The 60948-nt window shown below is 39.6% G+C and overlaps 2 protein-coding genes across 3 annotated transcripts; both read right to left on the reverse strand.

Annotated features, from left to right (window-relative positions):
* Positions 1 to 11268: 11268 nt before the first annotated feature.
* Dck (deoxycytidine kinase) lies at positions 11269 to 26450 on the reverse strand. Of its 2 annotated transcripts, none has more exons than XM_048364023.1 (8): positions 26324 to 26450; positions 21817 to 21932; positions 18372 to 18565; positions 17357 to 17504; positions 15309 to 15424; positions 13362 to 13452; positions 11508 to 11615; positions 11269 to 11410 (listed from the first exon to the last, which is right to left on the reverse strand). In XM_048364023.1, exons 1-7 carry the CDS (start codon positions 26412 to 26414, stop codon positions 11589 to 11591), a joined length of 783 nt encoding a protein of 260 aa, XP_048219980.1. In that variant the 5' UTR covers positions 26415 to 26450; the 3' UTR covers positions 11269 to 11410; positions 11508 to 11588. The 2 variants fall into 2 exon arrangements, with proteins under 2 accessions (XP_048219980.1, XP_048219979.1); XM_048364022.1 differs by having other exon boundaries at positions 17357 to 17516.
* Positions 26451 to 30312: 3862 nt separating this feature from the next.
* Mob1b (MOB kinase activator 1B) lies at positions 30313 to 60545 on the reverse strand. The gene is made up of 6 exons (XM_048364024.1): positions 60442 to 60545; positions 46176 to 46342; positions 42555 to 42648; positions 39199 to 39332; positions 36802 to 36965; positions 30313 to 32640 (listed from the first exon to the last, which is right to left on the reverse strand). Exons 1-6 carry the CDS (start codon positions 60453 to 60455, stop codon positions 32563 to 32565), a joined length of 651 nt encoding a protein of 216 aa, XP_048219981.1. The 5' UTR covers positions 60456 to 60545; the 3' UTR covers positions 30313 to 32562.
* Positions 60546 to 60948: the final 403 nt, after the last annotated feature.

The following is a 60948-nucleotide window of genomic DNA, read 5'->3' on the forward strand; positions in this document are numbered from 1 at the left end:
ATACAGATCTTATTTTTCTGTTGGAAGAGAAGGTTAATTAACCAAACATAGATAGCTAATTGAATTACCAAAACAACTTTGTGAGAAAAAAAATATATCATTCTCATTTACCAAAAGAAACACAAGCATGTTAAATAACTATTCGATAAATCAGACAGCTAGCAAGTGGCACAATCAAAATTTTAACCTAGGACCATAAAAGAATATGAAGCCTGTGTTCAAGTAAACCACTCCACTCCACTACTGGAATCTCCGCTGTGAGACACACACGTTGGTGAAAGCATCATGTAGCCCAGAAACACAGTTTGGTCCTCAGACTATGTGCCTAGGATTGAGTCAAGTGGTACTGACTGGTTGACGGGCTGGATGGTACACTCCTTCCTCGTGTGTTATTCCCCCTCCCCCCACTATCGCTTTGTGATTTTGGTCTCCCTTTTCAAATATCTCCACTGGTTCTCCTATCTAATTCCTTCCACTATGACTAACACCTTCAATGAATTACCTATTCATTATCCTAATTCACCAAGAATGTCTGGTACTTGGTAGTGCGGTGCGCCCTTCAGGGCAAGGCTCTGCTGGGCTCTACAGCAAGTGTGGGCTATTGGGAAAAAAGAATACGTTCTCACAATAGCTCTACCACAAAGTAGTTCAGAGTATGGCTAGTTTCCACACGTTTTCATCTTGTCAGTCACACTGGAAGTTAGGAAAAACTATCCCTGTGGTAACAGACGAGGAACTATGGCTTAGTGAGGCTGAATTATTTGCTCAGGGCCAGCAAAGAATAAATCCAGATCTTCCAAGAAGGCTCTTACTCCACCATACTGCTTCTCTAAAACTACAGGAACCACAGAAATGAGGAACTGAAAGGACTCTAGAATATTTTACAAGATCCCTCACTATGTAAGCAGCAGTGCTATAGATGCTTTTCTAGTGGATTCAATCTCATTAAAATCCATGCTCATCACATACAAATTTCTCAGTTATAAAAGAAACTACTGAGTTACCTAAAAGGGCCATTAGTATTAAATGATACTAAACTGATATTAAAGGATACGTTATGGAAAGGTTTTTTGTAAACCATAAAATACTTGAAAAATGATTCCTGAAGATTCATGAGCAAGTTAGTCTTGTAAAACAAAATTTTTGTTTGCAGAAGAAAAAAAACATTGTTTGCATTCAAGTCATTCTACATGGCTATTCCTTTATATCACTAATTTCATATTAAAAATTTAAATACAGCAATATATCCATAAGCAAAATGGCTTCATATTACTATTTTTTAAGGACACTAAGCTGACAATGTAAGTTTTTCTCAAAGAGAAGAAAAAATACCAACTTTGGATAAGCTAAGAACTTTGGATAAGAAGTGAATTTCATCATAATGCACAATTATGTAAAACAGTCACCTGGCAAAAATAAGGCTAGTGGCTTCAAATGAATTTTCTGATACAACTGTATCCATATTTATATACACAGTAAAATATCAGATAAAATCAGTTATAATAGAAACTACTGAGCACTTAACATGTGTTAACTCATTTAATAAAATTCATACTCTTTTGTACATAAAGGAATAAGAATCCTTCCTTGATAGAAAATAATCATAAAAATTAATGTAGGAAGCTAGTAAAAGCTTATAGGCAAAAGATACCACTATGTGGCACATAAAAACTATAGTTACTACATTCAATAACAAAAATACTTCAACATTCTTTATATAAACTACAAATAAATCTGGTTCAATTTTATTATCTGTAAAATTTTCACACATACTTTCACTTGAAACTAATTGATGAGTATAAGTCTTTCAAATTCACGTAACAGTGCAATCAATCATCTTAAAATCTTTCATTTCCATGATTTGTATTCTTCCTTGGCATTTATATTTTCTCTTTCTTTTCTAAGTGTTTACTCTAAAAGACCATAAAAATGACTACACACACACACACACACACACACGTATGTGTGTACGTGCAAATTATTTGCATCTTTCTTTACCCTCTTGATAATGGATGGAAATAAAATTAGGACAGAAGGTCCACAGCTTCCTCACCCTGACAAGACAGAGAGGTAGGAAGGAGTACATGATGTCTTTTCTGTTGCCCATGCCCACTGCACTAAATGAAAACACCCATTACCGTACTTACAGCCAATGTCCTCCAAATTGTCTGTGCTGATAATGTATGTAAGGATAGATGTGTGGAAAATCAAAGAAACCCACTTTCCAGTCAAAGCTTCTATAGCTTCTGAAAGATGCGAGCTCAAGAGCTGCCAAATAAGATGGGCACAGGCAGCCAAACAGGGCTGCCTGAGCCAATCTAAAAATAGCCGGTTGTGGTGGACAGATACACCTTTTCTCCTTCGCCTTTCCCCCCGCCCCATGAGTTAGATACATGTATTATTAAAAATCAATACAGTAAAAAATAACTATCTTCCCTAGGATCAAGAGAGTTGATCACTTAGGAAAAAGTACACTAAGGAAGAGGTGAAAGTCAAGGCAAAAAACTATGTCTGCATGTTCTGAAAGGAAAACCGACCACAAGGGTTGCCTTTGTCCTTTCTCTTCCTTAGAATCTGGAATAATTATTAACATTTGTATGTATGATCATTTACAAAGACTTTCCACAGATTTTATCACTGGCTCATTACAGCGCTCCCGTGCCTTGGAAAAGTGACTGCATTACAATTTGAAAAATGAACGGGAGGCTTGGGAAAGTTAAAGCCTGCCCGTGGCCCCGGTAAATAAAGAGCAGCTGTCATCAGCGTTCACATTTGTCTCACACACACCTGCTCACACAAACCTAGTACCTCCTTAAAGACTGCAGACTGAAAGAGCATTCAACGACTGAACACACAGGAGCTGCGGGCAGGGCTCAGGTGAAGATCCCGAGCTCAAACCCCAGGACAACTAAAAAGGAATAAAATTAACAATCGTTTCAGTATATTACGGAGGCCCTTAATATCCAACGATTTGTGATTTTGCTGAAGAACACATTTTGATCCCTGGTGTCGTGGCAACGAGAGAGTAAGCAGTTCAGTGTACTCTTTACAGCTTCTGTACTATAAAAATGATTGGCTGGTTCTATTCGACAATTTTAAAAACTAGTTAAACTAATGTGGTGACAGCACACACCTATAACCCCCACACTGGAGAAGAGGAGAGGGTCTATAACTCTAGACCAGAGCTGGGCTACATAGCTAATTCAAGGCCAGTCCCAAGAAACAATAGCTGGCGCTGTCACTCGGTGGTAGAGCACTTCTTTTGCATGCCTAAGTTCCTGAGTTCTATATCTAGCACTGAAAAAAGGATGAGAATTTACCTAAGTCTACGCAATTCAAGTGGAGAGGGGAATGGTGGGCAAATACAGTCATAATACTCAACGTATACATGTGAAAACGGAACTAGGAAACGTGAGGTGATGCGTGAGATGGGCAGAAATGGGGGGGGGGAGTGACATTATTCAAGATACACTGTGCTCACAAATTGACACGCTGAGTTTGAAACCCTTTGTGCAACTATTTTACAGATCAAGACTAAAACATGCCAGGACCTAAAAAAATAAATAATAAACACATTTGGTTTGTTCCTAGGTGACCATTACAGAAGTGGATAAAAATAAAATTCGAAAGTGAACATTAAATGTGAAGCGGGACAAAAAATTAGTAAAAAGCTAGGAAATATAGGTTTCGTTCAGAAATGACTCGGGCTTCTGCAGTAAGTCATGGGTTGACGGTACGGAAAAAGCCACCAAAATGCTAGTCATCTAACAGAAAAGGACACGGTGGCTTTAAATTCTTTCCAAATCTTTCATACTCAATGGTGGCTTCAAGCAACCACATTGAGACACTAACTCAGCCTGCAGGTAGTGAAGACCATGTGACCCCAGCTTGGGATCCCAGCAGTCAGGAGGTAAAGGCAGGAGTTCAAGGGTAGCCTGGGCTACACAGAGATCCTATGAAGGAACAAAAAAAATTGCTTCAGCACAACAAATACGATTTTGCTTCACATATTCCTTACATTACACCACGAAATGGATCTAAGTGATTCATCTTAATCTCAGCAGTACTTAGAATTGAAATCAGGGCTTCATGCTTGCTAGGCAAATGCTCTACTCTAGTGGCATTCTAGCCCTTTATGATTTAGACATTTTTCACATAGGACATTGCACTTTTTTTGTCCATGGCCAGTCTTGGACCACCATACTTCCTATACCTATACCTCCAGTGTAGCTATGATTATAGGCATACTCCACATTCATTTTGTTTTTCCAGGTAGTATTTCACTAATTGTTTTGTCCAGGCTGACCCAGAACCTCTACCCTGCTATCTCCACCTCCCTCAGAGCTGGCAATACAGGCATGAGTCACTATACCTAACCTTGTTCCTTTCTTTTTTTCTTTTTTTTTAAATTTTTATTGCCAAACTGATGTACAGAGAGGTTATAGTTTTATATGTTAGGCATTGGATACATTTCTTTTTTTAATTTTTATTGTCAGACTGATATACAGAGCGGTTACAGTTTCATATGTTAGGCCTTGGATACATTTCTTGTACCGTTTGTTACCTCCTCCCTCCTCCCCCCCTCCTCCTCTTTTCCCTCTCCCCCCCCATGAGTTGTCCAGTTCATTTACACCAAACAGTTTTGCAAGTATTGCTTTTGGAGTTGTTTTTCTTTTTACCCTGTGTCTCTCGATTTTGGTATTCCCTTTCAGTTTCCTAGTTCTAATACCAGTATACACGTTTCCAATGTACTCAGATAAGATACAGCAATAGTGCAGGTACAACCACAGGAAGGGGATACAAGAGGATCATCAACAATAGAAGCTACGGTTTCACATCTCATGTTGAAAGTAATTACAACAGTGATACAACAGTCGTTTGCATAACATGGAGTTCATTTTACTTAGCGTCATCTTATGTGTTCATAAGGGTATAGCTATTGGGCTCTTGTGATCCTACTCTGCTCTGACTAGCCTAAACCTGTGCTAATTATTCCCTATGAGAGAGACCATATAGTCCATGTTTCTTTGGGTCTGGCTCACACAGGTAACATCACCACAGAAACAACCAAAATTCAGAACACAATAAGGGACTATTTTGCAAACCTTTATGCCAACAAATTCGAGAACCTGGAAGAAATGGATGATTTCCTAGAAAAAAGTGATATCCCCAAACTCCATGAAGATTTAAACCTTCTAAACAGACCCATACCCATCACTGAAATAGAAACGGCAATAAGTGATCTCCCATCCAAGAAAAGCCCAGGTCCAGACGGATTCACTGCAGAATTCTACAAGACCTTCAAAACAGAACTCACACCAATATTTCTCAAACTCTTCAATGAAATTGAAAGAGAAAGTTCACTACCGGACACATTCTACAAAGCCAGTATAACCCTCATCCCCAAACCAGGAAAGTACTCATCACAGAAAGAGAACTATAGACCGATTTCCCTGATGAACATAGATGCAAAAATTCTCAACAAAATTCTGGCCAATCGACTTCAACAGGTCGTCAAAAAAAATCATACACCATGATCAAACTGGATTCATCCCAGGGATGCAAAGTTGGTTCAATATATGCAAGTCAATTAATGTAATCCACCACATCAATCGGAACATGGTAAAGAACCACATGGTTATATCTCTGGATGCAGAAAAGGCATTCGATAAAATCCAGCATCCATTTATGCTAAAAGCCCTGGAAAAGCTGGGATTCCAGGGAACACTCCTGAATATAATAAAGGCAGTTTATGACAAACCAACAGCAAGCATAATTCTAAATAGTGAAAAACTAAAGCCATTCCCTTTAAAATCAGGAGCAAGACAGGGATGTCTGCTCTCTCCCCTTCTCTTCAACATAGTGCTAGAATTCCTAGACAGAGCAATTAGACAAGAAGAAAATATAAAGGGGATCCAAATAGGAAAAGAAGTTAAACTTTCTTCGCAGATGACATGATCCTATACCTAAAGAACCCCATAGACCCTACCCCCAAGCTACTAGAGCTGATCCAAAACTTTGGCAAAGTTGCAGGATATAAAATAAACCCTCAAAAATCAATGGCCTTTCTATACGCTAATGGCCCAAACGCTGAGGCTGAAATCAGGAAAGCAACTCCTTTTGCAATAGCCTCAAAAAACATAAAATACCTAGGAATAACCTTAACCAAAGAAGTTTAAGACCTCTATGATGAGAGCCTTGTTCCTTTCTTTCATGACCTAAGGCAGCTTTTTTTCAAGTTTGATTACCTATTTTATTCACTTAACTTGTCACTGATTTATGACGTTTAAAAAAAAAAAAAAACCTTGATGGGAGGGGTTTAGGTTATAAGGCTCCAACCTCATAATGGGTTAATCCAGCCACAAAAATGCCAAGAGGGTGCAGTCTCTTCTGCTATGTGGAGGAAGTATTCCTCTCCTGCAGAGAATACAAGGAGAAAGTATAGGGGCCACCTTAGAAGTGGCCCTTAACAACACCAAATCTGCCAAGACTTCCCAGCCTCCAGAACTATGAGAAAATTAATTTTTGTTCTTCATAAGTTACCTGGTCCATGATAATTAGGGCAGCACAAAAAGGAACTGAGACAGTTTACTAGTCTGGCAACCAGTTCATGTCAACCATCAATAAATAATTTATTCCAGCTATTCAGTTCTCAACCAGTGATTTCATAGCTGCTTTTCTAAGTCCTATATAACATTTGTATTGCTAAACAGTGTTATGACATTAGCGAACTTTTAAATTTACTCTTTTATTACAAAGCGAGTCAATTCTAGCTGGCAGTAAAAGCAAAGACAAAGCCTAAGTTTTAAGAGATGTATCACTTTTTGTTTTTTTCACTACTAGGTACTGGACTAAGGACCTTGTGCTTTGCAAGACAAGCACTATACCAATCATACCTCCAGTCCTTTTTTTATTTCAAATAGGGTCTCATTTTTCCCAGACCACAATCCTCCTAACTATTGTGTCCCAAGTAGCTAGCTTTATAGAAGTAAGCCACTGTACCCTCAGAGATGCTTTACCTTTGAATCTCTTTATTAAATATTGGGGAGGGGGGTAAAGGAGAAGGAAAGGGGAGAAAAATGAGGGAGAGGATAACAATGCTCCACAAAAAAATGTACTCATTTTTATGTATGTAACTGTAATTCCTCTGTACATCACCTTGACAATAAAACCAAATTAAAACGAAAAACAGTGCACAGGTATGTGTATATAGACAAGTATATTCAGTATCACCAAAGGATGAAGGTTAAAGAAAAAAACAACAGCACCACCATTTTTAAGCAACAAAAAGCACTAAATGGTGTTGTGTTTTAGAAATATGTTTAGATGAGTGAAAGACCAGATTTCACTTACCTGTTACTAAATCACCTTCTGGGTCACAGTTTTAAACTTCTTAGGAAAATACTCATCTATCGAAGTGTCACATAGTTTCAGAGAATACTAGAAGTAAAGGTAAGCTCCTTCTTCGCAGACATGCTTGCTAAGTAAATAAAATGGTAATGTCTTGCAAAACAGTCCTTGATATTGTCCAATGAAGGTATATGAGAGCATTAAATTAAACCTGCTGAATAACACCTTATCAAACAGTATCTCAGAAACACCTCACAATTAATACCATTCAATCTAATACCTAGGGGACCAGCTGTAAGTTTTGGATCAGATTATTTTACATTAAAAAATCTCAAAAGATTACCTTTCCTGTACAGATTTATAAACCCACAAGCTCATTTTATTCTCCCCCTTCATCTGCATACATAAAATCTCACTTGATTAAACATTTATGACTTGGTCTAGCAGTGCAAAGAGGCCTTTTATCAGCTCCCCTGTTCAACTAACAAGTCATCATCTCTGGTACCACTGCCAGAACAGAGTAAAGAATCAAGCACGTAATGACCTCATGTGGCAAACAGCTAGAACTACTGGTTTCTCCTTGCTAAACTGTAATTTTATTGCTGTATTCCATGTTCATGGATTAGCAGAGTAGTGTGAAAATGGCCATATTACCAAAAACAACCTATAGAATCAATGCAATTCCCATTAGCATGGTTATTTAGTAAAGTAACCCATTTTTGCTTATTTTAAAACAAGGTCTTACTACGTAGTCCAGGCTGCTGTCAAATTTATACTCCTCCTGCCTCAGGCCTACCAAGTGCAAAGTTGACATTAGCAAAGATCACTGAATTTCTTTACGTCTCCCTAACAGAATCAATGTAATTTATAATCATTTTCAGATTTTCTATTCAAATAACTTATTCAAAAGAATGACTTCGGGCTGGGAATATGGTCTAGTGGCAAGAGTGCTTGCCTCAAATACATGAAGCCCTGGGTTCAATTCCCCAGCACCACATATACAGAAAATGGCCAGAAGTGGCACTGTGGCTCAAGTGGCAGAGTGCTAGCCTTGAGCGGGAAGAAGCCAGGGACAGTGCTCAGGCCCTGAGTTCAAGGCCCAAGACGGCCAAAAATAAAAAAAAAGTCTCACTAGAAGAATGACTTCAAGGCTGGGGGAGTGGCTCTCAAGTGCTAGAGTACCTATCTACCCAGTGTGACGCCCTGAATTCAACCCAGTACTACTGAAGACAAGTAATGTTATTTTTTCTGTGATGGTGAAGAGGCCTAGACTCGGAAGCTCTCACTCTCATTCGGCTTTCTTGCTCACAGCTGGTGCTCTACCACTTGAAGCACATTTTTAGCCCAAAGTTTAGTTGTTAGTTGGAGACTTGCATCTCACAGTCTTTCTGCTCAGGCTGGCTTTGAACCTTGACCCTTGGATCTCAACATTCTGAGTAGCTAGGATTACAGGTGTGAACCACTGGTGCCCAGCTAAGAAAAAGAAAGTTTAATCCTAAAAAAGATGTAACCATTTTAATATGTTTACATGCATGGCAATTCATGAGACTTACACTTATTTATTGACAAATATTTAATTAAGTAGGCAAATTCATTTACATCAAACTCCAAAATGTTCCATGTACATCAGAAAACAATTTAAACATGTCAGACTTAAAATTAAATCCTTATTTCATTGCTGAGTGAGTAGATCTGAACTGATTAACCCACTAAATCAGTATCCCTGAATATGAAACAAGAAAGATAACATTTTAAATACGCTTCAAAATAAATATGACTTTTCTTACTTCAAAAGTAAGACCATTTTTTAAATGCAAAATAGAAAGGTTAATCAATACATTAAAAAAAACTGCACATCTTAACTTTAAAAACCAAGGGGGCAGGGAGAACCTCTTTTAACTATATACAGACTTAAGATGAATCCATGCAGATTTTTTACAACTATTTCTATATGTAGTTTGGTGTGCCACATCACTGAACACTTTGAATTTCCCTATATTTGCTCATTTTATTTTGTATTCCACCAAAAAATACTGATCCTTTTCATGATATAGTACCTATAAAGCAAGACAATTTTAATCAATAATTTCTCTGAAAGAAGGGGAAAAACTAAGGCAAGATTCTATAAAGCAAAGTAAAATATGCAGAGTGATCACAATATTCTCAGAGTAGAAATGTGTATTTTAAAATAGCAGGCTTCCAGATTGCCCTAGCCACTAGTAGAGAAAGAAAAACAAGGCAGGGTATAAAAGATGGGATTATAAAGACTATCCTGGGGCTGGGAGTGTAGCTCAGTGGTAGAGCATTTGTCTAGCAAGTGCAGGGCCCTGGGTTTAATCACCAACACAAGGAAAGCAGAAACACTAATAATTTTTTTATTCTATACACATACATATATGTGTGTACATGCATACATGTGTGTGTATATATATATATATATGTGTGAATAGAAAATAAAATTAAGACTATACTGCTAAGAAGTAGTTTCTATTCTGATTTCTCATCGAGTATGGAAGTAAAGAATGTTTATTTCCAGCACAGGAGCAATTGAAAATAAATGGAAAAACTGACCCTATGTTTCCACTAACATGTTTTATAAAATTTCAAAGAAACTCGGAAAAAAACTTTACTTTCACCACAAATGCATTAAGAAAAATCTTAATTAAATGGCTTTTAACCACAATAAGAATATTCCCTCTAAATCTAGTGGAGAAAGGAAAACAAGTAGCTTTTTTTAAGCTCCATGTCAATCAAATCTTTCCCCGTATGTGGTAAATTCTCAGCTATTTTTAAAATACAGATTTCCACCTTATTCTCTAAAATCCTGACTATTCAGGAGACTGAGGTGTGAGGATAGTGGTTCAAAGTCAGACTGGGCAAGAAAGTTCATGAGACTCTTCAATTAACCACGAAACAGACAGAAGTGGAGTGCTCAGAAGGAAGTGTCAGCCCTGAGCAAAAAAAATCTCAAGGCCAGTACCCAGGACCCAGGACCAGCACCAGGCAGGGGAAAGAAAAGGATACACCAAGTATTATCCTTCCATATCACAGATAAAAAAACAAAAGCAAAGACTATTTATAAAAGAGGTTATTCCATTACTAAACTGGAAACAAAAATCTATCCTGCTCTTCTATAAACGTGTTACAGATAGTGATAAATATCAATGAAGTAATTAAATATTAAATCTGGTCTTGTCAAAATAAATTACCTGGTCAAAAGCACTCAACACATTAGAGGTTTGTGGTTTAGCTGAGTTGCAGAGTTCTTGTCTAGCACACATGAGGCTCTTGATTCAATCTCCAGAACGACTAAAAAAGGGAAAATACTAAAAAATTCTTACCCTTCTGTACTTCACTTTGACAAAAAAAAAAAAAGAAAGAATAGAAAAAGACCTAATGACCAAAAAAAAGGCGTATTTTAGGGGAAAAAACGATTTAAAATTCTTCTTTACAACTTACAACTTTTATTTTTTGTGTGCTAGATCTAGGGCTTGAACTCAAGGTCTTAACATTCTCACCTGGTACTCTACCACTTGAGCCACATCCCTGCTTCCGGCCTTTTGAGCCAGTTAATTGGAGGTAAGAGTCTCTTGAATTTGTCTGCCAGGGTAGCTTCAAACCTGGATCCTTAGTAGAAAGGATGATAGGCATGACCAACACCCAATTACTTTTCAAATTTCTTCAACTTTTAACTGGCACATAATTTACACAGGAAACACTCCATTTGACTATATACAAGGTTTCCCATGAAGAAACTGGTCACCAGTGAGGTGAGCGCAGCATGACAAATTGTCACCCTGCTGAGACCAGTGAGGAGGGACAAGAGAAGGCTGTGTCTTTTCTGATGTAGTTTAGCCACTCATTATATTGATTCTGGGTCCATTTACCTCCAGAAAATTAAATATCCCGGGTTTTTTAAACCAAAGAAGGGAAGGAATGAAGGAAGGAAGAAGGGAGGGAAACTAGTTTATAAAGTTTTACACAGGATTCATGAAGAAACCTAACAAAACAAACAAAACCCCAGAACAAAAGCAGTTAGAAATCCAAGTCTTTTAAAGACCTTTGTATCTGATGACTGAATGCAAAGGTGAATTGACTGTAATCTATGTGCAACAGATTCCTTAGTAAACTTGATACCCTAAAAAAAAAAAAAAGACCTTTGTATGGATACCGAGCTTCGAAGAAACACAAGGCTGAAAGATATGGAAACATTGGGTTGTCTGTAGTCTTCAACGGCTTCACAAAGTACTCAAAAATTCTTTGACCTGAGGAAAGTAAATAATAATAATAAATTTCTCGACTAACTTGAGATATCTAATATGCATCTTCATTTAAGAATTAATGGTTAAAGACCCTAAACTGGTTACGTACTACTACTACGACTAAGAGCTGAATGACCACCTAGTATGTCTTTATAGAAGTTACTTAATTTATATCTAAGATTGATGAACTTCTAAAGAGCTTTGCACTAGTTTTATAACTTCTTTTTTAAAATGTCATTGACTAGAACTATGTGCTGGTTTGAAACTGATAACAGCTACAATAATTTAAACAACTTTAATGTTCAGTCATTTATTAGACTGTAATGTTTCAGAAGCATCAATTTCTAGTCAAGACTGGTACAGTCTACATTGTTAATAGAGGTAAAAGGGGGTTCCATAGTTCTGAATTAACCCAGCAAACATACCCCAATGCAAGATTTCCAATTCTCTAAATATTCTAGATTACACAAACATTCTGAAAAGACAGATTATTGTCTTGTAAAATATACCTTTAAAAAAGCTAACTGTAGCATTAGTAGTAAAAGTAAAATCAATAATGTGAAATGACTTAGGTCAAAGAAGCATTAGATAAAATTGAAAAATGGTTTTACAGATTCAGTGTAAATGAAGGCTTACTTTTGGTACACTATTTCATTTTAATAGTATCCTAAGTGAATACTGATCTATAGTTCTAACAGCATTTATAGCGCCTGAATTTCAGATACACTTTCTTTATGAGATCAATAAAGCAGGGGCTGAAATTACAGCCTATTGGTAGAATGCTTGCCTCGCATACATGAAAGCCCTGGATTTGATTCCCCAGCACCACATATATAGAAAAGGCCAGGAGTGGCACTGTGGCTTAAGAGCTAGAGTGCTAGCTTTGAGCAAAAAGAAGCCAGGGACAGTGCTCAGGCCCTGAGTCCAAGCCCCAGGACAAGCAAAAAAAAAAAAAAAAAAAAATCAATAAAACAACCAGATGTTGTATGATATTGAGGCTTTCAAAACTTCTGAGGTATATCCTTTTACAAATATCATGCCCCTATAATATTAAAAAGCATATACTTTGTGACAGGAAGAAAAAATACTCAGGTTGCTCTCAAAACTAAAAAGCAAATAACAATGATTTTTCAGACTTTAGATCACTAACATGAGCAGAGGGGCCTTTGTTATATAATTCCTACTACTTGCCTCAAATGTTCATCTATAGATTTTTCTCCCTTTCTTCTATCCCTTTATTATTTTGGCACCATTTGTTTAGAATGTAGTCAATCTTAACTTCAATTAAGAGAATGCCTCAATAATTATGAAATGCCAATTCATACTTGACATAATACAAAACAAAACTCAGCTAAAATTTCTTATTCTCAAGATATCAGCAAACGGGTAAGAATGAGAAACATATCCTAGAAACTCCTGTATAACAAAAAAATTTTTAAACCCACTTTAAATACTGGTGACATAAGAAAGAGCGAGAAAAGAGAACAAGGCAGAATAGAAGGCAATGAGAATATATTATTGTAATTACCCTGTTACTGAGAAAATATAAAAAGATGAACAAGATTCTTTTAGCTCAAGTCACAAGGCTAAAATTCAAAGTTAGGATTATACACTAAAAAGTCCTCTACAGCTTTTAACTGTCTCTTAATATAGTATTATGTGTGCTTTCTTTTTGTTAGAAAATTTCCTCACAAGCTAGTATACCTTTTTTGGACAAGATAAAATAAATATTAGATTGTCTAAATCTACCTTTTCAACCAGACTTTCATGATTATCTTTAAAGTCTTCATTAACATCCAGTGTTAAGACAGGCACCTCTTGTAGATAATCAAAGTTGGTTCTGTTTTAAAAGATTTAAAAAAAAATAAGAAAAGCAGTAAGAGCAAAACATTAAAAATTCATTTTATATCATTTGAAAGTCAGAATGCTTTACACCAAAGACACCCTTCAAGTAATACAGCTGGCAGTCTGTTCTTTTACAAGTAGATTTACTCCATATAAATAAAAGTTTCACATACAGAATATATAAACCCATTTGGATTTTTCTCAAAAAAAAACAAAAAAGAAATTTTTTGTGTCAGTATCTAGGGCTTGCCTGGGCACTGTCCTTGAGCTTTTATACTCAAGGCTAGTGCTCTAACCACTTGAACCACAGCTCCACTTCCAGCTTTTTTTGTTCTCTTGGTAGTTAATTGAAGAGTCTCAGACTTTCTTGTCCAGGAGGCTTTGAAACACAATCCTCAGGTCTCAGAGTCCTGAGTAGCCTGGATTACAGGCGAGCCACTGGCACCTGGCTAATGCTTTTCCATTTTAAAGATGAGGTGGACTAGGTGCATAGCTTAGTGCTAGAGTGCTTGCCTACCATGGCAGTATCACCAAAGGTTGTGGGGGAGAGGAATACAGAGAGAAAAGCAGAGAGAGAGTCTCAGAAGTCATTCTGAGGACCAGAGGCTGTCCAGGTTACAATGCCCAAGAGCTGACCAAAGACAGAGTCTACACTAGTAATTCAACAATTTATCTTCCAAATCATGACCCAAGAAACAAAGTTGATTAGTTTGGCTGTAGTGGTATACACAAGTAATCCCACTTACTCGGGAGTCTGTAGGGAGGAAGTTCACTGTCTAAGGCTAGCCTAAGGCAAAAACATCAAACACTATCTGAAAAATAAGTAAAGCGATAAAGGCTAGGGGCCTGGCTCAAATGATAGAGCTTTTGCTTAGCAAACAAGAGGCCTTCAGTTCAAACCTGTTGTGTGTGTGTGTGTGTGTGTGTGTGTGCGCGATGTTGTAGTAGTAGCAGTAGTAGTAGTAGTGTTACAAGACTGACAGTTAATCTGGTAATAGAAACAGCTACTAAATGACAATCAGGCAAATAGTGGGCATGCCAGAAAAAGGAATGATTTCCATTCAGGCTGTACTGGGTTGGATGGGATAGAACAGGATAGCAAATTTCATTGCCCTACTCTGAATGGTGGGGAAGCTGGTACTTATTTTGCAATGAGGTCTCACTATGTTGACCAGGTTGGTGTCAAACTCCTGGACTCAAGTGTTCCTCTTGCTTCAGCCTTCCAAGTAGGTAGGACTACAGGTGCACCTGGCTTAGTGAATAATTTAAAACTTAGGAACTATTTTATTTCCAAATTTTCAAACTAATGAAAAGTGAAGCTGGGGGCTGGGAATGTGGCCCAGTGGTAGAGTGCTTACCTCGTACACATGAAGCCCTGGGTTCAATTCCTCAGCACCACATATATTAAAAAAGCTAGAAGTGGCGCTGTAGCTCACTAGAGTGCTAGCCTTAAGCAAGAAGAAACCAGGGACAGTGCTAAAGCCCTAAGTTCAAGCCCCAGGACTGGCAAAAAAAACAAAACAAAAGTGAAGCTGCAGATTAGAGGAGCTATGTTACCTTAAAAAGTATTTCTGAGAGTGTATGTAGAATATACACAGATAGATTCTTACACTATCACCTCAAGTGAATCCAAATTTCATACTGTCCATACCATTAGCGATATTAGTTATAAACATCAAAATGGGATCTTAACACAATCAAGAGAATTAAGTACATACTCAATTCCGGGCAATACTAGTAACTGATTAAAGAAAAAAATTTATATGTTGCAATGCACATCTCTGAAATTTCAAATTAAATTTTAGTAAAAGTATTCTAAATGAATAGTAAAAGGCACTAAGAAGGTCTTACTTCAGAGTTCTATGCCGGAGCCAGCTTTCATGTTTGTAGTGAAGTTTCTCCAAATATTCAAGAGGAATGCCTTGCTCTTCATTTCTTCCTCGTAAATAGATTCTATTCAGGCATTTCTTAAAAGAAGCAAAATGAAAAAAGGAAGTCAATGAACAATTACTTTTACCTGTCATTACAATTTTCTTCTCTAGTTACACTAGCCAAAATCTCTACTTAATCCTTCTATAAAGTTGAAATAGCTTATTTGCTCCCTTCATGTGCTTTTCCAGCGATTTGGCAGCTCTAACCTTTCCAAGTATATCAAAGTAAGTTTCCAGACATAAAATACAATAATCAATGTAATTTTTTAAAAAGAAAGAGTGATTTCATTAAACACCTACTTAAAATTTTCAGAATAGGGCTGGGGATATAGCCTAGTGGCAAGAGTGCCTGCCTCGGATACACGAGGCCCTAGGTTCGATTCCCCAGCACCACATATACAGAAAACGGCCAGAAGCGGCGCTGTGGCTCAAGTGGCAGAGTGCTAGCCTTGAGCGGGAAGAAGCCAGGGACAGTGCTCAGGCCCTGAGTCCAAGGCCCAGGACTGGCCAAAAAAAAAAAAATTTTTTTTCAGAATAGCCCTAAAGGCATGCATGGTTCAAGCATGAAACTGAGTTCAAACCCCAATACCATCCGACACAATACAGCTAAAGGAGTATGCCAATCTATCAGTTCTGCTTTGTTTTTAACCTAACTTGATTATAAAATGTTACTGTATTCAGATTCTGTCCTAGGTCCTAAAAATTCTGTATCCAAAGTCTCACCCCATTAGGCCTCCACATACATATGTACATCCTGTATTTTAGAAGTTGCTTGGGCAAGTTTAAAAGAAAGCCTGCAAAAGTGAGGAAGAAACGAAAATGAAAGCAAAACAGAAGTGAGGGGAAAAAAGCCTAAAAGAGCAACTTGAAACTAAACATAGACCTTCCCTAAGATCCAGTCACACCACTCTTTTACCCAGAACATTACAAGTCAGGATACACAGTAAAAACACTGCCGTACCATGCACAATAGCCAAAGCATGGAAACAGCCAGGATCAAGAAAATGTGGTACATACACACAATGGAATTCTATTCATCCATTAGCAATAATCTTATTATGTCATTTGCAGGGAAATGGATGGATCTAGAATAACTCATGTTAAATAAGATAAGTCAAACTCAGAGAGACAAACAGCACGTTCTCTCTCCTATGTAGAAGCTGGATCTAAAATACAACTGCACATGATAACTTATATGGGATTCTCGGCATTAACACAGGATCACACTAAAGGAAGATAGTCTTTGGGGGAGGAACCCAGAGTAGTGTAGCGACTCTGATGATCTAAAATAACTATTTATCAAAAAAAAATTCCAGGAAAAGAGAACATGGTAGGTTTTCTTGGTTGTTGGTGTTACTTTTGTTTGGGGTTTTGGGGGGGGGGGGGGAGTTAATCTTTTTTTTTTTTGCTGATCCTAGGGCTTGAACTCAGGGCCTGGGCACTGTCCCTGAGCTTCTTTTGCTCAAGGCTAGCACTCTGCCACTCAGCCACAGCACCACTTCTGGCTTTTTCTGTGTATGTGGTGCTGAGGAATCCAACCCAGGGCTTCATGCATGCTAGGTAAGCGCTCTACCACTAAGCCACATTCCCAGGCCGTTTTCTTATCGTTTTAGGGAGGGCAAAAGGAATGGCACTGAAATGGAAGGGTGAACAAATGCAGCCTCGGCATTCAGTATATATGATATGGAAAATGAACTATGCAACTTGTGGACAAGAAAAGGAGGGGGAAACGGAGGGAAAGTGAAGGAAAGGGTGACATTATCCAAGAAGAACTGTGGCTATCACTTGACTGAGGGAATTGTAATCCCTCTGAATAACAACACCCTATTACTAACAATAAAATTGTTGATTTTTTTAAAAATTTTTAAAGAACAGCTTGACACATTTGGGTGTCAGTCATGAGTTTCAAGTTTTATGCTTAAGTTCTTAAATTTCCAATGGAACAAATGAATTTTTATTGGGTCTCACCTCTGGAGTAGCTCGAAGATAAATGATTCCATCCAGTTCAAGGCTTTGGCCAAATTGATTATTCATCCAGTCATGCCAGTCTTGATAAATTGTCCATTCTGTTTCATTCATGCAGTCAGATTCATACAAATTAGATGCAAAAATATACCTGAAAGAAAATCTCCATCAATACACGTATCGTTTCAATAAAAAACAAAAATAGGAAATGTATGTCCACAAACAAATAAGAGTCTCTTCAACTATAGGAGATACTTTTTTGGCCAAAATATCTAAGAACTCTTGGAAGTCACTTCAGATTACTTCATATACTGCTGTATTTAAACTAAAGAACAAACTGAATGTAAAAGCAAAAATGAAAATGTAGTCTTCCATTAAATCAGACATTAGAGATCTACAAAAAAACATGAGCAATGCTACTTTCACTGTTATCTTGAAAAATATACCTTTTAGTCAAAGGTATGAAATGTTAATGAGTTTGCTAATTTTAAATAAACACATTTTTATTTCTCATTAATTCTGAATGTAATATCTAATATAAATATCAATACAACATAAAGTTCTTTGGATTCCACAACAATAGAAAAGGGGACCTGAGGCCCAAATATTTCAGAACCTTTCTCTATTATGAGGTCAAAAGAATTATAGCATAAATATGGCAATCCTCCTTATCCCCCACCTTGAAATTTTTAATTTTTATCTCCTTGCTAGAGTTAAGAGTCTAGAACATAGGTTTAACCAGGCAGGTGAGAAAGCTCAAAAGGATTAAAAGAAAACTTTAGGAAAAAAAAGTTCTATACAAATCTGAATTAATGGTCACCTTTATTCTCTAATTTCCTTGGAAGCTAAGGATTATAAATGCTAGAAATTCTCAGTGCCATTAGTACCAAAATGATAACACTAAACATAATTTCCATCTCACATTTCCAACTCAGCTTCTAATTTGATTACAGGAAACAGAAAAAAATGTATAGATGCAACTCAAGACTGAACAGCCAAGTTTAGGACATTTATATACCTGTCACTATACACAGATCGTTCAAAAAATAACACAGGTTTCTCTGCATCTTTGAGCTTGCCGTTGAGAGAGGCAAGCTGAGCTCGTATCCGACTGAGACAGGCATAGGATTGGAAGGTGAAGGACCATCGCTCAGGTTTCTCATACATCATCTGAAGAACATTCCCACCACTTTTCTGAGACGTTGTCAGTTCCTATTTTAAATTTGCAACAAGAAAAAAAAAACAGTTAATAATCAACAGGGCTGTTTTAACTGTCTTAAAGGCTCAAAAGAAATTACATAAATATATGAATCATTAGCCAAATGAAAATATATTCCCATTCCCATTTCCCCTACTCTTTCCCAGCATTTATTTTGGGTTACCAGAAGCCTGAAAGATCTTCCTCACAAGGGGTCACATACAATCTGCATAGAAATGACTTGTCTGTCCAAAAGGAAACTTGGTTAAAATTTGGGGTTGAGCGTGTGGGTCAAATGGTAGGGTGCTTACATAGCAAGTGCAAGATTCTGAGTTCAAGCTCCAGTCCCATCAAAAATAAACACTAAATACGTTGATAAGCGGACTGAATTGTCAGCTTAATAAACACAAATATTTGGATTTATCGCTTTTTTAAGAGAGAAAAATAGGCCACATTGTGCTAATATTCCCTTGTGGTGAAAATCAGCTACAACCAAGTCACACATTTCTCCATCAAGTGAGATATAAGCTCTCCTATTTATCAGCCTCCACCATTCCCAGAGGGTTCTTTAACAGACCTGGTTCACATATGCTATTTGATTTCCAATGTGGTTGAATACTGATGAGCCAACTGTATGCTGAAAACGCAGTGACCTCCCAAACACCTCAGCTTAGCAAAATAAACCTTTAAAACAAAGCTTGATAATCATCTGGGTATCAAGTTTCAAAAATCATCTTTGCTAGAGGAATAAAATAGAATGGGAAAGGCGAGGATACCAAATAGTCTTATTAAATACTTCTTGATGTTAACACAATTGACAAAATTGCTACTAGTCTATAGACAGTACAGAAACATTTCAGCCACTAGGTGGCAGGCTAAAAAAATAAACAGTAAAAAAAAACAAAAAACAGGATATGCAGGTGCATATTTAGTTACTACTAGTCGGCATTGGAACCGAAAAAGGTCCACTTCTAACTACTGACAGCATTATAAGAAAGCTGAGATTCAGTGTATAATTTACACTGTAACACTAAGGAAGAGACTAGAGATGAGTTTGGAAATGCCTCCAAGATGAATAAACTGTCTTTTTTTCTTTTTTTTTTTTTTTGGGGGGGGGGTGTGTGTTGTGGTGGTAGGGAACCAACCTGGGTCTTGAACATACCGGGTAAGAACTCTACCACTAAAACACCACTTCTTGACTCTAGTAGAGGGCAAAGGGGAGAAAAAAAAGAAAGAAAATATTCAAAGTGTGGGAAAGCCACCCAGCTACCTTAACCTTATCCCCAAAGTGTTTTTCTCCCTGTCTGAAACCCTGCCTGGACGTGCAGAAAACTACAACCCCAATATGCACACGCAATGTATTAAAGCTATCCTCCAAGCATATAAGGATATCAGAGAAAGCCAAACTGTAACACCATAGAGACATAATTGGGTTACAATGAGCGGCCTGATGAAAGGAATATTAATAGTAACAACAGGATCATCTGTATGCTAATTGAAAAAGAAGGCAGTTTGGAGTCTTGACTCTATACATAGAGAAAACTGTCCCATCCAATGAACATGTAATATTAGATTCATGAAGCCATAAGTTTTTAAATGAATAGAAATAATTCGGGCTGGGAATATGGCCTAGTGGCAAAAGTGCTCGCCTCATATACATGATACATGATACCCAGGTGAAGAAATAAAACATTGTCATCATTTTAGAGATCTTTATTCGTCTTTCTCTAATTACATATTAAGTAAGAGCTCAAATATGTGAGATGGCGCCTAGTTAAAAATTGTCGGGCTCCTATGGCTCACGCCTGTGATCCTAGCTACTCAGGAGTTGAGATCTGAAAATCGTGATTCAAAGCCAGCCAGGCAAGGAAGTCCATGAGACTTATCAGGAATGGACTGGCAAAGAGCTGGCAGTGGGACTGTGGCTGAGGTGGTAGAGCACTGGTATTGTGCAAAAAACAAGTTCAGGGACAGTGCCCAAGCCCTGAGTTCAAGGCCCAGGACCAGCAACAGACAACATAAAAAAATATCATTGCTCTGTCACTTAATGATGGGAGTATATTAAACTTATATTATGCTGCACAAGAGGGCTTGGGAAAGATTACATTAATATACTTGGGAATCAACCGTTTGTCTGTTAAAGTTGGAATTAGAGTTCAGAGGGATTAGTAAAATTATATAATTTTATTTATTTTTTGCCAGTCCTGGGGCTTGAACTCAGGGCCTGAGCACTGTCCCTGGATTCTTTTTGCTCAAGGCTAGCACTCTGCCACTTGAGCCACAGCGCCACTTCTGGCCGTTTTCTGTATATGTGGTGCTGGGGAATCGAACCCAGGGCTTCATGTATACGAGGCAGGCACTCTTGCCACTAGGCCATATCCCCAGCCCCTAATTTATATTTTAAATACTCAATTGTTCCCCAAATCCTCACATGAAGTTACACTTTAAAAAATATGTTCTTGATACATTGTATATTGTATATATGTCTACCTGACCTAGAGAAGGGAAAGAAAAACAGGGCATAAGATATCACAAGAAATGAACACACTGCCCTACTATGTAACTGTACCCTTTTTGCACAACACCCTGTCCAAAAAATTTGTGTTCAATTAATAAATTAAATTTTTAAAAAAATACTTTTTTTCTACATTCTGTCCTCTTAGATTAAAAAAGTTCCCCCAAATTTCTATTTTTAAAGATTTCAATTCTTCTTTCAATATCAAGTCTCATTTCTGCAGAAATAAAACCCTTATACACATAAAACCAAAAGTTCTGCTATTAAAAAATGAAATTTATTTTTTCCCTTCTCATTTGTAATGCAGTATGGAAAAGTGCTAACTAAAATGTGTTCAGAGTAAAAGTGTGAAAAGTCTCCACAGTAAAAGTCTGAAAAAAATGCTGGTGTAATACAAAGAAATGTAAGATAAATGGGGTTTTATTTTTTCACAAAAAAAAAACCTGGAAAGGAAAACTAGTAAAAGTCAGCTTTTGGGTGGTTTTCAAACAAATAATAAAAATCCACTCAAACTTAACTTCTAACTAGATTCTTCAAAACACGTGAATTTTGGTTACTGAGATGCGATGGAGAATGAATCTTACACACACGGCTCTACCATTTTCTACATGTTTCTATACCCATGTAAGGACCACCCCGGGAAAGATACAAATTTAAAGACAGATTTGAAGGTTGTATTGGAAAAAAGAGAAAAGCCAAGAGACTACATACATGCCAGTTGTGTAACGCAAAACACTTTTATTCCCATACCTCAAACTCATCCTGGGTACTCTGGACATTGCACCAGCGGGCCACAGGTTCCGGAACCACTTCCCAGTCCTCGCACACTTGCTTCAGGATATTCACAAATGTGGACTTCCCTGCAGCTGTTGGGAGAGGAGAAGTAGAGTTGAGGAAAGGAACTTTGTCAGAGAGAAAAAGCCAGAGTCTAGGGGTTTTACAAGATTAGTAAATGACAGCCAGAAACGCCCAACTCAATCTTCTAAACTTCCTCTTCATTTTTAAAAAATGCACACTGAAAGGCCACTGTCCCTGCCCTCTTCAGTGGAACACATTTGTTTAGCTTAACAAAGCCACAGAACAGAGGAACTTAAAATCTGGTGAAACTTTAGATAAGACATCAGGAAACACAAAAAAGAATTCAACAACGGCACATGCCTGTAATCCCAGCATTTGGGTTGGCTGAAGCAGGAAGATGGCCGGCCTGAGCTACACAGTGAAACCCTGTCTAAAAATCAACCCAGTTGCGAAGGAAAAACTAGTTAGACCGGGCACTGGTAGTCAAGCTTGTTATCCTAGTTGAGGAGTCTAAGATCCTGAGAATCACAGTTCAACGTGAGGCAGGGCCAGAAGGCCTAAGAGATTCTATCTCCAAATAAGCAGCACAAAGCAGAGCTGGAGAGGCAGCTCACGGGGCAGAATGTCAGCCAGGCAAGCGACCCAAGCAAGTGAAATGCCCTCAGTTCAAATCCTGTTTCCATAAAAAAAAAAAAAAGAGAACAAAGTAACAAATAACTATAAAATCAACATGAAGACATAGCCAATGCTTAGTTTTAGAGCAAAAAATATTACTATCTGAAACTAATAAGCACTATGGTCAATAGAAACGGTAGTTTTGCAAAGCACTTTCTACATGTCATGTTCTCTTCGTTGGCTTTCATGGCTGTGGTTTTCAGGATTTTCATGATAGGTAGAGAGGTAGGGAAGGAGATAGGGAGAAGGAGAGGAGATAGAGAAAGAAGGTATCAGGGAAGAAAGGAGATAGGGAATCTACTTTTCCCTGGTATCATTATTAGTTTTGACCTGTGCAGGAGAATGATAGCTCTTAGGTAATCAGGATATACTGTGCACACAGGATTTTGTTTGTTTGTTTTCTTGCCAGTCCTGGGGCTTGAACACAGGGCCTGAGCACTGTCCCTGGCTTCTTTTTGCTCAAGACTAGCACTCCACCTCTTGAGCCGCAGCACCACTTCTGGTCGTTTTCTATATATGTGGTGCTGGGGAATTGAACCCAGGGCTTCATGTATAGGAATCAAGCACTCTTGCCACTAGGCCATATTCCCAACCCCGCACACAGGATTTTAATTTTACCCAAGAATGTGTCATGTTTCATAGTAGGGGCAGTCTTGACTTAGCATCTAATAGGACAGAGCGATTCTAATGACAGCCACACCCTTTCTATCTGAAGCAACCAAATGTGGTCCTATCTGACATTCTTGTTCCTCCCTTGCCCAAGAACATGATTTCAATTTACACACAAACAAAGCTTCTTTTTCCTTATGAGATGGAACTTAGGAGATTAACAAAACCTTACCTTTGACTTGTATAACTATATTCAACCCTCCAATATTACAAAGGGCAGGAGAAAAGAAAAACATCCAAGAGTTGTAAAAGATCAAAGAGCACAAATAAAGTGACACAGAAAGGACTGCAGAGAAGCAAAACACAAAAGCTACAAAAGCCCTATTTTTGCCAGAAAATAGGGTGAAAACTTTTAAGGATTAAATTGAGTGGCAGTCAAGAGTGTGCGGTGGGAAAGCACTGATGACTACAATTTTGTGTTCAAAGGTAGGGGTAGTAGGGTATTTATAAGAATGATTTTCAATAATCAACAACCTCACTGAGCTACGCTAAGAGAGATACAATGTGAAGAAAGAACAACCAAGGAACACATTAAAACATCATCCAATAGCTAACAGTCTGAAACCACTTGACAGCTAACAGTTTAAAACTTTCTTCTGATACTGCCTCATAGTGTGACCACATTTCAAAATGTTTGAATTCACACAGAATAACCACTGTTGTAGTTCCTATTAAGTAAGTATCTATTTCCTTAAGTTTTGACAGGAAGTAGGAGCTAGAAAACAAGTTAACAAATTCGTATTTTATACAGTGAAAGAGAACAAGAACCAAGATGTGTACATTAAAAAAAAATTTTTTTGGAAGTGGTGCTGTGGCTCAAGAGGCTTGAGCGCCTTGTGCAGAAGAGCTCAGGGACAGCACCAAGGCCCAGAGTTCAAGCCCCACCACAGGAAAAAAAAATTCTGGTACCAGAATTTGAACTCAGAGTTCATGGCCAAATTGCTTAGGGGAGGCTCTACCACTTGAGCCATACCCCTCCAGCCTAGCTTTGCTCCGACTTTTCTCCCAGCACTGGCTTTGAACCTTGGTCCTCTGGTTCTCAGCCTTCTGAGAAGCTAGGATTATAGGCAAGAGCTACTGGTAATTTGTTCATTAGTATTTTTTAAACTCATAAGAGCTAATAAATTCCTACTACTAAGCAGTCATTTTGATACTACTAGTCTTTCTGAACAAATAAAGCCTCCATAAATGTAACATGAAGTTGTACTTTAGTAATATGAGACAGGAGAAAAGAGATTTTGTGAGTAGTAACCTAAAATGACCAGAATAGAAGAACTGCATATCAGTTTTCTCCACAGACTAACAATCTGTATTGGACCTGGTGCTGTAGTAAGCTAGAAAAGACATGAACCATTAAAAATAATAAACAGCAACTAACAGAGTCCCAGAATAAGGAACACAAAATACAATGGGGTACACACTCTCTTTGACTAAATACCAATTGTTGTCATGCAGCAATGTAGGACTGTTACCAGGCCTTCGGATTTTTCATTGGAAACCAAGAATCCAGATGTTTATGAAAACATTTCAAAAAATTTAAATGCTTGTTTCCCCAAATCTGTGCACATGTTCATGTTGTGCAAATGTATCTGTCTGCAGCTCCTTTCAATATAAGCAACAAGGAAGTCAATGAGGGATTTTAAGCAGCTGAATTTACAAGTGAAAGACATGTCTGGAAGTAGTTCAGAGAAACGAGGTGGAGTGACACAGTAGGAAATTATTTCAGGCGCCAAGATTAAAGGTGGCTGGGGAAAGTTTGTAGGTATTTATTATCCTGATTGGACTGAGGAAGTAAAGAGCCTAATACACTTGCGGTATTTGATCTGTGAGGCTGTCCATCACATTAACTCTTTCCCCACCCCCACCCTCAATCCTGGGGCCTGGGCACTGAGTTTTTTTTTTTTTGCTCAAGGCTAGCCCTCTACCACTTGAGCCACAGCGCCATCTCTGGCTCTTTCTGATTATGTGGTACTGAGGAATCGAACCCAGGGCTTCAGGCATGCTAGGCAAGCACTCTACCACTAAGCCACGTTCTCAGCCCTAAAGAAAACTTTGAATGCGGCAAGAATTTAAATACTTGCTGTATGCAGCCTGTCCCCAACGTGCAATCCTCAAATAAAATTTCTACAAAAAAAAACCAAACAAACAACAGGAAGCATGAGTGGTGGGTTTCCTGTGTCAGGAAATACAGAAGAATCAGAAACACACATGCATCTTGCAAATGATAAGCAGGAAGCAGCTGACCCCAATCAGGGTGAACAGAAAGGCTAGTGATCTTTGAATCACAATCCAGTGTTTCCTTGATGTTACCTAAGGCGAGGGAATTCCCTAACTGAGATCGTGAGGAATCTCCAATCTTTATGGTAGTTCTATTAACAAATCACTGAAGACAAACCCAAATGTCCACAGGCGGTTGTGGTATGTCCATGCAAACGAAGACTACTCACCATCTGAAAGGAACAAACGACAGAAACAAGCAACACAGTGTCTCTCAAAGGCAGCGTGCTCCATTCAAGACCAAGTCACAAACAACTGGCTATCCTACTACGACTCCATGAATAGGCCATTCTAGGAAAGGCGACTATAGAGAGACAAAGACAAGGCAGCTGGCGAGGAAGCTGTCTACAAAGAAGGACCAGGGCGGTTTGGGGAAATGGTCTCTGTCTGGTGGTAGGATAGGTACAAGGTTTATGAAATTTTTTAAAAGGGGGTGGGGGGAGGGGAGGTAGGAAGGTGGCTGGGTGGAAGAGCGCTCGCCTCGAATGCATGAGGCCCTGGGTTCGATTCCTCAGCACCGCATAGATAGAAAGAGGCAGAAGTGGGGCTGTGGCTCAAGTGCTAGCGTTGAGCACAAGGAAGCCAGGGACGGAGCCCAGGCCCTGAGTTCAAGGCCCAGGACTGGCAACAAAAGACGAGGGGAGCGGGTGACTGAAGCCTCACCCCGCCTCCAAACGCCTGGCATCCTCGACGCCCGCCCCGTCCGCCCCGGGCGCGGGGGGCGCGGGTTCCCCGCGGGGGCGGGAAGGCCGGGCCGGGCCGGGCGCGGAGCTGCGGGCGGCCCCCGGGAGCCCCGTCCGCCCCGGGCGCGCGCTCCCCGCCGCCCCGGAGCCCTTACCGATGTTGCCCTCGATGGAGACTTTCTTGACGCGGGCGCCCTCGGAGCCGGCGGCGGGGGACGCGCAGGGCCTCTTGGGCGGGGTGGCCATGGCTCGCGCGGCGGGAGCTCGCCGGGACGGACTGCTGCCTGCGGCCCGGCCGCCTCTCCCGCGCGCGCCGGCGGGCCCGGGCTTTGACTTTGGCGCGCGGAGGCCGCCTCCGGCGGGGCGGGCCCCAAGCGAGGCGCGGCCCCTCCCGCCCGCCCCGCCCGCGCCTCGCGCCTCCCGCCGGGTCACGCGGGGTTCAGGCCGTGACGGGGCCCGGGGGCGGGGGGCCGGAACCGGATGCAGAGCCGGCGCGCAGGCGCGGTGGGCGGGCGGGCGGGTGGAGATGGGCGCATGCGCGCCGGCAGAGTCCGGCCGGGGACCGGGAGCCGGGCCCGCCGGCGGAGGCGCCTCGGGGGGCCCCCTGGGTCACCCCGCGGAGGATCGGGGGCCGCGCGCCGGGCCCCGCCCCCCCAGGCAGCACCCCCACCCCGCGGAGCACTTCCGGGCCCTCCGAACCCCTCGGGATGGCACGGGGAAGGGCGGCCGGGGGGCCCGGTTGCTGTGCCCAATCCAAGCAGAGCCATTCCCCCCTGGGCCGTGGGGACTCCGGCGGTGTGGACCGGCGCGTGGTGGCCGGGTCACGGCCTTGGGCCCTAGGGCAGGTCGGCGGGCCAGGCCGGCTTCCTTCCGGTCGGGTGGAACACCGGCCACACCGACCCACCTGGGCCTGGGAGGGGGGAACCGACGGCAGTAACGCAAGACGATCATAGGGTCCATGGTCAAACAGAACTATTTATTAGGCTTTTTTCTTATAAACATTCAGTTTCTTCTTTTAAAAAACAAACTGGAATTTAAATACTTCCCATCACACAACAGGTTTGTGCACATTATTTACATCTTTCCAATGGAACGCAGTACAGATCTTCGGACACCCTGCCGATATCCTCTTTAAAATGGTGCATGGAACTTGGATTGCTCACTACAACTCGCACTTCAGCGGCACCGCTTACACTCGTCTCCAACACAGAAACTGCCTTTCTCCACAAGGGCGGGATCTCCGTCTGACGCTGGAGCTGCCCTGGTGCTTCGGTCAATTGGCACTGACTTATTTTTCTGCTTTTGTCTTCAGAAATGATTCATACTCAAGTGTTGGTACTTACCATCATCTCTTTCATAATCCATGCAACTCTTCCTAGTGGTTAATAACTTAAATGTATAGAAAAAAATCAAACAAGAGAAAATGTTCTCTAAAAAAAAAAATAACCTCACTACCCTGGTTATGCACGTAGAAAAATACATAATTTAGTGGCTGTTAAAAGAAGAACAAAACTATCTTCCCTAAAGAGTTATTTCTCCAGAACAATTTAAAGAGAAAGGGTATTCTTAAAGGAAAGTGTACTAGTCTATTTTAAAATCTGCAAAATTTTAGAAACAAAAAATCAAAATTTGTGCAAAACTTAACATCCAGCTGTAAGAATATTAATCATATGTAAAAGAAATTAAATACTAATAAAGTTTGACTTTACTAACTAGCTTCAGTGACATTTAATTTTTAAAAACTGTCAACTAAAACAAACTGAAACCTATGTGTTTACAGTAAGTACTTCAGAACCACTAACTTGTGAGGTTTTCTTCCATGTTGGGGAAGGAGAAGGGGGAGAGGAAGGGGAAAATACAAAGAGAGGGCAGGGAGTGGGAAACCAAAGACCTGGGGGAGGAGGGAGGGGATGACACAACAGAGATTTCACCATCTATGGTTGAGAATGGTAGACCAGGCTTTGTACTACATAATACTATATGCAAAATGAAAGAAAGGAGGGAAAGGCAGAGGTTTGCATTGCACTTGTAAAACAGAATATTCAATTATTTTAATCTGCAATTTTGTTGTTGTTAAAACACATGTTCCCTATGAGTGGCAAACATGCGTTGCAATTTTACACCTTCCAAACAAATACTCTAACCTATTAGCTGGACCTTAAAAGTGGAAGTCATCTGCGATCAGGATTTTGTTACCACTATAAACATTTGTCAATTGGTAACAGTCAAGCTAACAACTAGACAACAGTGATTATTATGGTAAATCTGAACATCATGACAAAATTCTGATATTAAATTATTTTAGGAGTGGTTTTTAAAGTATAGATCTGCTTACAGGAATTGGCATATTCTTTAATATTCCAGATAAACTTCAGAGTAATATGTTTACATAGTACGCTATCATTTCCAAATTACAGATATACTCTGCTACCTAATCTCTTCAAAAGGCAAATTTAAAGGTAAAATGATACATGAAATAGTTCTTACCATTCTAAAATTTTATTTGTGACATGTAGCCTTCAAACTTGGCATAATTAGCACATAAAACTTGTTCCAATTTGTCTGTACAGCTATCTCCAGTCTTAAAATCAAATGGCTCACTTTTCTATTCTGTCAAATCAAACTTACAGTAGTCAAGACAGTTAAACATTTTTAAGAAAAAAAGAACAGAAGTAGAAGAAAGTATAGAAATACCTTTTTTAAATTATTAAATAATGAGGAAATTAGGTGTAATTTAAAAAAACTTACACACCCTAATGATATTTCCCACTTCAAAACAGTGACATTAGGAAACCATTCTTTCATTCTGTAATCCCATCAATGCTAAAACAAAAACAAAAGCCCTTTTTTCTGCATATTCAGCACCTGTATGTAACCCATTCTTTTCAATTTACCTACTAGCTTAGTTCTCAGGGATCAGCCAAGTTACTATACTGGGTGTGGCGATTAAGGTATGTCATATGAGCTTCTAAAATTTTTTTGTGCAGTTAACATGATGGATTCTTTGCCTAATCACAATCCGATTCTCATGATATTTCCGGAAGTTCTAAAAAAGTCACACTTCTAGCATAAAAGGAGTTAAGTAGTAGTCCTAAGAGAACTACTCTGAAGGTCAACTTTCATTTGGATATTAAGTTACGACATGCTCATTTGAAAAGATCTATTTAATATTTGTATTTCATATACTCTATCATTTCAGTGGTTATTAAAACCTTTCTCAGAGAGGGGATAGAAAAAGCTATAAAAGAAATCTGTAATTTTGCTATTTTCCCATAAGCAAGAAAAATGTTACACATAAAATGGAGTCTGGTGATTGATTACATGTGCAAAATACAAATATACAAATTATGTTTCCTGATAGATTGTAGTGCTTCATTGACCATAAGCCAGGCAGTAACCCAGTCTGAAATACATTATATACTAACCATGTATATTCTTCACCTACTAAATAAGTTTTATGCTGACCATTTAGAATTTACAAATGACTAACAAAGGAAAGATAGAGACAGCAATCTACAATCTTTCACTTTAAAATAAACTGACCTCCAGAGCAAGTAGCACGTTTAATGTTTTAGAGTACTCTAACACAATGGCTTTATGGGAAACGGTAAAATCAAGTCAGCAAATGAAAGCCAGTAGCACCATCTACCACTAACTTAAAACGTTTCACTCTCTCTGAGGGAGGCATGGCTTAAGTGATAAAGAGTACTTGTCTAGCAAGTAAATGCAACACTCAGTTCAAACTCCTATTACTGAGGAAAAAACTTTTACTCTGTCAACTTCACTACCATGAGTCCATCATGTAAAATAATTGCTAAAATTTGCATCATCAGATTTAACAAAATCTAAGAGTGACAATAGTTCTATGTTAAGTTACTACTTTACATTTTATAAGAGTTTTTAAATCAAAGAATGAGAAAACATCTACTTTTGCTATTTTGTACAAAGAGCTGGGAGAAAAAATCAAAATCTTGGTTCTTTATAAACAAAAAGACAAGAAAAAAATCTAATAGATATTTATGCAAGGTCTGCTGTAAAATTAAGCTTTGATGATTGTTTTATAATGGATGTTTCTGTCATAGAAACCAACTAAATTAAGACTCATTTTTATTAAATCAAATCTGTGCTCTAACAAGTGTTTTTCCTTTCTTTCACCTGACACCATAGACTAAGGCAAAGCCACTCCCTAGGAGAATTTCGATGCTTTGTTACCATAAGCAGACAGACCTCCTCCTTCCCAATCACTGATTAAGTTGGAAACCGGCACCTGAGATTCTGGTACAGTGAAAACAAAATCCTATCTACATATATTAGGAAAGTAAACCCTAGTACCAATCATAATTTACAGAATATTTTTCCATTTTCATACTGTACTACTATATAAGGCTTAAAAAAGAACAAGAAAAACTTTTCACCCTACACTTGGCTATTTCAACTCTTTCATTACTAGGTTGTTAATAAAGTCAAAAGCAGCATGGAAGACAATTTGACTTATCATTTTGCTTCATTCCTATAGTAGATGGAACTGAAAAATTATGACATTTTATTTCTCAATTAGCCAACAATGGTTGATATTTCTTCAAATACTGAAACATGTTTTAAGGAATCAGCTAGCTCTCCTAAGTATTACCAATAAATGCACAATATATTTGCCTCTGCTGGGTTTCCTGATATATATTAGTACTTGGTAGGTAAAAAAAAATGATAGAAATGAATGGAGAAAAAGGCAGTTCCAGTAATTATTATTGCAAGGGCATTTCATTTTATCACAGTTGAATGTCAGAAACAGATTTACTTCACTCTAGATTCTTTCCTGCTAAGTGGTTAGAAGCTATACAATTTCAGAACAAGCATTTCTAGCCTGCCAGGGAAAAGGTATATATTTCTAATGGAAGGAATAGTATATACTTCTGAGGAAGCAGATTTATCAAAACAAAAAATCTGAGAATTCAAAATCTGTAAAAGGTCTCTCAAAAATGAAACTGAAGGAAAAAAACAGCATTTATTCTAAAAACTAAGTTATTGATAGTAGTAACTCACTAGAAGTCATAGCAAATTTAAAAGTATAACTACTACGTTAGCATTTTTCATTGTTTGATATTACTGCAAAGAAAAATATTTCCTTTCACAGTGGAAAAATCAGAAGTCAGAATGCTTCAAACTGGGCCTAAAATAAGCAAAAAAGGTACTGTATCATTTTAAAATGATAGGAAAACACCAACTCCATTCACTGAATGGAAATGCTACAAAGTGACCAATTTCCTATGGTTAATATTTGTACCTAAAATTAATAATTTATTTTTAACTTCTCATGGAAGTTGATTTCTAAAAGGAAGTCTCTAAGACTGTTTACAAGTAATTTATTAAAACCTCATACCATTCTATATCAGGGTTGTAAGATAGGACTTTCTAGCCACTTGACTCTCCATACTTAATCCTATCTCTAATTCCCTTAACAACCTACTTCAAATCAAGCACACTCTCCTTTTCCCTCCTCTTTGAAGTAGAAAGGGATTCTGCAGACGTATGGCTCATTTGGCAATTGCTAGGAAACCTCACAGTTCAGCGTCACCTCTGAAGATGCAACCTTATATATAACCTGAAGTTTTACACTTACAGTGCAGTTAATATGTAGAAAGAAGCCAAAATGCAACAGGTATTACATTTCAACATCTTCAAGTTTCAATATCACAGATATTAAGAGATGGAAAAAGACCTGCTTGTAGAACTTTAAGCATTTGTTGAACAGAATGTGTTACTGTCAATATAAAAAATAATTAAGAAATAATTTTTGTTTTACATTTTTTATGTTCTACATGCACACCTTTACAAACTATGTTTTTTTCAATGTAGTAAAAGCTGGAGATCATCAATTTAGGCAAACTATGGCTTTTATGATATTATTTTACAACATGCACCAGTAAGTGCCCTGGGTAGTAATCCTAATATTATTTTGAGTTCTGTTCAGGTCTATGTCCGTGCTTTGCACCTCAGAAGTGAGCCTGCCAAGGCACTTAAAAACATAAATCTTTTGGAGACTTCAAAAATGGGCCACAATTTACACAACACAGACCCCAACACATCAGCAGTTCAGTCAGTAAGCTTTTTTTCCACACACAATTTTCTTTTTTAAGAAAGTCCTTAAGTAACCAAAGCCAGGTTTAAAACAAAATACTGTATTCCACTAAGACAAAATTTACCCCTTTCAAATGTAGCAAATGGTTCTTGGCTTCCAGTAGCAATAGAAGATGGTTTCATATATTCAAAGTAAAGAAAAGGAAACCCAAGCAATCCCCAAAACCCAACAAGAACAATCCAAATGAAATACTACAAAAACCCAAATGCACTCCACACTGCTTCACATGAGAAACAACTTTCACATTCTTGCATCCTTTTATCTGTCCTTAGAGGTGAGTTTTTCAATCAGTTCTTGGAGTGGTGCAAGTTCTCTTCTGTCAATAAGGTTGAATTCCTATGCATAAAAAAAGACAAAAGAAACAAAACTTACTAGTCACATCTAATTTCAAAGCAGACTGCCATTAACCTTGGTTCAAAATTACTTTAAGTAAATGTAGTGGACTTGTTTCTTCAACTCAACTAGTTGAATCTGAGCAAACAGTTTTAATCTCGTTTAATACTGTTTTCACATCTGCAAAATTAGAGTAAATCTTCCTACCTCATAAAATACTGTAGGAAATAAAGGTGATAACAGATGTTACCTACTTTACATAATTGGCACAAAGTAACTTTCAATAAATAGGAGTTGCTGCTTCCTACTGAAAAGAATAACACAAGCACCATTTAAACTTGTCAACCAATATAAATGGCAATAAGAGACCTCCATCCAAGAAAAGCCCAGGACCAGATGGATTCCCAGCTAAATTCTATAAGGCCTTTTCAAAGGAAAACTTACTCCAATACTCCTCAAACTCTTCAAATTGAAATTGAAAGGGAAAGATCACTACACCAAACTCATTCTATGAAGCCAGCATAACCTTCATCCACAAACCAGATAGACTTATCAAAGAAAAAAACCATAGACCCATTGCTCTGCTGAACAATGATGCAAAACTTCTCAAAATTCTGGCCGACCAAATTCAACAACTAACCAAAACAAGCATGCACTATGATCGAACAGGATTCATTTCTGGGAAGCAAAGCTGGGTCAATATATGCAAGTCAATTAACGTAATTCAACAGAATCAAGAACAAGAACCGGGCTGGGGATATGGCCTAGTGGCAAGAGTGCTCGCCTCGTATATATGAAGCCCTGGGTTCAATTCCTCAGCACCACATATACAGAAAATGGCCGGAAGTGGCGCTGTGGCTGAAGTAGCAGAGTGCTAGCCTGGAGCAAAAAGAAACCAGGGAGAGTGCTCAGTCCGAGTCCAAGGCCAAAAAAATAAAAGAAAAAGAAAGAACAAGAACCACATGGTCATCTCAATAAATGCAGAAAAAGCATTTGTCAAGATTTAACACCTCTTTATGATAAAAACTCTGGAGAAGCTAGGAATCCATACAACATTCAGCAATATAATAAAGGTTGTATATGACAAACCTATAGCCACTACTGTACTTAATGGTGAAAAGTTAAGACCATTTTCTCTAAAATCAGGAATGAGACAAAGATGTCTACTCCTTCCACTCCTTTTCAACACAAAGGGGATCCAAATAGGGAAAGAAGTAAAACTATCCCTCTTTGCAGACGACATGATCCTGTATTTAAAGAACCTTATAGATTCATCCCCCGAGTTACTTGAACTGATGTGAAACGTTGGCAAAGTAGCAGTATATACAATTAACCCACATAAAACAATAGTTTTTCTGTATGCCAATAATGAGAAGATGGAGACTGAAATCAGGAAAGCAGCTCCATTTGTAATAGCCTCAAAAACCAACCAAACAAACAAACAAAAAGAAAAACCTACGAGTTAACCAAAGATGTGAAGGATCTCTGTTGTGAAACTTTTAAAAACCTGAAACAAGAAAGCAAATTTAAGGAAATGGAAAAACCTTCTATGTTCCTGGATTGGATTAACATCATGAAAATGGCAATTCTGCCCAAAGCTATCTACAAATTATATGCAGTACTCATTAAAATCCCAACAACATTCTTCAGTGATACAGAGAAAGCAATCCAAAAATTCACTGGAATAATAAGACCCCAAATAGCAAAAACAATCCTTAGCCAGAAGAACAGTGTTGGAGGAGTATCAACAGAAAACTTCAAACTCTTAACACAAGGCCATGGTGATAAAAACAATTTGATACTCGCAACTGAACAGGCATGAGGACAATGGAGCAGTAGACTCAGAAACGAACCCACAGGCATAAAGACACCTGATATTTGATAGGGAGCCAAAAACAGGATGAAAAAGACCACTTCTTCAACAAAGGGTGCTGGCAGAATTGGTTGTTCACAAGCAGAAACTGAAGCTATATCACTATATGTCATGGATCAAAGACTTCAGAGCAAGGCCACATATAATGAAAATACTACTTGTTGGGGAAACACTATGGGCAGCTAGGCATGAGTTGGAACTTCCTAAATTAAGATCCAGAATCACAACAAATCAAAGAAAGACTGGATAAATGGGACTGCATGAAACTAAAGAGTTTCTCCATGGCAAAGGACCATAACTAGTCAGATAAATAGCCCACAGAATGGGAGATTTTTACTAGCTATCCATAAGACAAGGGCCTCGTGTCTAAAATATACTTAGTACTCAAAAAATTAAACCCCTCAAAAACAAACCCTTAAAGAAACACCAACCCAATTAATAAATGGGCTAAAGACTTAAAGAGATTTCTCAGAAGAAGCGCCAATGGACACAAGAAGAGAAATAAAAGAAATGCAAATCAAGACAACATTGAGATTCTACCTCACCCCAGTTAAAATGGCCATTATCAAGAAAACAAATAATAACAGATGCTGATGGGGATGTGGCCAAAAGAGAAGGTAACTACATTGTTGGTTGGAATGTAAACTTCTTCAACCACTCTGGAAAGCAGTGTGGAGGTTCTCAAACAATTGAACATAGAGCTTCCCTATGACCCAGCAATCCCACTGGTGGGTATTTACCCAAAGGATCACAAACAAGGCCACACTAAAGCTACCAGCACAACCATGTTCACTAGAGCATTGTTTACCATAGCCAAGATATGGAATCAACCTAGATACCCCTCAATAGATGAATGGATCAAGAAAATGTGGCGCATATACACAATGGAATTCTATGCTCCCATAAGAAAGAATGATATAGACCCATTCATAAGGAAACGGAAGACTTAAAAAAATTATACTAAGCAAAGTAAGCCAGACCTCAAAGAAACATAGGTTTCCCTCACTGGTAGTCATTAGAATGTGCCTGTAAATCTACGAGAACACAATGGGTAGTAAAAAGTTATACTTGAGGGCTGGGGATATAGCCTAGTGCCAAGAGTGCCTGCCTCGGATACACGAGGCTCTAGGTTCGATTCCCCAGCACCACATATACAGAAAATGGCCAGAAGTGGCGCTGTGGCTCAAGTGGCAGAGTGCTAGCCTTGAGCGGGAAGAAGCCAGGGACAGTGCTCAGGCCCTGAGTTCAAGGCCCAGGACTGGCAAAAAAAAAAAAAAAAAAAAAAAAAAGTTATACTTGAACATGAAAAATTCAACAGGACTCTAAACATTCACACAAGACACAGTAAGACCAAAGGAGGATATTCTTAGGAAAGAATCATAAAGGCTCAAAGGCTGTTGTGCGCATATGATCATATAAAATGAGGTTTATTGAAATGAACTCCAAAAAAATGGCACAAGAGGTTTTTTTGTTATTTTGCTTTTTTTCTCTCCTTTATGACTGTTTTCGATTTCTGTACCTTTTGTCTTATATGTAAGTTTTATCTCTTTGGGGCATGGTAAGGGAGAGCACAGAAATGGTGGGACAAAGAGTGAATAAATGCAGCAGCGATACTCGCTAGATACTATATGGAAAATGAACCATACAACCTTTAGGGAGGGGGGTCAGAAGAGAAAAATGGAGAAAAGAAGGGAAGAGGTGACTGTTAAAAAACAAATGTACTCATTACCTGACTTATGTTACTGTAATTCCTCTACATCACCTTTACAATAAAATTTTTTTAAAAAACTTGCAATCCCTCTGTCCATCACTTTTCCAATAAAAAAATTTTTAATTAAAACTTTAAAGTACTTCCAAAAAGAAACATGACATGAAAAAGAAACAAGACAAGAAAAAAATTGGCATGATCAAAACATATAAAAAGGAAAAGAAAACTCAAAAAAGACAAGGTCAAGGTTTACCAAAAAAGAAAAAATCCACTTCAGACAAAAATAAAGGGTTAAGCGGAATAGAAAGATTGCTAACAAGAGACTAACTTCATCTATAGAGCTGACAACGAAACAGGTTCCTTATTTAACCCCTCCATATGGGCTAGGACATGAAACAAATTCAAGGCAAGGTATGCCTCTCAGACAACCTAAGATAATCATTATCTTCATAGAAAGAGAATAGGAGGCAGACTAAAGAGATAAGGCAAATTCTATCCTGACTGTGAATATCTAAGTGTTCATCACAGCATTCTCAAAACAAATGCTTACACCAAGTGGCAAAGGCCTCCTAATTCAACTTACCTGTACAAAAAAAATAAAGTGCTTGAAAGATGTGTTGAGATGTGCTTCCTCCTGAAGCTGGATCACAGGATCAAAATGCTGATGATAAATGTGAGCATAAACCCTAAAGAGACGTTTAAGTATAGTTTTTGCCACAGACATGAAGTTCTTTGGGAATGGAACACCTAGGAAAGAGAAAAACAACCCCTCTATTAGTAAGAGAAAAAGGTAGCATAATTTCATCAAGAAATTCCAACACTAATTATCTAGACAAGATTGAGAAGTAGTATTTATGAATTATCATTTTAAATGCCTATTATACTACTCAGAAGTTCTCAATATAGCATGAATGAAAATAAACTCCACAGTTTCTATGGAGTACGAATGTTTCATTGTGGCCTGTTTTATCTCCAATATACCATCACTTTACTAAAACTAAACAAATATCTACAATCGTAGTGAAGTACTACACATTGTTTTGTTTTAAATGTTTGTTATGTATCTTACTTTTTCCTGTAGCAGTAATTCCATTATGACTGTAGGTCTTATTCATCCTGAAATTAGCTCATCAATAAATTCCTTGTTTTTTGTATTAGAGCAGTTTAACAACATTAACCAAATACAAATCTAGAAAAATACAAAATCTTTTAAGAAGGAAATGGAACCCTTATACATCGTTGGTGGTTATATAGACTAGTATGGCTCCTAAGGAAAACAGTATGGTGTTCTGAAAGAAACTAACAATAAAATTATCATTAATTCAGCAATCCAACTGTTGTTGAGTATACAACCAAAAGAAATAAACAGGGGCTGGGAATATGGCCTAGTGGTAGAGTGCTTGCCTTGCATGCATGAAGCCCTGGGTTCAATTCCTCAGCACCACATAAATAGAAAAGGTCAGAAGTGGCGATGTGGCTCAAGTGGTACAGTGCTAGCCTTGAGCAAAAAGAAGCTCATTGACAGTGCCCAGGCCCTAAGTTCAAGCCCCAGGGATGCTTTCCAACACCCACCCCCACCACCAACCCCTGAAAAAAAGGAAGGGCTTTTGAGCTGGGCATGGTGCATAATCCCAGAACTTTGGAGGCTAAGGTTTGAGAACAGAAGACACAAGACAACCTGAGCTATATTATAGCTAGGCCCTGCCTCAATAAACTGAGGGCTGGAAATGGAGTTCTGAGATAGACAACCTGCCTGTCAAATGTAAAACCATGAGTTCTGGCTCCCAACAGGGCTTATACTCTAAGGCTAGGCAAAAGGAAAAAGTAACTAAAAAGCAAAAAAGTTTGCGAGCATGTCTCAATACTGCCAAAGTTTAAAAAAAAAAAAAGGAAATAATGCCAAAATTACTGTGATATAAATAATACAGTATAAGTAATAGGTTCAAAAGGTGGTTTATTAAAGCTTCTAAGTGGTTTGCATATTGACACTATATAATAGTAACTACTTTACGTCTTCTCTACCACATCCTTATTTTAAACTAAAAGTATAAAATGTAGTCAGAAACTTATTCCAACAGCTTATAAGAGTAAACACTTATTAAAGAAAACATAGTTGTAAAAAGATTGCAAACGTAAAAATATATGCAGTCTAGTTAAAAATAACTTCCTTAAAGTTTGGCCCTTAAAAACAAATACAAAAAAAAAGCCAAGGCATTTAATTGTTAATAGGCCAACACCTCAAATCCTCATTTTCTTAAGATTCACATTGTAGGTCCTAAAATCAAATTCTCTCTTTACCACAAATATAATACATAACTAATAGAAGCTGTACAAACTCTCCTCCTCAAGTAAGAAATAAACAAGACTATGAAAGATGCTTGTAGCTACCTACTATACATCCTTTCTATAACAGAAATTAACTTTATTGCTCATCCTGTATCTTCTCATCATTCAAAATATCAAAGAGGCTACAATGTCCATGATAAGCCTAGTAAGAAAAAGATAGGGCACTCTTAACTGTATGAGATTAGAAGTATTTCGATTTGAAGAGAAAAGCCTCTAACTGCAACCTTCTACTGAAAGGGTTAACTGGGTCTTCATAGTTCTTTTAAACAAGACCAAAACAAACAAAAAAGCTCCTTTTTGAGTAAAAGCAAGTACAGTAATATTTTAATTTGGAATATCATCAAAAAAATAAGCTAACTAAATCAGGAGCAGATCACTTTATTTTCTAATAACCATAACCTTTTGACTAAGAAGTATTTTAAAATACTAAGTTAAAAAAATCAACTTACACAAGATAGTCTTGTTTTACAACTAGTTGAGAAAACTTTTGTACTTCCTGGGACCATGTAATATAGATGTATATTGACATGTCCTACAGAACTCTCAAACTGGATAAGGTGGGAAAAGCAAGGACAATTCTAGAAACAAAATTGGATAAAACGTGATGAATCCCAACTTTATAAAATAATTATACCAATTTTTGATGGAAATAATGTCTCATCATCCAACTGGTCTTGAACCCAGGTCATCAAGTAATCAATATATTTTGGCGCAGAGCACTTAATAGGCTTCTTTATGTTTGTTCCATCTGCCCAATGATACTCATATCTGCAATGGAAAAATAGAAAATACACAAAATAGCAGTCTATACCTTTAAATAGTGCACATACTTTTTATAATATGCAACGTATGTATACTATGAATGTACCAAGACATTTGTTAAACAATCCGTTCTTCCAAATAAAGAAACATTTTTAAATTGCCAATGGGTTGTTTATCATTTGTCACAAAATTCATCTTTTGTGTTCAGATGCTTGTCACATATGTCTGAATTCTAGTAGGCAGCTTTCCCTCAGATACAGCATTTTAGTTTTCTTCCCTTTTTTTTTTTTTTTTTTTTGCTGGTCCTGGGGTCTAGGTGCTGTCCCTGAGCTTTTTTGCTCAAAGCTAGCACTCTAGCAGTTGAGCCAGAGCTCTACTTCTGGATTTTTGGTGTTTACTTAGAGATAAGGTACTTATAGTAAGATACTTAGATACCACCATACTTAATCTGTCTCCAAAGTAGCTAGAATTGCAAGCACCTCCTGCACTGGCTACAGCTTTTTATTAGACTTTTGACAGGCAATACTCTTTGAAATTTACTCTAGCACTTGACCTTAGAAATTATAACCCCAAGGACTGACTGGAAATGTGGCCTAGTGGTAGTGCTTGTCTAGCATAAATTACAACCCCAAAGTATTTATCATTTCCTTATTAATAACAGTAAAGAGTAATTGAGAACCAAGTCCTTTAAATCATCTTTCAGCACTACTTTTCAAGAGACTGAGTATAAATTGTATATAATCTGAAATTTGAAATGTTCCCAAATCATAAATCTTTCAAGTACATACAAGATGACACAAGTAGAAAATTCCACTTTATCTCATGCCATAGGTTATAGTCAAGTTGATAGGGGCATTAAAAATATTATATATTGTTGTATAAAACACCTTCAAGTTATGTATGTTAAAATGTATATGAAAGAATTTCAAAATTAAAACTCAGATGTCATACCTGAGATCTCATTATGTATATGCAAATGTCCCAAAATTCCCCCCCAAAATCAAAAATACCTACAGCTCCAAGTATTCCATATAAGGGTTATTAGCCTATTTTCATTAGTGATTATTCTTGGTACAAACCTGCATCTATTAGTAAAAATAAAGAAAACAGGGCTGGGAATGTGGCCCAGTGGCAGAGTGCTTGCCTAGCATGCATGAAGCCCTGGGTTCGAATCCTCAGCACCACATACACAGAAAAAGCCAGAAGTGGCGCTGTGGCTCAAAAAGAAGCCTGGGACAGTGCTCAGGCCCGAGTCCCAACCCCCAGGACTGGCAAAAAGAAAAAAAAAAAGAAAGCAACTACATGTTCTTAGCATTGAAGATAAGCAAAGTTAAGATTCCCCCAAAACAAGGCTGGGAATGTGGCTTTGTGGTAGCGTGCTTGCCTAGCATTCATAAAGTGCTGGGTTTGATTCCTCAGTACCACATAAAGAGAAAAAGCTGGAAGTGGTGCTGCTGTGGCTCAAGTGGTGGAGTGCTAGCCTCAAGCAAAAGAAGCTCAGTGACAGTGCCCAGGCACTGAGTTCAAGCCCCAGGACTGGCACAAAAAAAAAAAAAAAAAAAAAAAAGATTCTCCAAAATTAAAGGTAAAAGAAGAAAGAGAGGGAGCCAACATCAATGAGAGCAGGCAGGTGGGTAGGTAGGAAAGAGCTATACCTATAGGTCTGATTTAATTCAAGTGAAGCAAACACCAAAAATAAGCAGAATTAAGTACTAAGAGGGATTTAACTTTAAAACGCCCCTTGTCCTTTAAGAAATCTTTTCAAAATAATGAGTAACAGAAATTCATTCTTCAACGATAGGAGGAAACACCTGTGTCTCTAAACCACCATATTTAAAACACAGAGCTACCTAATTCATGTAAACTCAAGCAAGCCGAGGGAAGACCAAAACAGACACCTGCAACAACAAAATCCACAGTTCAGCAAGTAAACAGCCCCCTAAGAGGTTAAAAACTCCAAACAACCTGTGTAAGGAAGGAGGGGACTGAGAGGCCCTGGACTTTGAAAACCTCTGCAGCTCACTGTGGACTAGGGAGGAAGGCTCACAGTGCCACAGAAGGACCGCACTAATGGCTCCCACTCTCTTACCTCCTTCCTGGGCTCTTCTATCTGTGATTGGGCTGCCAATGTAGCTCAGCGTTAAGAGTGCTTGCTCAGCATGCAGGGAGCCCTGAGTTTGATTCCTCAGCACCACATAAACAGAAAAGGCCAGAAGTGGCCCTATAGCTCAAGTGGTAGAGTGCTAGCCTTGAGCAAAAGAAGTTCAAGGACGGCCCTCGGGACTTGGGTGCCAAAGGATTGGCAAGAAAATAACTCCTGATTCATCAATTGACTACATTCTTTATGTTTATTATAATGAATGAGGCAATGTTTTTGTAGTTATTATATGGTAGAAAAATAAAATATGTAATGCTGAGGTTACATAAACGTGTACTACATAATTACATAACTACATAATTATTGATAACATACAAATATATATAGTATATAAATATATATAACATAATATATATAAAATGCATGAGAGGGCTTACGTTTAGGTATCACTAAATAAATAGTAGCTGTTACTGCTATTAATAGTAAGAATAAAAGTGAGTTTCCAGCCAGGTCCTGGTGGCTCATGCCTGTAATCCTCACTACTCAGGAGGCTGAGATGAGAATCATGGTTGAAAGCAAGCCAAGCCAGGAAAGCCTGTGAGATTCTTATCTCCAATTAACCACCAGAAAACTAGAAGTAGCACTGTGGCTCAAAGTGGTAGAGTGCTAGCCTTGAAGGAAAAAGCTTAGAAACAGTGCCAAGGCCCTGAGTTCAAGCCCTACAACTGACCCCTCCCCCCAAAAAAATGTGAGTTTCATAAATATATTGGTCTAAAGCTAAGCACCAGTGGCTCATGCCTATAATTCTAGCTACTCAGACGGCTGAGATCTAAGGACGGTGGTTTAAAGTCAGCCAGGCTGGCAAAGGCAATGAGAATCTTATCTCCAGTTAACCACTACAAAACTAAAAGCAGGGCTGTGGCTCAAGTGGTAGAGCATTAGCCTTGAGTACAAATGCTCAGGGACAGCACCCAGATTGCAATGAGTTCAATCAAGAGAGGAAGGGGGTGGGAGAGAGAGAGGGAGGGGAGAGAGAGGGGAAGGGAACAAGAGGGAGGGGGAGGGAGGGAGGGAGGGGGGAGAGACAGAGAGAAAGAGAGAGAGAGAACTGATCTTTAGCCAAGTCTTACTTTGGTCCAGCTGACATCACCGGACAACTCTCTTCTGTACAGAAGTCTGTAATGGTTCCATAAAGCATGTTGATCTGATTGAAGAAATCCACAGCTGCAAAACAACTATCAGTTGTAAGTGAAACAGAATCGTTAAACCTAATTTTTACTTTTATTTAAGCAGAAGCTTATTATCAGTGAAAAACACACATACAGAAGCCTCAATTTTGACTACACTGAAATTAGAAGCTGTGCTCATCAAGACATAAAAGGCAAATTTAAAATTTTTGGGGTTTTTTTTGCCAGTCTTGCCTGGGGCTTGAACTCAGGGCCTGAGCACTGTTCCTGGTTTCTTTTTGCTCAAGTCTAGCAGCACTCTACCACTTGAGCCACAATATCACTTCTAGCTTTTTCTGTTTATGTGGTACTGAGGAATTGAACCCAGCCAGGGCTTCATGAATGTGAGGCAAGCACTCTACCACTAGGCCACATTCCCAGCCCACAAATTCAAATTGTAAAAAATATTTCTAATAGAGGGCTGGGAATATGGCCTAGCGGTAAAGTGCTGGCCTCGTATACATGAAGCCCTGGGTTCGATTCCTCAGCACCACATATATAGAAAGAGGCAGCAGTGGCACTGTGGCTCAAGTGGTAGAGTGCTAGCCTTGAGCAAACAGAAGCCAGGGACAGTGCTCAGGCCCTGAGTTCAAGCCCCAGGACTGACAAAAAAAAAAAAAAGTAATACATATAAACAACAAAAATCTTCTATCTGGAATATATAAAGAATTCTGAAGATAAATAAGAAAAGGAAAATATACCAGCAAATATGACCGTTTGAACTGTCACCTCACAAGTTTCTAGATGTTTAAAAAGTCCTTTGGAAAGACTTTGGTAATCATGGAACTGCAAATTCAAATCACAGGGTAATGTCATTCTACCGAACCCCAAGAGGCTGAAATTCATTTGAAAATGTAGAGCCAAGACTATCCAATGCATTCTTATAAGAAAATAAATGGTTATCAAGATTTATGAAGAAGGTTTTTATTAGATTTATGAGCTGGGCACTGGTGGCTCACTTCTGTAATACTAGCTATTCAACAGACTGAAATCTTTGGATCCCAGTTTAAAGTTAGCCAGAGTAAAAGAAAGTACACGAAACTCTTATCTCCAATTAACCAGCAAAGAATTGGAAGTACATCAGCTTTGTGTGAAAAGCCTAAGCAACATGAATCTATAACCCCTCTGTACCACACTTTCACAATAAAGAAAAAAGTTTAATAAAAAAGAAAGAAAATATAAATGATTACTGCATAGATGCATGGCTAAAGGTAGTTATTCTTGATGATCTAGACACAAAGAGACTTTTACTTTTTCCCATGCTATTTTAATTGAGGTGTAATTTATACATAATAAAACACATAGATGTTAAAAAAAAAGTGGCAGCTCAATTTACTAAACACATGACATTTCAAATTATAGTAACATAACCATCAAATGTTATAAAAAGCTAGGTGTGGTGATGCATGCCTGTAATCTCAACACTCAGGAGGCTGACACAGGAGGATACAGAGTTCAAGACTACCCACAGCTATTTGGCAAGATAAAAGCCAGCCTGAGAAATATAGTAAGACCCTTTCTCAAAACAAACAAAAATACTGTGTAGTGTTCCTAAATTAATAAAGCTTAAATATTTAGTGTGCTTTTAATTAAATCTTATTTAACTTTTACTCAGTTCACACTTTTTTCAATTATAAAATTCTATCTTTGCCAGACGCCACTGGCTCATGCCTGTAATCCTAGCTACTTAGGAGGCTGAGATCTGAGGATAACGATTCAGCCCAAGTTGTAAAGTCTGTGAGACTCTTATCTCCAATTATCTACCAGAAAACTGGAAATGGTACTGTGGCTCAAATTAGTAGGAGCACTAGCCTTGAGCTAAAAAAGCTCAGGGGAAATGCCCTGAGTTCAAGCCCCACTGCCAACAAACAAATAAATAAATATTCTATCTTTAATCCTAACACCCCCCCAAAAAAAGTTCTAACAGCTGAGGTGGAAGTATATACCTGTATCACCTGTATTTCTTCTACCTAGGCAAAACAGTGAGATAACTTCTTTAAACAAATCAAAAGCAAAATTATAAAACAAGGGGCTGGAGATATGGCTTAGTGGCAAGAGTGCTTGCCTCGTATACATGAGGCCCTGGGTTCGATTCCCCAGCACCATATACAGAAAATGGCCAGAAGTGGCGCTGTGGCTCAAGTGGCAGAGTGCTAGCCTTGAGCAAGAAGAAGCCAGGGACAGTGCTCAGGCCCTGAGTCCAAGCCCCAGGACTGGCCAAAAAAAAAAAGAAAAAAAAATCATAAAACAAATAAAATTCTATTAATTTCTTTTCACTAACGCTAAGAAACCTTGAACCGTTTATTCCCCAAGGTCCTCTAGTTTAACTCACAAAGGGTTAAGAATACCTATTTGACCAGTTTCATTTTTAAAAAATCACTACTAGATTTTGCTTTTTTTTTTCAAAAATAAGTGAAATTTAAGCCAGTGTCAGTGCCTCATGCCTATAAACCTAGCCACTCAGGGAAGCTGATATCTGAGAAATGAGGTATGGAACCAGCTTAGGCAAACAATTCTGAGAAAATATTACCTCTAAATAACCAATAAAAAGCCAGAAGTGAAGGTCTTGGCCCAAGTAGTACCTGCTGTGAGGGAAAAAAATTCAGTGAGAGTACAAAGCCCTGAGTTCAAACCCCAGTTCTGGAGAAAAAAGGAAAAAGAATTTAGACAAGGGGCTGGGAATGTGGCTTAGTGGTAGAGTGCTGACCTAGCATGCATTAAGCCCTGGGTTCAATTCCTCAGCACAACATGTATAGAAAAAGCCGGAGGTGGCGCTGTGGCTCAAGACAGAATGCTAGCTAGCCTTGAGCAAAAAGAAGCCAGGGACAGTGCTCAGGCCCTGAGTCCCAAGCCCCATGACTAGCAAAAAAAAGAAATTTAAACAACAATATGCTACTTAGAGAAGGAGTTTAGCATTATGTTTAGAGACTCTAAAATTTCTATAGCTATATTTGAGTTATGCCATTTGATAGTTATTAATCTTTCTGTCTCATCTTCCTTATCTAGTAAAGTGGGAATAATAATAGTACTCATGTTGTAAAGTTACAAAGATAGAATAAAATCATTCCTATAGAAAAGGTTAGAGTGCCAAATACATAATTAGTTGTTCAAATAAGTACTGTTAACAACAAATAAAAATTGCATTTCAGACAGGAGTTTGGCCTAGTGGTAGAGTTGCTTGCCTACCATGCACGAAGCCCTGGGCTCAATTCCTCAGTACCATATACACAGAAAAAGCTGGAAGTGACACTGTGGCTCAAGAGGTAGAGTGATAGCCTTGAGCAAAAAAAGGCTCTAGGACAATGCTCAGGCCCTGAGTTCAATCCTGGGGACTGGCAAGAAAGCAACAACAAAACCAATAAAGTATTTTCTAATTGCATTTCATAAATTTTCATATTCAGAAATATCATGAGGACTAAAATTAAGTACAACATGACTTTATATTCTTAAAATAAATAGCAATATTCCTTTACAATGAGGCTACTAACCTAATTCAGGCTACTGAGAAATAGAAAAGCTACTTACTGTTGACTGCAACCCACTCATTCAGATCCTCCCCCTCAGGAAGCATGACTGCCATGCGAAGATTGCCACTGCCAAGGGTAGCTTCTGCATGTTTTAAGAGTTCATACTGGTGAGACCCCTCTGGGATGTTCTTCTTTGGTTTAAAAGTTTTAGAGGAGCGACTGCCACTATAAAAACAAAAGGAGAGAAAAAATATTATTTAAGGCAGTATCACCAATAGCATCGATTACAATGTATTATAAACAACACAGAAGTGATCTTATACATCCACAAATTAAGAGCAAGTATACCTTTGGCTGTCCAGCATTCAATCTAAACTAATGTATTAATCCTAGCAATAGAACTAATATAACTACTGTGTTCTCAAACCAAATGCCTACAAATGTTCTCTACATTCTCTATTTTAAAATATTTTTAGCTAAAACTAATCCAGCTCCTAACAACAAATTCATCAGTAATAATTATAGATTGTAGTCTACAAAATTGTCAATTTATTCCTTTTTCATCACTATTTTCTCATTCTAATATAAATCTGTTACTTTCTTACAAGTATAAAGATATGGGAAGTGGAAGTACAGCCCCAATGATAAAAGTGCTAGCCTGTAGCCACAAGGCTAAGCAAGAGTTGGAAGACCTGAGTTCCATCACCAGTACCAGCACCAAAAAGAAACAAAAACCAGTGTAAAGATACAATGTTTATACAGATAGAACATAAAAATTCTGGAACAAGACAAGACAAGACTAAAATGTTCTAACTAGTCATAGAAGCAAGACTAAAATGTTCTAACTAGTCATAGAAGCATCAGAAATCTGCTTGAACAGCTACATATCCAAACAGTATGGCCTGTTTGCTCAAACTTGTGAATGTTTATATATGTACAACCAGTGCATGTATATATGCCTATACACACAGCCAGCCCTCTGTAACCAAGGGTTCACATCTGTGGATTTAAACAAACAAGCGCTGACAATATTTAGGAAATACTGAATCCATACTGAATATTGCACAAACTTTTTCTTATCACTGCTTCAATCTGAACATAACACCAACTCATACAGCATTTACACTGTATTATGTGTAAGTGAATTAAGTATTACTTAGTTTCTCAAAGGTAAGGAATGTGTCTACATTATCACTACATTTCTAGAACCTAGCATAAGCCTAGGTAAGAAGAGATCTTTAAAGTTTTTTTTTTTTGATGATCTAAACATCAGCACTATGATCCCCACCCCCCCCCAAATAAGATACAGCAAATACTGACATTTGCTAAGATTTCTACTTTCAGTTTATACAAGCAGGAATAATCATGAGAGATGTAAGTTGCAAAATAGTTAATATGCATGCAGAGTAATAATATATATCTTATGCCTTAAGCCAACACTTTAGAAATCTAGTGAGAGTATAATGGAACAAATGGAATCTAAGCACGAAACTGTAGTATTGGATTTACCATGGTATTTCAGAGTTTCATCCCAGGGACCTTCAACAGCAAAGTGTAAGAAAAGATTGCTCAGGGGTTTCTAACAATCTATTCCCACAGTCATGTTTTCACAAAAATTGTAACAGTGATCCAACAGTAATTGATCCCTAAGAAAGTTACTCCTTTGGTAATGTAGTATCCTAAGTATTTGGCAAGAAGAAAATTGAGTTGTGAATATAATTAGTTTCATTTCTACAAGATATATGATTGGATTCTTGCTAGTCTGGCTACAGGAAAAACTTGCAGAAATACTCTACTATCCAGTATACCACTTTATCTTTTATCAATAACATAAAGCCTTGCTCTCAGTCCATCATAAGAACATTGATTTTTTTTCCCTCAAATCTTTTTTTTTTTGGCTCAAGGCTAGCACTCTACCTCTTGAGCCACAGCGACACTTCTAGCCATTTTCTATATATATGTAGTGCTGAGGAATCAAACCCAGGGCTTCATGTATGAGGCAAGCACTCTACCACTAGGCCATATTCCCAGCCCCTTCCTCAAATCTTGAGTTCTACATCTATTCTCTAATCCTATGTATTTTTTAGATAAAACCATATACATCTTTAGGATGAATACAAGTTTTTTAATCAGTGAAAAAAAATCATGCTTTGTATTCTATATTTTCTTTTTCTATTCAACAGTAGCTAGCAGAAAATTTTTATATTTGAAAAAATTGTATTTCAGTTCAAGCCACTGTGCTTTTTAAAAAATTCAGTATATTACAATTCACATTTTAAGAAAAATAAACCAGGGCTGAGGATATGGCCTAGTGGCAAGAGTGCTTGCCTCTCGTATACATGAAGCCCTGAGTTCAATTCCCCAGCACCACATATACAGAAAACAGCCAGAAGTGGTGCTGTGGCTCAAGTGGTAGAGTGCTAGCTTTGAGCAAAAAGCCAGGGACAGTGCTCAGGCCCTGAGTCCAAGGCCCAGGACTGGCCAAAAAAAAGAAAGAAAAATAAAACAGTGGTCATGCCTATTTTTAAAAATTGAAAAACTGGACTGAGGATTGTAGTTTAAAAGTCTGTACCAAGGCACAAGGTCCTAGGTTCAATCCTCAGTACTACAAAACAAAACAAGAAAACTAATAGTATCCTAGTAGATACTGCTACTAAATGTCAATCTTTAAATATATATGTATATGCTATTGGCAAAATAAATATAAAAGTATAAAGTTTTCTCTTATAAATCTAATTTTAAGTGCAGTTCATTAGGATGTATTGCTTTACGGAAAGATATCTTTTAAAAAACAGGAAGTATTCCTGCTTTGGTTATGATTCCTTGTGGATTTTTTTTTTTTTCCCCAGTCCTGGGGCCTGGACTCAGGGCCTGAGCACTGTCCCTGGCTTCTTTTTGCTCAAGGCTAGCACTCTGCCACTTGAGCCACAGTGCCACTTCTGGCCGTTTTCTGTATATGTGGTGCTGGGGAATTGAACCCAGGGCCTCATGTATACGAGGCAAGCACTCTTGCCACTAGGCCATATCCCCAGCCCCCCTTGTGGATTTTTTGAGACAGGTTCAAGCTTACTATGTAACCCAAGGTAGCCTCAAATTCCTGATCCTTAAATTTCAGATTCAGGTTTCAGAGTGCTGGGAATGCAGGCATACACAAGTGGTAGAGTACTAGGTACAAGCAAAAGAGCCAACCAAGAGTTAGAGGCTGTGAGTTCAAGCCCTAGTGCATGTTCACACACACACACACACACACACACACACACACACGAAAAGATTGCATTCCTCTTGTTTCTTGAGTTTTTAGAGAATCTACGTTGCCAAAGCAGCAACTTGAGAAAAAGAATGAAATTAATAATAAACATGAAATCCAACCCAAGATTTGTGCAAACAAAAGTCCCAGATTGACAGGAAGGGAAATTTCAAAAATGACAGTTATGCAGCATAACTAAAAAAAGCAACCTATATAGAACATTTCAGAATGCTCCAAGACACTTGTTCAAAAACGAAAAGAATCTGAATGCACTTCAACTGTTAAAATAAAAAGATTAATGAGTGTGTAGAAAGTTAAACAATTCTACAGATAGCATGAAGTTGTTTAGGAAAGATAAAACGAAGTCACTGCACTTGCTTAAGGAGGAGGCAAAGCTAAAATGCCTAGAAAAACAGGAACAAACCCAAAAACTACTAGTCACAGAGACAGAGTAAAAATCAGGACAGAAATTAATGAATTAGACTATTAAAAAATACTGTAGAGTCAATGAAGCAAAAAGTTGAAAAAAAAATTAGTGAGACTTGACAAACCCCTAGCTAACTTGACAAAAAAAAAAAAAAAAGAGGCCCAAATCAACAAATAAGATGTAAAATGGGTAAATTCCTAGAGGCATGCAAGCTGCTAAAGCTAAACCAAGAAGATATAAACTGGGCTGGGAATATGGCCTAGTGGCAAGAGTGCTTGCCTCCTACACATGAAGCTCTTGGTTGGTTCGACTCCCCAGCACCACATATATGGAAAACGGCCAGAAGGGGCGCTGTGGCTCAGGTGGCAGAGTGCTAGCCTTGAGCGGGAAGAAGCCAGGGACGGTGTGCAGGCCTTGAGTCCAAGGCCCAGGACTGACCAAAAAAACAAAAAAAGAAGATATAAACCACTGAAACAGACCCATAAGAAGCAGTCAAGCAGTGAAATCAAAGAATTGTCTCCCAACAATCCCTGGGTTTGATTCCTCAGCACCACACAAACAGAAAAACCCAGAAGTGGCACACTGTGGCTCAAGAGGTAGAGTGCAGGCCTTGAGCAAACAGAAGCCAGGAGCAGTGCTCAGGCCCCGACTTCAAGCTCCAGGACTGGCAAAGAAAAAAAAAGGAGGTTGTTTTAGGGTGGAAGCCAGTGGCCCATCTTATTCTACCTTCTTAGGAAGCTGAGATCCGATGAGGTTCAAAGCTAGCTAGGGCAAACAAGTCCAAAATACCTTATTGCCAATTAACCTGCAAAGAGCAGAATTGGAGCTGTGGCTCAAGTGTTAGCAGTGAGCAAAAAAAAAAGGTCAGGGACAGTGCTTAGGCCCTGATTTCAATCCCAGAACTGGCACATGCATGGGCATATGCACATATGTGTGCATACAGCACACACGTTTATCTGGAAGTTTGATCTTATTCATATCAATTGCACTCACCATACATCTTCTCAAATAACATTTTAGAGGGAAAAAAAGGCTGCAACTAGGCATGGTGGCAAGTGTCTATTATCCCAGTACTGAGAAGTTTTGAGGCAAGAGGATGGAATTATAGGCCAGCATAGGCGATATAGTAAGACCTTGTCAAGAAGAAAACAAGGAAGGAAGGGAGGTAAGGGAGACAGACAGAAGGGAGGTAGCCTCCACATGTCCAGAGAAGGCCTCCAAATTAGCTAGGATTACAGGTGTAAAGCACCAGCGGCCAGATGAAGTCTTATTTTCCTCCCTAGTGATCAGTTCCTAGGCACCTTGTTTTACACACTGAGCATCCAATGTTTCAAGTGTTAGACAACAATGTCATGTATTTATAAGTAAACAAATATGGAATGCAGAACCAGTTCATGTACTGGGCTTTGGCATTTCATAAGCAAGCTTAATGACAGTGTTTTTATAGGACTCTTCTTGTTTTATGAGAAGCTTCCATATATATTGCCATTTAATTCTTTTTTTTTTTTTGCCAGTCCTGGGCCTTGAACTCAGGGCCTGAGCACTGTCCCTGGCTTCTTTTTGCTCAAGGCTAGCACTCTGCCACTTGAGCCACAGCGCCACTTCTGGCCATTTTCTATATATGTGGTGCTGGGGAATCGAACTCAGGGCTTCATGTATACGAGGCAAGCACTCTTGCCACTAGGCCATATTCCCAGCCCTGCCATTTAATTCTTAAAACTCAACAGAGTAAGAATTTCTCCTACAGTAGACAGAGAAAACACAGTCGTAAGAAATTACATCATCTGCCTGAGATCACATGGCAAACTAAAGAATGTGAAAACAAATCTCCTCAATTACAGGCCACTGCTCTCTCCATGACAAGCCTCGGTTAATTAATATATATATAAATGGAAATGGAAAACACATTTCCCAAGAAATGTACCGACATTCTGGGAAATAAAGTGGTAAACTCTCATAAGATTTACAGGAGGGGACTAGGAATATGGCCTATGGCAAGAGTGCTTGCCTCGTATACATGAAGCCCTAGGTTCAATTCCTCAGCACCACATATATAGGAAAGGTCAGAAGTGGCGCTGATGGCTCAAGTGGCAGAGTGCTAGCCTTGAGCAAAAAGAAGCCAGGGACAGTGCTCAGGCCCTGAGTCCTAGGCTCAGGACTGGCCCCCCCCCCCCAAAAAAAATTTACAGGGAAAATTATAAATATTTAAATGTTATGACAATAGGGACCATGTTGAAACCCAGTCCAGTAGTTTTACATTGAATAAATAGTAGTTTTATATTGAAACTCATCCATTTTTCTTCTTTACCATATTTATAATTTAAGTTAGCATATAGGAAGGTAACTCCCACTTACTATAAAACTTCTCAAACTTGGAAGGTACTTATAAAGCACCTGAGGATCTTCATAAAATACACTATAATCCAAGGATCAGTACCTGAAATCTTGCATTTCCAACATGCTCCTTGGTCATGCTGCGATGTTATACACTGTAACAGTACAGTATAAGGCAAACTTTTTGAGCATTTCAGGTGTGTACAAATATTGATCTCCTTAGTCTGGGGGTGCTTTCAGTCACCTGAGGAATTACCTTTTTTCTTTTTCTTTTTTTAATCCTTTGTTTTTTTTGCCAGTCCTTGTTGGGGATTATTATGGCCTGGGAAAGGCTGCCCTTCCACCAGCCTTGGGACAATGGAAGTCCCTCCCCCCTTCTGGCCTCCACCCCTTGGGAGGTGAACATGATGGGGTTGTCCCGCCCACAAAGGGAAGTTTCGTGATGTCACTTGATGAACGTGACCCCTAGCCTATGACTGGCCCTTTGGCCAGCCCCCTTTCTTTCCCGCCATTACTTCTATATAAGTGCCCTTCCATATTAAAGTCTTTGAGATGCTTCCCACCACCGCAGCGTGTCCCTGATGCCTTCCTTTTCGCCTCCGCCCTTGGTAACATGTGGGGGGACTGGGGGGAGGGGAGGCCTCAGCAACCCTTCCTCAACTTAGCGCTTGCCCATGTGAGCACGCCTTTGGCCTTCCGCTGGCGGAGGGCCAGGCTGAGTGCTCTTTCATAGAGTTTGTGGTTACCATTCTCCCCGTGGGGGGGAGAAAGGGGATGTCCAAACCCCAACAAGTCCTGGGGCTTGAACTTAGGGTCTGAGCACTGTCCCTGTCCTCAAGGCTAGCACTCTACTACTTGAGCCACAATACTACTTCCGGCTTTTTCTGTATATGCAGTGCTGAGGAATTGAATCCAGGGCTTCATCCATGCTAGGCAAGCACTCTACCACCAGGGCACATTCCCAGACCGTAACCTTTTTTCTTACATAAAAGATTTTACGTAGCAAAGACAAAGATATCTTTAGCAAATATAGTTGTCACTATATGTATATGTATATATACCTAGTATACATACACATCTACACAGTACCAACATCTTACAATTGTTTCCACTTGAAAAAAGTTTTAAAAAAAACAGAGCTCAATTTCAAAGTGATGACAAAACAAAAACTCTGACAACTATCATAGCAGTAACAAGACAAGAAGCCTGTTTTGTTCAGTGAGTGAAAAACAATGAGGAATGGAATAGATACATACCATCAAACTATTCCCTCACAAAATCTTAAAGAGAGAAAAAAGATAAAGCAACAGTGGAAAATCCTGACAAACACTTTAATTAAAACATCAAAGTTAACATAAACAATGGACACACACTATGTGCAACTGAATAAATGCAGTAAAGAAAACATGCTTCACTTCTGTGATAATCCTCATTCAAATATACATCCAATGTATAAGAAAACATCAGGCAAACCCAAACTGAGGGACAGTGTACAAAATAATGGGCCTGTAATCCTCCAAAGCATAAATGTTGTAAAAGGAAAGAATGATTTTTATTTGAATGCTGAAGGGCCAGTCTACAGATCACTGGTAGAGCACTTGCTTAACATGAAGGCAAAAGTCCCTGTCCCTCATAGGGGAGAGGGATATACTGCAGGCATATAATGGAGTATGACATATTTAAAACTATCTTTTTTGAAAATATGGAAGTTCTTTGTGCTATTCACAAGTTTTTGATGGTTGGAAATTTTTTCAAAAAAAAAATTTTTTTTTTTTTGCCAGTCCTGGGGCTTGGACTCAGGGCCTGGGCACTGTCCCTGGCTTCTTTTTTTTTTTTTGCTCAAGGCTAGCACTCTGCCACTTGAGCCACAGCGCCACTTCTGGCCGTTTCTTGTATACGTGGTGCTGGGGAATTGAACCCAGGGCTTCATGTATAGGAGGCAAGCACTCTTGCCACTAGGCCATATCACCAGCCCTCAAAAAAAATTTTTGAACATGGGTACTATGTTTATTAGAGGACTGTTCCTCAGGATAGTGTTATTGAGAGGTGGTCAAAAGCTTTGGTAGGTGGAACCTAGAGTGAGGCTCTTATATCACTGAGGGAACAGTCTCTCAAAAGAAATTTTGGAACTAATGCCTTCATGGCACTCAATATACACTATGTAAAAAAGGCACTATACAAATTGTGGGCAGGGACAGGAAGGAAAAACTAAGGGAAAGAGAAGGAGTGACATTGTCCAAGAAGAACTGTACTCGTTACCTGTCTTATAGAATTGTAACCCTTCTGTGCAACTCCTTAATAATAAATTGTATTTTGAAAAAACACAGAAAGGGATTGTGGGAAATCACACACACACACACACTCTCTCTCTCACACACACACATTGTCCAGATTCTCTCTTCTCTCTCTTCCCTTCTCCCTCCCCACCTGCAGCAACCTTAACACAAGCTAATATAATACAAAACTAAAATGAAAATAGAATTTTAAAAACTTTTCCACTAGCCAGATACAGTAGCTCACACCTGTAATCCTAGCACTTGGGAGGCTGACATCAGAAGGATCACAATTTGAGGGATATTTGATTTTGGTACCCTGTGTCTTGTACATACATTTATCTGATTTGGGGAAGGGAAGAAGTACACCAAAATGGTGAGACAAAGGACAAAAGGTAAACCAATACAATAGCGATACTCACAAGACAATATTTTGGAAATGAACTTTACAACTTGGAAGGAGGATAGTTGGGGGAGGGAAATTAGGAGGAAAATGAGGGAAAGAGGTTAACAAGGTTGGACAAGAAATATACTCATTACCTTATGTATGTAACTGTAACATCACCTTGACAATAAAATTAAATTAAAAAAAAAAAGTTTACAAGATCCTAACTTAACCAATAAAAAAGCTGGGCACAATGGCTTTACGCACATGCGCGCACACACACGCACACACACACTATACACATACATACATATATACACATTATAACAGAATGTTGCACAGCCATAGAGAAATCAAATAATTTCATTTGCATGAAAACTGATACAATTGGAGAACATTATATTGTGTGAGACAAGCTCAAAAAACAAAAACATCGTGTTTTTACTTATCTGTGTAAGTTATATTCAAGAACAAGTACATATATGTATATATGTGTATGTATCCATACACATAATTATGTAAATAAACACAGAACATAGTCAAACTAAGAGACTACCTAGGACAAGAGGAAGGGAGACAAAGAAAAATCAAAGCTAGAGAGCAAATAATGTGTAATACAGTGTGCTAGTATATATGTAAACAGCATAAAGAACTTAAATGAAAAGCCAGGCCCAAGTGGCTCACACCTGTAATCCTAGCTACTCAAGAAGCTGAGAGATGAGCAGCCTGGGCAGGACAAGGAAAGTCCGTGAAACTCCAAAACCACAAGTAGAGCTGTAGCTCAAAGTAGTTAAAAGTGCTAGCCTTGAGCGAAAGAGCTCCAGGAGAGCATCCGGGCCCTGAATTCAAGCCCCTGCCCACACAGACACACAGATAGACACACAGACACACACACATCTTCAATGAAAGTTGTTGGTCAAAAAGGGAATGGGGGTGAAGACAGAAAAATGGACTCTGAGCCGGGTACTGGTGGCTCACGCCTAAAATACTATCAGGAGACTGCGATCTGAGTATCATAGCTCAAAGCCAACTTGGACAGGAAAGGTCTGAGAGACTCTTATCTCCAGCTAACCACCAAAAAGTCAGATAGTTCAAATGGTAGGGAACTCGATTCACAAAAAAAGAAAAACTAACTCTGTCTTGGGTAGGTAATAGGGAGGGGGGATGAGCTAACAAAAATAAAGGAGGTTAAATATGGTTGAAATAGATCATTTAAAACAATGAAACCTTTTGAAATTGTTTGGGGAAGAGGGGAGAGAGCAAGGAGAATGACAGTAGGAATGAGATTGATTTGAGTATGTTGTAAGCATATGTTTTTGAAAGGCAACAATGAAATACTTCCTGTCTAACTAATGTAAATAAAAAATACATGTGCAGATTATGCACACTCAGGGGGGGAAATATAAACTAAGGACTACTTAAATATATATACATATCAAGCATATGTATGTATATATACATGTATATGCACATTATCAAGTTTAGATAAGGATAAAACAGGATCTCTGAGTTTAGACTTCCAATATTCAAATTAGCTATACTACTTACTAGCTACAAAATTCTGAGCAAATTATGTAACTTCTCAGTGCCAATTTCCACGTCTATGAGATTCCTGATACTTGTTGACTAGCACACAGTAATGTTCAGCAAGATATTATTTTATTATCTATTAACTAAAACCAATTAACTTATCTGTAAAACAAGCTGGGACGGGTTAGGGAAGGGTTGGGAGGTAGGGAAGATAAGAGAGTGAGACAAGGACACACAAATGCAGCTAAAATCCTGTATCTTCTTTCCTAAGCTGCTATTGTTATGAAGCACATATGGAAGTAACCTAGCACAGTGCTCCATAAATATTTCCTTCCGCTCTTCTTTCAGCCCATCTTTGTTTCTTCCTATACAGAAATAGACCTGCCTCACAGTTAACTCACACCCATGTCACCTTTCTATAGACCTCCATTGAAAGTGAACCGTAAGCCAGGCACCAGTGGCTCACTTCGGTCATCTCCCTACTCAGGAGGCTGAGATCTGAGGATCACAGGCCAAAAAGTCCATGAGACACTTCTCTATATCCACCAAGAAGCCGAAAGTGGAAGTGTAATTTAAGTGGCAGAGCACCAGCCTTGAGCAAAAAAAAAAAGCTCAATGACAGCACCCAGGTCCGGAGTTCAAGTCCCAGGACCAACACACACAAAAAAAAGTTTAACTGTATTTGTTCTAACTCTCTTCCAACTAAGTAATCTTACACTAGGAAATTTCATAGTAGCCATTTCCAAGTCAATTGTCTGAAATTCCATCAGCTACAAAAGACAATTTTAAAATGCTAGAAACAAAGGGAATATTCAATACACTTAGAAAGTGTTACACTTAGAAATGATTACTAAAAGTTCAACTTAAGTTAAATGTCCCTGCATTTTACATACATGAAATGACAGGAAAGGAAAATACCTGAGTTCAAGTCGTACACAGGACAAAGATTAGGTTGGAAATATGAAGTTGATTTTGCCTTTTTAGCAAAAAGAAGGAAATAGGATGTTACTGATAGACCCCATCTACTTGCCCCAAAAATTTTATGCTAAGAAAATGGATAATTCACAGGCAATTTTATTAATCAATGACATTTCCTCTGGCTGAAATCTTTCATTTTCCCTTTCTCTCATTGAGAAATCTTGTTCATGTTACACAAAACCTTCCTGCAAAATTGTTCCCTACACCTTGGGCCACCATGACTATATGGCATCTATTACAGATTAGTTCATACACTGCCTACTGTCCCATTCCTTGTACAGTGCCTGACACACAGCAGATGTCCAGGATGTGTTTAAAGAGTCTACAAAGTTTAATTAGGTTCCTGTGAAGTTTCCATAGACACCATTTCAGAGGTTAGCTTATTCTGAAGACACACAGAGACCAATGTGCAGAACAACCAAAGCATTGTTCCAGGCGACCTACATATGCAGTGCAAATTTATCCAGGACATTTGTACAAAAGCTACACAGCGATATCACTCCCGAAGATGATCTCCCACCCTTGAGGATTTTCCTAAGCTTCAACTCCCTACCCAAAAACCTCTTCTTCCCCTGCTCTCCTTTGTTCCATGGCATTTATACCTTCTTCCATACTACACAATTTACTGATGTTTAATATTTATGGGTAGTTACCAGAACATAAGCTCCACTAAAGCAGACTTTGCCTGTCTTGTCATACTGACACTTTATATCTGCAGCAGTGCCAGGCATAGTACAAGGTGGTTTTTTTTTTTTAAATCAATAATTCTTTCCTTCTATCTTACAGCCTCAGGAGTCATGACTCATCACCTCCACAACCCTATCTCTCATTGCCCTATTTCCTCTGCTCTATCCATGTGCAGTCGCTTTCCTAGGAAGGTTCCAAGAACTGGAGGAAAATATTTGCACTTGTAAGCTTTGACTCTATCTCTACTCACATGTAGGTACCGAAATGTTAAGGAAACTATTATCGAATAAGTAGATGAAAAAAAGCAAAACTCTTGTTCTTTTACTTCTGCTAATAACCATGTTTACGTGGTCTTCATTTTGGATTTTTTTAAACCAGTACTGAAGCTTGAAGTCAGGGCCAGGGCACTGTCCCTTAGCTTTTTTTCTTCAGCTAGGACTCTACCACTTGAGCTCTACCTCTACTTCGGGCTTTCTGCCCAGCTGGCTTTGAACCGCGATCCTCGGATCTCAGCTTCCCCAGTAGCATTACAGGCATAAGCCACTGGCCCTGGCTTTCTCTTTGGATTTGAAACTACCTGAACAAACATAAAAACTAAAAGTGATGGAGTAACTTTATTTTTGGCCAGTACTGGAGCTTGAACTCAGGGCCTGGGTATTGTCCCTGAGCTTCTTTTGCTCAAGACTAGTGCTCTACCACTTGAGCCACAGCTCCACTTTCAGCTGTTTTGGGGGGTTTTTTGGTAATTTATTGAAGAGTCTCATGGCCAGGTGCTGGCGGGCGCCCATAATCTTAGCTACTCAGGGGGCTGCAATCTGAAAATCATGGTTCAAAACCAGCCAGGGCAGTAAAGTCCAAGAGACTCACTCATTTCCACTAAACTGCCTGGAAATGTCGCAAGTGGAGCTGTGGTAGAGCACTAGCCTTGAGCACAAAAAGCTCACACCCAGGCCCAGAGTTCAAGCCCCAGGAACTAGGGCAGAGGGAGGGAGGGAGGAAAAGGAAGTCTCATGGACTTTCTTGCCTGGGCTGGCTTTGAACTGCAATACTCAGCAATCTCCTGAGTAGTCTTACAGGCATGAGCCACCAGCGCCTGGCTTGAACTTTTTATGATTGCCAAGCATGTAAGCTAAATATGTTGAGAATATATTCACTGCCTCTTGTGATCTGACTGAAAAAGTGAGTGTGCCCAAAGTGCTGCAAACTGTGTACACTGCTATATGCATTAGTGACAGCAAGATTCCCACATGCACCTAATATCTTTCAGGAAAGATGAACTAACCCATCGCATTTCTGGATCTATTACGCACTGGACCACATAAAAATAGGACACCATTGCAGTGATATTCAGAAAATAGCACTAGGACCTTCTCCATTCCCTCGTTTCAGCCAAATATGGCTCTTTCCCTGCTGCAGCCCAATTTAGCTGATGTTCCAAAGACACAGCCCATTACCAGTACCATTGCTATTTTGAACGGCTTTCAAATTCTTGAGAATAAAAACATAAGCAAAATAAGACTATACTCCAAACGAGCAGCTTTGGGAAGCCTGGACGTGTTGAGTAGAAACAGGAATCGGAAGCTCTTAGGAAGTCAGCTAGTTCTCCCGCTCAACAGCACTACCTGACTAGGACAAACTTACAACCCCGGGGAAAAGGCCTCACAGACTCGGACCTGTCAGGCAGGCTGACGACAGCAGCGGGCTGGGGATGGGAACGGGCGGCTCGGGTGCGCGCGGCCAAGGGGAGCCTTCCAGGCCAGCGGCCCCCCTCGGGCGCTCCCGAGTGCACGGGCGGGAGCGGGCCGCCGCGAGGGCCTTCGGATACCAACGCCAGGGGAACATGGGGGGAGGTGGGGGGGGGGAAGGACAATGTGAACAACAACAACAAAGCGCTCGGCGCGTGCGGTGCGGTTCCAGACCCCGCCGCGCACGTGGGTGAGTCACCCGGAGGCCTCCGGGAGGGAGGGAGGCCGCGGGGTGCAGCCTCCGTCGGGGGGCGGCCGGGCCGAGCTTCCCGGCCCCCCCTCCTCCGTCCCGCTCCCCGCCCCGCGCCCCTCGGGCCGACACCACGGCTCCGTGAACACGGCCGCCCGCGGACCAACGACGTGCGCACACACACGCGCGCCGGCGGGGCCCGACCCACCCGCGGCGCCTGCCCCCGGCCCCGTCCCGGGAGGCGGCCCGGGGGCGCGGGGGCCCGGGGGCGGGCGGGGCGGGGCGGGCTCCTCGCGGGGCTGCACCCCCCCACCCCCCAGCGACCGGACCACCCGGCTCTCCCCGGCGCCCCCGGCCATCGGTCCCTCCCCGCCCCAAGACCCACGGCGCTCGTCCGGGGAGGGGGCCCTGGGCTCGGGGTCTGCGGGGGAGGGTGCGGACGGGGCCGGGCCGGAGGGGTCCGGGGAGGGGGGCAGGGGGCAGGGGGCGGCGGAGCGAAGCTGGGGCGCGCAGGGCCCGGCTACTTACAACAAGAAGCTCATGTCGGCCGCGGCGCGGGGCGCGCGGGGCGCGGCCTCGGGGACGCGGCGGAGGACGCGCGGGGCCGGGCCGCCGCCGAGGGGGGGCGGAGGAGGAGGAGGAGGAGGCGGCCGGGGACGAGCAGGGGGCTCGGCGACCTCGACGGCGGGCGGGCGGGCGGGGGGCTCGGCGAGTCCCTGCGGCCGGCGCGGGGGGCGGAAGCGGGAAGCGCGCGGGCCCGGCTCGCTCTGGGACGAGGGGGAGGGAAGGAAGGAAGAGGGAGGCGGGGCAGGGCCGCCCGCCCGCCCCGTCAGCTCCTGGGAGAACCGGCCCGCCGCGCCGCGTCCGCCCCACCCGCGCGCCGCGGGGCCCGCCGCGCCAGCTCTCGCGAGAGCGGCGCTCACCGCCCCGCCCCCGCCGGCTGAGGTCGGCCGCGCCTTCCGGTCACCCGCACCCCCCTGGGGCGGGAGGGCCGCGCCTTCCGGTCACCCCCACCCCCCTGGAGCGGGAGGGCCG

The sequence above is a fragment of the Perognathus longimembris genome, chromosome 16 (genome assembly GCF_023159225.1).
Source record: "Perognathus longimembris pacificus isolate PPM17 chromosome 16, ASM2315922v1, whole genome shotgun sequence".
Lineage (NCBI taxonomy): Eukaryota > Metazoa > Chordata > Mammalia > Rodentia > Heteromyidae > Perognathus > Perognathus longimembris.

Bases quoted from the DNA above. Each gene is read 5' to 3' on its own strand.
- Dck (XM_048364022.1), bottom strand. From the start codon at position 26,414: ATGGCCACCCCGCCCAAGAGGCCCTGCGCGTCCCCCGCCGCCGGCTCC. The intron at 17,517-18,371 runs GTATATAAATGT...GTATTGATGGAG, and splicing joins CGATCTGTGTATAGTGACAG to ATTTTCTTTCAGGTATATTT. The intron at 11,616-13,361 runs GTAGATTTAGAC...TACTTTCCTCAG, and splicing joins ATGAAAGTCTGGTTGAAAAG to GTCAAAGAATTTTTGAGTAC.
- Mob1b (XM_048364024.1), bottom strand. The intron at 36,966-39,198 runs GTATAATTATTT...TCTCTTTCCTAG, and splicing joins ATTATTTCCATCAAAAATTG to GTGTTCCATTCCCAAAGAAC. The intron at 32,641-36,801 runs GTAAGTTGAATT...TTTTATGCATAG, and splicing joins ACTTTATTTTTTTTGTACAG to GAATTCAACCTTATTGACAG.